This window comes from Heterocephalus glaber, unplaced genomic scaffold (assembly GCF_053883595.1).
Source record: "Heterocephalus glaber isolate CG9 unplaced genomic scaffold, H.glaber_assembly_v1.0 deba00001600, whole genome shotgun sequence".
In the NCBI taxonomy this organism is placed as follows: Eukaryota; Metazoa; Chordata; class Mammalia; order Rodentia; family Bathyergidae; genus Heterocephalus; species Heterocephalus glaber.
Genome location: NW_028258372.1, coordinates 31,954,960 through 32,027,048, shown reverse-complemented (window position 1 = coordinate 32,027,048; position 72,089 = coordinate 31,954,960). Strand labels below are relative to the sequence as shown.

Here is a 72,089-nt window from a genome sequence, read left to right as displayed (position 1 = left end):
TTATTTGTGTATGATCCTGCTTTTAAATACATAAAAAATGCCTGGTCGAGACTTGTTCAACAAAACCCTGGTGAAGGTCAGCAGAACCATAGCAACAGGGGACATGTGAAGCATTGCTGGATCTGTCATCACGTTTAGGGTATCTCCTCCAAGTCTGGAGCAATCCATGCATGGCTTATTGGCAATCTAATGGAAGTCCCCAAAATGATGATTAGGCCAGGTCAGAAAATGACACCCTTGATGTTGATTTGATCTACAACATATCTAACATTTTTGTGGATGAACCTTATCTCAAACATAGTCTTAAAGTCAGCAATAGCCCTTAAACATCCTTAGTGATATAAGATGGTTCGTACATCATGTAACGTTACTTTCATACATCATGGCTAACCTACACATGATTGCTTTTTACCATTGTATCAGAGAATCCTAACAGTCACACCATGGTTGAGTGCTACATGGATGGATTCTCTTCTTCATAATTCTATGACCATTAGTTACCTTTGGGATTCTTTCAAGTGTTTATTGTTTATGATTGTGCACTTGCGTAGGTTAACTTGATATGTCATTGTTAGTCTTACTATATGACTTTTCATTTTTGTTATATATATACAGACACTTTTATGTAGCTGAAGACATTTTTATTCTAATTATATGGTATATTTTCACATGAAATCTATGTACATATTGTCAGATAATGTCTCTTTGTGTGGAGGGGTGATATGCATGTGATATTTTAAACAGATTGTATTTCTTATCTTTTTTTTATAAAGGATTCCTTAGTTTGACTTATTCCTGTCTAGTTTTTATAAGGTATTTATGTATGTTGTTATTTATGCTATTAATCCATCTGAAATTAACTTTTGTAAATGATAGGCAAGAGGTAAAGAAGAACCTTAATGTTTTATGTAATCCATGTTCATACACATGGAATGAAGTTTGCAGAAATATCTCTACAGTTTCAACATTTTTTTTAACTGAAGTTTTTGGATCAATTTTGTGTTCAACAGATTTGGACAGATCTGCCAATCTCTAGTCGATGGAAATCTTCCAAGCCACTTTTCACACTGGAGTGATATTTAGAAACTGCAAAGTTAATCATATCAGCCTCCTACTTGAAAACTTTTTATTCTTGGTTAATTTGGTTATTATGAAGGAAAATGACAAAGTAGAATTTGTCCTTTCACTGGTGTGGCCTTTGCCTGTCTTGGTATCCTCATGGCTCAGCACATAAAGCCCAAGTCCATCTTGGTCTTTTTCCAATATTAAGAATTTATTTTCTATCTCTCCTGGGCATTTGGGCTAAGATCAAGTGTAGAATTTATTTTCTGTGCTATTTATGTGTTCTGCTGCAATAGAATCGTGCAACTAGTGTTTTACAGAGCTTTTTAAGGTGGTACCTTTATATCTGCTTTACAATCATTTTAATAATTTCTTCATCTTTCTCCATCTTTTAAATGAACAGATGATGTTCATTTAGCTTGCCATTACACCTTCAGTGCCAAAGATGGTATTTGTTACACCAGGATTGCTTCATAAAATTGTTGGATTAGTAATAAATTTAATTCTCTCAATTGGGTTTAATCACAAGGTTAATTTCTTTCTATAACTGGCTCTTTAAACAGCTAAGAAGCATTTTGTTGAATACTTCAAGAATATATGTCAGAACTGATTATTACTTTGAATGTGCAAGACAAAAAAAAATCTGTCTTTTAAATCCTGCAAATATTGTACAGTTGTGCTTAAAATTTAAACTAGTCAAGATATACCTTCAGTAATGACTAGCTTAGTTCTTCTCTTTAATGGAATAGGCCTGGCATACGAGCTCACTAGAGAGTAAGAAACAATACACTATTGTTTCATGAGCTATTTAAGAGCAGAATAAGAGTGTGTTGGAATAAATTTGATGTTTTGTTTTTCCTTCAGATTTTTCTTTTTAAATGTATTTCACAGCAATAAAGTCTACTGCAGTAGGAAACAATAGGATATTCCTAATTTCAGGAAAAGATGAACACATTTCAAATAACTTAGCATTTTGAAAAGTGTAAAATATTTTAAAATATAACTTTTTAGAATAAAAACAAAAAAGTTTAAAATGATTTTATGTAAAACTTTAGAGAAGTAATATGAGGAAATAACCACACAATTTGCTTACTATAACAAAATACTATATTTAAAAAAAAATATATATATATATATTTTTTTTTTTTTTTTTTTTTACTGGGGATGGAACTCTGGTCCTTGCACTTGCTCAGAATATTTAAAATATTTAATGTGGCAACCTACAAAATGTTTCCTAGTCACATAATGCTGGATACCTTATTTAATGTAGTTGTTTTGTTACTGTTCATATGTGTGGGTGTATTTCTGTAATATCTTTGAAAAATATTAACCTACCTTTAAATCCCAGATCAATTTAATGTGTCTTCATGAGTTATTTACTCTTGCACATAGTTGGAATATAAATTAGTACACACATTGTGTAATCCAGTATGAAGTTTCCTAAAAAATAAAAATAGAAGAGCTATCATATTATCTTGCCTTTTCACTACTGGCATCTATCCAAAGGAAATTAATCAGTATGTCATGGCGACAGCTGCATTCCCATGTTGCAGCAACACTCACAATAGCCAAGAAATGGAAAAAACCAAACTTTCCATAAACTGATCAATAGAAAAAGAAACATGGTACAGACATGCAATGCAATATTTTTAACCCTAAAATGAATGGAATTTCATTTGAGACAATATGGATGAAATCTCATTCAAGACCATATGGATGGATTATGTTACATGAACCAAGACAGGGACAGAAATACAGGTATACTGCATAAATTCAGCCTTATGTTGAGTCTAAAAAAGTTTATCTCCTTGAAGTTGAAGGCAAAATGTTATATACCCCCAAAAAAAGATTATAGGGAGGACGGAAAGATGGAGAAAGATTAATACTAAATGGATACTAATTCCAAATTAGGGGTAAGAAGGACATAGGAGTAGGAAAGTCTGGTGCACTATTGTACACTAGGGTTACTATAAATAACAACAATGCACTTTGGATTGCAAAAATCTAGAAGAAAGGATTGTGAAAGTTTTTGTTGTCAATTAACCTAGGGTTTTTTGGGTCCATTCATATGGAGATGGTGAATCAGGAAAATGTAGCCCTTGCTAGAAGTCCTGATGTCACCATATGATACCATACAATGCTGGAAGCCAATGGTTGACCCAGCCATCCACTGGTTACTGCTGCTGTGGCCATCACCTTCTGGTGCTGACTTGTGCCAGACACTGGCTGGTCTCTGGAATTCTTCAGGGATAACAGCCCCTAGTGTTTATTTCTCTTTTGAACTGACTGCTCTATCCACATTATTCAGGATAAGAATTCCAAGTAGATTTATAGGACTTTAGAAACCCACATTATCCAAGAAATAAATCACAAACAGGTTTACAGGACCACCAAAAGTTGTCTTTATTGTAACATGGCCCATGTTGCAGCTCAGGGAGCTCAATACACTGCAAGATGACCTCTTAGACTAAATCAAGAAGTGTGTAGACAATGCTGCTGATGTAGCAGCACTTGCCTGATTGGTGCAGGGTTTGAGGACAACCTCAGCTGTCAAGGCCAAGATCCAGTGAGGGGCAGTTCTGAAACCAGGGAATCTTCTGGAAGGTTAACTGTGGGAGTTGGGGATGTTAACCATGGACCTATATCCCTTGCTCCCTGTTCTCAGCTATGCCTAGGTGGTTCCTTCCACTCTTTCAAAGGTAGCAGTGTCATGTACAGTGGCAGGAGATGGTAGGCACACTGTGGTGATAACCCAGGTGCATTCATTTTGGAGCATGGTGGAGAGCAGTGCCTACAAAGTCAGGGAGGACACTGAAGCAAGTTGACCCATTGGGGCACAAGGGAAGTGAAAGGGGGAGGGAAATCACGGTCCCCAGGGAAGCTCCACCTCCAGCCTGTGCGGAGGGAGAAAATGGGTGTCAGGTGCTTCCCACCTGTCACATTTTTATCAAAAAGCAAAGACAAAGTTGGATAAGATAGAGAGATTTAACCTGATTTAAACATTGCATAGTATATACATGTATTGACTATTACATTACACTATTAATTAGTACAACTTGTATATTTTTCCATATATATTCAAAATAAAAATAAAAGTAAAAATATTACCTGTCTTTTGCCCTAAAGTTGATAAATGGAAGACATCCAAATGTCAAATTAATTGAGACAATGAAAAGGATCTTTTTATTTCTTTTATGCGTAAATTATCAGTTTATAATCTTAATCTAAATTTTCTGTACTTGTCAAAGTGTAGAAAATCACATTATTATGTACATTTATTAAGCTATCAATAATAATATATTTAATTGTTTTTTGTCCTTACTGCACCTTAGTGTTTTGAGTAAGCCAATATGCTTTTTAGCTTCTTATTTATTCTTCTGTCTTAAATATTTTCCATTATTCTTTCCCTGTAGATATTAGCCTAACTCATCACAGATTCTCCATCAAGCAGCTTAATATTAACTTCCTTGAATCCCTTACTTTGCTTATATTATTCTCCTTAGGGAAAAGGAAGAGAGTGGCATCTCATTGTAACCTAAGTGAAAGGATATCTCATAGAACATATTTAAATATAGTGATCAGTATCTCATTTCCTGGTTAGGGTATTTAAACTGCTGCTGAAAGGGGCCAGCCCTTGGGCCCTGTGAGGGGAGAATAGTGAGTTCTTAGGGTACTTAATTTATTTCAAGAAGTTTTCAGCTGCATGTGAAGATAGAGATTTATTTTTGTGACTTGTTTTCTAAATTGGTAGATGTAAATTTGTAAATTTGCAAGTGATTTTATTGAATGTACTGTAGAGATGAGAAGAGAAGTTGTCAAAGTAATTCACTTATTATAAAATGCGATAAGAAAGCATGGATAATGCATGGAGTCATAACCACTCTGCTGCGTTCAAGTTTAAGGTATTTTGCAGCAGTGGTTAAATTCTCCCTGACCTAAAATGAAATATTAAATGCCCAAATTCAGTGACTCTGCTTCTACAAAAAAAGAGATATGGACAATTTCTCTTTCACTGCTCCTTTCTCTGACCATGTTCTCCCAAGAAAGATTAGTGAACGAATGAGCAGGCAAATGTGTGCCTCTCATCTGACCTTTTCCCCAGGTACGCTCTCTTTGACACCATCCTGTCCACTGAAGTAATGCAAGATTTTCTGAGTTCTCCCTGGAATTTCCCATCAACTCCCTCAGAACTCTCCTTTCTAGAGAGAGATGAAACACTTTTCAATCTGTACTGACTTATTGTGTTGGGGAGGAGATTTTACTATATTTTTCCTATTTTATCTATCTACACGACCATGGTTTTAGGATAGAGCACTTCGAAGTAACTGGCAAAGCTTTCTTAAGATCTTAACATCTTAGTGTAATTTTTAAATTATATAAGTGTGAGATTCACAGGGCCCTTAGCTTAGTAAATACATTTATTTATAGTATATGATTTTAAAACAGAATTCTCCATCGTTCATCTTATTTCTTTAGAATTTGATTTGAAAAACAGGGCGAACATCTGACAGGAGTAAACTTTCACAATTTTTTTTTCCACTTTTTAAATGGCAAGATCAGAAATGTCATAAAAAGTAGATGTGGTACAGGATATTTTCTACTTCATCTGGTTTCTGCACTCATTCAGACACATAGTCATACACATGCACACATAGAATCATAAAAATCACATTCTCCAACCCAAAAAAGAAAAAATGGAGGGAGGATTACACTCAATCATTCTCAAGGCTTTGTAGACATGTTCAAAAATTAAATGATCTACAAGACACTTGACACCTTGTAACATTTTTTATGCATTAACAGGCTAACCAAATTGAACTGGCTGCATTCTATAACTGTAGTTTAGGATGTTTATTGTAAGAATTTGCAAACCAACATAATTTCTAGATAAGTGCAAATTTAGCGTTTAAAATGTGAGTGCCTCTTAAAAAATTCAACTCAGTTGCTATGTCAATTTTTAAAGAATTAAGATATATTCATGGAGAGATATTAACATATATTCCAACATGTTATTTAACTACCCACCTCATTTCCATTTGTTTTCCTCTTGGCACAATTAAAGCTAGATAGCACTGTTCATATGTTTTATGGAGCACTGAACTGGTAGCAGATGAGAGAATCATGACCGTTACTGCTGCTATTTCTGCCAGAGTGAGGAGATAATAGGCCAATCTTCTCCCTTGATGACTACTGCCTGACCAGAGAAGAAGCAGTAGTGGAAGAATTGAATCATTTTGAAAGAAGCATTTGTGCAGAATCGAGAGCGAACTATCAATTGAGTTGTGGTTGACAGATAATGGCACTTTTGCCTTTGGGCATCTTTTTAAGAGAAGACCAAAGTTATATTTAATACATCCTTGATTTTATGCAATGAAGACTGTGTTTTCCTTTGTGTATATCAAAATAAATGGTATCTTGGTGTCAGTGTTATTACCCCGCAGATAACTTCATGGAAAATGGACCATCCGCTGCATTTAAGCTAATTTCTTGGGATTGAGTTTCCTTATGAAGGTAATATAACTGAGAAGATGGAGAGGAGTTTCTCTAACAGTGAATTAAAGACAGAAAAATACTGAATTTCTCAAATAATGCTTAAAATACATGGCAATTATGTGCTCTTTGTATACATTACTGTTAAAAACAGAGGGGTTTTTCTTCTTCTAGAAATCTTAGAATGTCATTCAGAGTATGTAGCTTTTTTCTTAGCTGTGTGTATAAAAATACGATCTTTTTCTGTGTCTTCTAACCATAAAAGAAGATTAGTTACCTATTTTAGTTTTTTTTATTTTTTAATTTGTTTGGATACATTTGCCTTCATTGCATTTCCTATTTTCTCCTCTTCTTCTTCTTTTTTTTTTTTTTTTTTTTTTGGTACCAGGGATCGAACTTGGGACCTTGCACCTGCAAGGCAGGCACCAGAACCACTGAGCTAAATCCCGAGCCCCCTATTTTCTCAACTATCTGTCATCTGAGAGTGAATGTGTGTAGGTACGTGTTTATTTAATTCCTAAGATGTAGTCTTTCAATTGCTTTTTGAAATTTGAATCAAATAATGTATTAATGTCTGAAATTATAAGCATGTAATATAATTAATTTAATTTAGAAAGAATTTCAAGTTATGTCTAGTAAGCATAGGCTTATTTAAACTTATTCATAAGAAGTGATGATTTTTGGAGCCCTAGTGAAAACATCACTTATTATAAAACTAAAATATGCCAAAGTAAGATTTCTAATCACAGAATAATATGGGAATTAATTCAAATAGGCGCTCATTGATGGCTGAACTCATTCCTATATATGTGTATTTATGTATTTATGCTATGTATTCATAAGTAAAGGAAAAAATTTATTAAAATAAAAGACAAACACTTGTGACAAACATAACCAGTCACTAGAGTCCTAGACATACACTTCTCTCTTGCTCAGAGTGATTTAGAAAGCATCTGAAGTTAGACATTTAAGTCATCCAAGAAATGGAGGAAGCAGAAGTCGTTTTGAAGAGAATGAAAAAAGGTGCAACGTGAAAGTGTTTTCTCAGAATTTGTGATGAAAAGTAACATCTGGGCCCTGAAAAGGTGAAAACATGAGTTCTTTGTGCGTGGTAAGTCTTCAGATATGCTATAAACCTGGGGAGTCTGAACATCAAGAGGTTGGTTCTTGAAAACAGCTGCCAAGGCCTTGTGCTGCCATGGTTAGGGTGCCTGTGACTCAGTGGGCTGGAATAACAGTACCTAAGAGGTTAGAGGACGTGTGACAGAGAGATGCGAACTATAGGAAACGGCTATGTCTGACTCTTCCCTCACCTCCATTTCCTGGTGCTGCATATGTTGCAGAGAAGAGAGACACGACACAGTGAGAAATATTATAATTTTCGGTATTCTTTACTAGCATAGGAAAGTGCTGAGATTGATTCACATTGTAAGAGGAATGCCTGTTGGACTATGAGACCTATTCTTTCTTAAGACACATTTCAGAAGGAAAGTTGATAATTCTCCTTTCGCCAAACCTGTGCCCCTTCTCTGAATTCTTCTATCCTCATTTTAGTCATGCTCAATAGTTTATTCTAATTTCTCTCAATGAATAGAAATTGAGATCTAGGATATAACCATGCAGAAGCAACTCATGTTTTTCAAACAGATTCTCCTTCCATTCGTCACAGAAGCTGGAAGCTAATCTCATTTACTGGTCCTGCTGTTCTATTATTGATATTGAAGCACACACTACCTAATGATGTCTTCTTACTCCTGCCTCTCATTTAGTGTTTCTTACTCCTGCCTATCATTTACTTCATATTTTTGTGTATTCTAGGAAATGGGTTATTATTAAATATAAAACCATGATTTCCTGTGTATTTCCACAAGACTTTGGCTGGGCAGGAAGAGTTCATCTAATAACATTTTAAATCAGAAGATCTTTGTTTTTAGTTATTATCATAGTATTGATAGTTGTTCATAAATAAATGTATGACTTATACCTAATACTACCTGGACCTCACCCATTTAGCTTTGCAATTAAAGACTTTTAATCCATCATATCTTTCATATTGACTGATAAAAATAAAAAGTACACTTTGGCAATAATGTATTTTTCTCTTGTGTACTAAATATGAACTCTCCTTTTGTTAATTCACAGGCAATTAAAAATTTACAATTCAGGATATTTCAAAGCAGCTTTAAAGTCAGAAAGAAAGCCATGTGGTTTGTTTTTTTACAAGGCTCTATAAAAGTTCATAATTCACTCACTGAAATTGATTTGAATACTTACATATATATTTATACCAGAGTTTAACTGCTTCTAATTAATCTAAGAATTTGTCTTATCTCATTTAGTTTTAATTTATTCTTCTTTTTCTAACTTCCGTGTAGTTAGAAAATTATCAGTCATTAACTCCATCCACTCTACTTGAAAGTAACATGCATATACTGTTATGGTTTGGGTCAAGATGTCTTCCCAAAGCCTCATGAAGTCATAGGTGGCTTTTTCAGAGTTGGCTGAATTTAGAGTGTGTGATGCTGGCATTAAGGGTGTGTGGTTCCCAAATCACTACACTGATTGGTTTGGCACCACCCTAACCCACATAGTCTGGAAATGGTAAAAGGGGAGAAAGATGTTGTCCTCTTGTTTCTTTTGCTACCATGTGGGGGCCATGAACTGTTTCTCTGCTGCGATGCCTCTCTGCCATGTGCCACCCTGCCTTGGAGACCGCTGATTATGGACTTAACCCTGTGCAAACTATGAGCTAAATAAACCTTTTCCCCTTTAACTTTGAGTGTTGGGTATTTTGTCTCACCAACAAGAGAAGAGTAACTAACACACACACACACACACACACACACACATGCACACATAAAGTTATACACTCAGAGAAACAATTTGATATTTCAGAATTGAAAGATTATTTAGTAAAGAAGAGTTGTGTAACATTCCACTAAATCATCTGACTATGTTATTAGCATTTATGAGAATTTTATTGTACTTGAAGCAAATCATACTAAGCTGTATCTCCAGCTCTCTCTCTCTCTCTCTCTGGCTCTCTTTCTCTGTCTCTCTCTTTTTAAAAATAGGATCTCATCAAGTTCCCCAGGCTCAAATTTCAGTCTGCCTGCCTTTGCCTTCCAGAGTATTAGGACTAGGTGAGTATACCATCACATCTGTCTTGAAACTATTTTGAAATTTATTTACCTAAATCCCACACATATGTGAAATACATATTAATTATTATGGTGATAACTTGCATTTAAATAGAATTAAAATTTTAAATTCCGTTTATTAAGAAACAGATTAAATGATTTATTCTATTGGATGTTTTAAAAATGTCATAAGTACTATTAGAGATTATTTTAGATTTGAAACAGATTTTAGAAAATATGTACATTTCGGCCAGGTTTGTAGGTCAGGAGTGGAGTGCTTGCCTACCACATGCAAAATCCCAGGTTTGATTCCCAGCATCCCTCTGGGAAGAAAAAAAAAAGAAATAAAGTGAGAAATGAAGGAAGGAAGGAAGGGAGGGAGGGAGGAAGGAAGAAAGAAAGAAAGGAAGAAGATATGCACATTTAGTCAACAGTAAGTGTTAAAAAGGATGATGTTCATACATAAATTGTGTATCATTAAAGTTAGAGGAAAATATTTTCAATTTTTACTATAAGACAACCAAAACAAATGCTCTGTCAAGATCAAAGTTTAATTAGAAAATTAAGGCACAGGTCAACTCTTTTATTATAGAAATGTCAACAATACATGTAAAGATTTACTGAGAGGCATTTACAAAACCCTTAAACCCCTAAAGTTCTACAGAATTATACAGTCCTTTACTAACTCTTCCTTTTCGGAATGTGAATGAAACATTCAAAACATAAATATTGAATATAGTTATGGTGTACCATGGTATCTCTTGACACATATCAGGTTAAACATTTCTCCTCAACATTTATCATTTGTTTGTGATGATAACATTGAGACTTCTTCTTCTGTTTTTTTGAAATATACTGTATATTATCATTCTTCACAGTCACCGTAGTGTGAAATAGCACACAAACTTCTCACTCCTATGTAACTGTAAATTAATAAACATGGGATGTTTGATGTAAATTGACAAGGTATTGTTCACAATCTTTATTGCAGTGTTTGCTTTGTTACAAATTTATTAATGTATATAATTTATAATTTTTCCCCATACCCACAACTGTCTGTTTTCATTCTGCAAGGTATTTCCCCTGAGAGATCTTTGATTAAACAATTACAGACCCAAACATGAGAAGACACTAATTTATACCCACTTGTTCATTTTGTGTCGAGCCATTCATTTAAAAACTAATTTAAACATAAAAATAACCCACTCTAATAACATGTAAATGCATTGGATATACTGCATATAAATTTACATATACGTCAATAAACTGGTATTGAATGCAAAACTCTCCACCCTTCTTATGGTGTCTATACTAATTAGTTTTCAAGAGTGGCATTCATTTGTGATGATGCATTGTTTTACTATTAATGGAGCCTTGTTGTGCTGTCAGGAAACGTCCCAATTCTCCCCAACTCACATCCTTCTATGTCCTCCTAGTCTCCCCACCTCCCTGCTCCAGTGCTGGTGCAGTTCCACTTTTCTTTCCATCAGGCCCATAACCACTAAGCAGGGTGGGGCTATCAATGTGAGGAAGACCCAATTGCAATCCATATTCTAAAATAACCATAGTTATTTATTGTTTAATATAAAAAATGAACTTAAATCTGAGTTCTAACATACTTTAGAACCACAATGGAATGTTTTGAACACTCTGTGGATGCCTTTTTAATCAGGGTCATAAGCAAGCTTTGAAATGGGCCAAGGGGAAGCAAAAGATGAGCAGAAAGAAACCTGTGGCGACATTTTGTGCCCAAATGGAGCTGATTTCTGGTTTTGTCATAAGTAGGGCTGGTCTTCCTATAATATATAGTTTCCTTATGGGACTTTATTACACCCAGCTTGAAGTTCACACATAAGTGAAGTTTCCTCTGGAGTTTGTCAGTGGGCTTTCAAGGTCAACTCTAAAACATCTTATTGACTTCTATTTTAATCTACCTAAAAATATGTAGGCAACCTTAAGAAGGATTTAGTACATTCTCATTTCTCAATTATTTTCATTTCCTTCTAGATATTGTTATATTTGGAAAATTCAAAGACTTCTATGCTGATTTATTTTTCTAAAATCATTATGTTGATGTAAATATTTTAATTGTATTACCAGTAATTTTGTAACATCAAGACAATTACTGCTAACAAATGATGAATTTTTAACTGTTTCATTGCTTTCTATTTTTTTTTTTATTTTGTCATTAGGAGAGAATTTGGCAATACAAAGAAGTCACATTTCACTAAGCAAATAAAATTGTTGCCTATCTTCAGACAGACCATTTCTGTCTAGAACTTCATAAATTGAACAACCCTTACCAAAACAAATTAAAATCAATCTGCCTTGGGCAAATATCTGCTGTTTACTTCTGTTCTATTTCAACCTGATCAAGTGTAACAGATGTATTGCTAATATGGATTTGGAGACATGCCCTTAACATATTGGAGCGAACAGATGAACAGTCAGACAAAGTTTAGAAATGACATAATCAACAATATCTTCATGACCTTTAGAAACGCCGCTTGCCGGTTTAATCATCACTCCTTATGAAGTTACTGTGAAATAACTGCATGAGTCTAGGAAGTTACTTTAAAATAGCTCACACACATGGAAAAAAGTTTTAAATTGAATTATTTCTCTGATTTCTGATAAAGAAAATTTAATTTATCTGGATTCTATTTGAGGTATTCCATTTTGCTATAATTGTGAATTTCTAGAATTTTTCTTATAAAAATCATGGCCTCCATAAATTATATATCATCCATCTTTTGGGGACAAGTAACAATTTTTTAGCAATAAAACACATACACAGACATATTACCAAGAAAGTTTTTTTTATAACAGCTTTAGCTTGTTGTACAGATCTTCCAGGTTATGTTACATTCCCACAAAAGCTATTTGAAGTATACATACAAAACTTGAAGAGTGAATTTAAATGCTTGTTCAGGCTTAAAGCAGTATGCATTTATAAAAGAAGGTGCAAACAGAGGGAGAAAATATAATCTTGGAAATTGGTTTCTATGTCTGCTAATTCTATATGATTAGCTAAATCAGACAACCACTATCATGAGTTTTCAAGTTCTGTTTAGTATAAAAATACTAAGAAGAGATAATTCTAGAAAATCTACTCTTTCAGATATTAATTTCCCTGAAGTTAATTATTTTTACCATTATATTCTGAAATTTGCTGCAGTAATAAAGTATATAAAACAAAAACACTAATTCTAAAAAATTTTGCTCTTATATTTTTCAACGTATGTGTCAGAATGTATACAGGATATTTTTATTTTGAACTAAAATGTTCTTAGGAAAAGTAGGAAGGTAGTTTAACAGTAAATGCTTGGAATTTGAATCAGGCTGTCTGGTCTTTTCTCAACGGTTACTGTGTTGAATGTGACATTTTCCCATCCCATCAATTTACAATTTCTCTTTGCAAATAAATAAACATAGGGGAAGGTGAATGCATAATATATTTTAAAACATGTTTGAAACATCTTGACATATAGTGCTATGCCATTATTCTAAGCAACAGTTTAGTTGGGGCTTTATTATCACACATTTTCTGTTTTTACTGCAGTCCAAATAATTGCCTGAATTTTTAACCCACAACTGCTCCTTATTTGAGAAAATTTTACTATTTAATAGTTTCCTTAACATAATACATTTTGTTTTGGGGACCACAATTTGATAATAGAAAATGAGAATATAAGTATGATAACACAATCAGTACTCCTGAATTGTGATAGAGAATTTTGAATAATTTGTCAAATAAATATTAACAAGAACTCCAGAATTACATCAGATTTATTTTTCAATAAGAGGTTATTAATTTAAAAATCACATCAATCAATATAAAAGCACAAATATGATTTGAGTCATATTTTCTCATATGACTCATAACTGCTTATTCAGAATAAGAAATCTGCAAATTGGTATCCCCAGTACAATTGTCTAGTCACTGAGCTATAATCTATATTTGCCCAGGTTGAAATGCTAAAGTTTGGCCATAATAGGATAAAATTTTACCCTATTTGAATATAGTCTTTGTTATACAGAGGACATTGTCTTTTCTTTGGAATAGTTATAAAACTTGCCCTCTTTTCATATACAAAGTTCTCGAGGAATTTACACAAATATATGAAGAAAATCTATTCTCACTATGAAAATGAGTTATTTCAATAGCCAGTTTCTCACCCATTCAGGGTTTACATTGAAAGTATTTTTCTGTACTGTTTCAAATTTGAGGACAGATAGAAAACATCCAATTCACTTTTAAACTTCTGTGAAATGGTTTGTGTTAATTATTCAATGTTCATTAAATATATTACATATAGATATAGAGAGACACTGCTGAGACATTTACAGACATAAATTAATTAATATTAATAAACATTTTATTATGATTATTGAGATATTTCTTTGCATCAGATGAATAATTTTTTTCTGATCTACATACCAATGCACAATTCAAGGAATATTTGAAGTCATAGTTGTTACAATAACCTGATAATCTCCAGTAACCATGTAAAACATGGTCCCTCTTACAAAAATTGAATTCAAATATGTCATTAAACAGAAATTATGTATGGATGGTACTTTTTCAAAGTTTATAATATAGCCAGTGGTTTATTGACTTATGTACAAAATTAAGAATAATGATGTTATGGAACAAATTAATGTTTTTAATAAAAAGTAATTTAACAAAGGAAAGGGATATTTGTGTTGAGAAGCACAGAAAATTGAGAATAGGTGACTTTAAATGTATGATCCTGCCTGTCTGAGATTATTCCACATTTTTGTTTGATTCCTTTTAATATCTCTCATTGTTACTTAATAGTCCAAGTTTCAAGGGTATCTCAAAGTCACTCACTCATTTGACAATGTTATCTATTGTAACATATTCTTAAGTAATTATGTGTTCAAAGCTTGAGTATCTCTGGTAATGGTGAGTGCAATATTTGTTAACACAGATTATCTTTATGTCCATGACATAATAAATATCTAATAAGCCTTTTGAGCTAAATACAATAAATAATTATCTATAAATTAGGTGTCTTAGTCTAGAAAGACCAGGAGAGCATTTTATGGGGTGGGATCAGATATTCCATTTTGATCTAATGATCTTATAGAGCTTTTCTGATAAGAATCTAGGTCTGATAATTTTTAATGGAACTATTGGTTATCAAAAATTTTGTGTGCTTTCCTATCTTGTCTTTAAGTCGTTGATACTGTTGCCATGAAATGATTGAATATTATACAGACCATCTCTCAAAAATCAACAATATCATTACCAAATCAGTTGTAATAACAGAAACATCATCAATGAGTGAACTAATTATTAGAGTCTGCGATTGCAGAATGCAGTGGAATTAAAAACTCTCTGGCCACAACAGGGTCGGGGAAATGATTTTCTTCTCTAGCAAGTGGTCAAGTATAACTAACCCAAGGTAATAATAAATATTGTTATTATTCCTTGAAACTCATCTATTTTTGACTGTGTACTTGAAGTAAAAGAAGATTGAAAATTTTAAACTATCATCTAGGGAATGGCTCACCAGAAGTTGGAAAGTAGATTGTGTTGCTACAATTATGTATGTATCAGGATAACTAATAATGTCAACTTTAAAGCAAAATAATTGTGCACAGACAAGTAATTTTCAGTGTAAAAAAGACAGATATTTAAATGAACCGATGTAGAAAGAAGACCCATATATCTGTGAGTAAAAAATATAAATTAAGAAAAACTTTATAGCATCATTACACTGGAGTACAATAGTGTGTATGTAATTATGTAAAATTTAGAGGTTATGTGAGAGAAGTTTAAAGTGAGTCTTACCTAGTGGGTAGCGAACACATTGGGGTATTAGAACTTGGAAAGATTAGATTAATGATTTTCATTATATACCTTTCTGCATTGCTTATATTAATTTTTATCTAAATACTTTTAATGCTGTAAAAATTTTAAAGAAAAATTATTATTTTGGTGCATAGTCAGGCAGAGTATACACCAAGTGAAGAGTAACACAATGGCTAGATTTTGACACTAAAAATTTTCACATTCTCATAATTTTTTGCAAAGTGAAAGTTTTGAAAATCCAAATACAGACCTGGGTCCTAATAAAATGATTTGAAGAGCATTGTTCCAATTCATAGGTAAATAAACTCTAATGTAGGTTAAACCTTCACTTCTCAGGAATGTACCAGAGCTTGATTCAAGGTGTGAGCAAGACACACATGAAATGTTTAAATTTTAAAAATTATGACAGTAAAAGGCGCATTGTCCTTAATCCTCTGCAAAGTACTCTTGCTTGTGTGGAACACACTTAGATTATTGTTCTTGATACTTTTTGAAGCAGTTCTGGAAATTCCCTTTTGAGAATGTCTTCATGAGGTGTGATAAAAATATGTGGAAAAATGCATGTATCAGGATAACTATTTCAACCTGGTTTTCTAATCGTCATAACTTTAAAGCAAAAGAATTGTCCACAGACAAGTAATTTGTATTAAAAATGGCAGATATGTTTGACACTTAGCTACTGCTGAGTGTCATCCAATGGAAAGACAGGCTTCTCATAACACTACAGTATGTCCTCATCCACTTTATTCACCAGATATTAGCAGCATGAGATTTCTGGCACTTACTCAAAGTGAAAATAACTAGAAAAGATACATCTTTTGAAGGGATACAGGCAGGACATTGAAATATCCACAACACAGCTAAAGACACAAAAGGATACTTCTGCAACTGTTTCAGAAGGTGGCAACAAAAAATGGGGTGTGTTCAAAACAAGGGAGAGTATTGTTAGAGAGATTAATGTCAATGTGTTTTTTCCTCTAATCAACTTCTTAATTTACACATTCACTGTATTTTCCCATCACAATTGTACTTACCAACTAGTAATGACAGAATAATGTGATAGAACAATTTAAAATTTTACTTTCTTAGATTGAAGACTTAGCAAAAAGACGTTGTTTGATTTTTTTGTTTGTTTGTTTTTTTCCCTCCTCTTAAGAGCACAGAAAGCACATTAAATCCTGGAATTCTACTCTATTGCTTATTATGCATAAAGGAAGTATTAAAAGTATTTTTCCACTAAACAATAGCTAGGCTTTCAAACTTCAATGGAAAAACATAATATTTAGTTTTGTGACACAGTTTTTTTTTTCCCATTAAGTTTATTGGTACATTTTAGGTATAAAATACAGTTACATTCATCATTGGGATCTTGTACTTTTACATGAGTATCTTGGTTCTTATTTATTTCCCCTTCCCCTGCCCTCCCTTCACCCCCTCCACCCTTCCCTATTTGCAAAGATTTTGTTTCCATTTTTTTCCTCTTCTCATATTTTTTTCTTTTCCCTTTTCCCCTTTTCCCTATCCCTCCCACTTCCCCTGCTCCTTTAGAGCCTTTCTTCTTACTACACAATGTCAATTATACATTTTTAAAATTACAATATCAAGATTTAGGAGACATTACCACAGATTTTACAGAATCTAAAAGGATATAGAAAGCATATTTAAAAGTCTGTTTTGAAATAAATTTGACAATTCCTAAGAAGTACCTTGGAAGACAAATTAATGAAACTAACTCTGGAGGAAATATAAAATTTGAATAGCACCTATTAAAGAAAGTATATTCCTAGCTTGAAAACCTACCTATATGACAAGAACAGGCTCATATACATTTTAACTGATAAATTATTTCAAACAGTTAAAGCAGAAAAAAGAAGGAACACTTCTCCCCTCATTTTAGGAACTCAACATTGTGCTAATCCTAAAACTGGATAAAGATAATAGAAGAAAAAAGTATGAACATAGATAGAAATTTGTTTAACAAAACAATTTATTAGAAGTCAGATCTGGAAGTATGTAGAAAGTGGTTTTGTTATAGGGATGGCAGTGTCGGTTCAGCATTGGAAGGAAGATCCACCCCCAAAAGTCATCATTTTAACAGAGGAAAGGAAAAAGCCATATGACCCTGTCACTAGTTGGAGAAAAAGTATTAGACTAAATTCCATAGCTGTTCATGGTAAAAGCTATCAGGAGACTAGAAGTAGAACAGAAACTTCTCAACAGATTAAAGACATGTACTCCATACTTCCAGGGAGAATGCCTTATAAAAATGGAGAAGATACAATGCTTTCTCCTTAAGGTGGGGAACAAGGGCAGATATGCTTACTCTTTATCTGTCCATTCAACTTTGAAACCTAGGACCCACCAAAATAGTCTGGCAATAAAATGACACAATTGGGATAGGATTGGCAAGGTAGAAGCAAAATCTTTATATGTAGATGAAATGATCTACAGAGAAAATAGTAAGAAATCTCTAGGAGCCCCTAGAACTTGTATTTGAATTTAGCAGGATTAGAAAACACAAGATATATATAAAAATACAGATCTGTGTATACTTGATATAAATGAAGAATTGGATATTGAAATTTAAAACTTATATAGGAGTACAAAGGATATAGAAAAGTTAAAAAAAAACAGTGTTGGAAGATGTTTAGTACCTAATTTTAAGACTTCTTCTAAAGCTACAGTAACTGAGGCAGTGTTGGTATAAGGAAAGACATACAGATCATTGGAATAAAACAGAGAATCTAGAAATAGAACCACACATATATGGTCCACTGAGTTTTGAAAGATTATTTAACATTAGCATTTTATAGAATATAAACTCAATTGAAGAGCCGAGGAAGAGACAGTGTTTTCAGCAAACGGCACTAGAACGTCTGGTATCTGTATGTAAAAAATTAACCTCAACCCTTTATTTCCATACATGAAAATAACTTGAAGGGATCTATGAACCTAAATATGAAAGCCTAAAAGTATAAAACTTTAAGAAGAAATTATAAGGGAAAATATTTATGAATTCAGGGTAGGCAAGAACTACCTAGGATACAAAGACATGATGTATGAAAGAAAATTTGATAAATGAGATTCCATCAGAATTTAGAACTTTAAATGACATCATTAAAAATGAAAAGTAGCCCTTAAACAGACCATATTTACAATGCATATAACCTATGACCAGAATATATAAAGAATTCTTATAGCTCATTAATAGACAACTCAATTAAAAAGTAGACATAAGAAGATGATAAATAGCCAGTACTGCCCAAGGAAAGGGGTGCAACTCTAGAATCAGAAAAATAATAATCAGTACAATAACAAGATTGAATTATACACTCATTAGGGAGATGAAGTTAAAAGTGTTAAAAGCCTTGTCATGACTTTTTCTTTTTGTTGGATTCTCCCCCTTTGCATTTAATTTGTCATGCCCAATGGATTCATTCTGCTGGGTTTCCTGAGGTTGTGATCCTCATTGTCTTTTCCTAGGGTATTGTCTAAAATTTTTTGAAGTGCCGGTTTGATATTCATGAAGTTCCTGAGGTGCTCTTTATCATGAAAGTATCTTATTTCTCCATCAATTTTGAAAGATAGTTTTGCAGGGTACATCAATCTGGGTTGGAGGCTGTTTTTCTTTAGGGGTTGAAATACATCACTCCAATCTCTTCTTGCCCTGAGGGTTTGCATTGAGAAGTCTGCTGTGATTCTGATGGGCTTTCCTTTGTAGGTGATTTGTTTCTTTTCTCTCGCTGCTTTTAGAATTTTGTTCTTCAGTGTGATTTCTGGAATCCTAACTATTATATGCCTATGTGTAAATTTTTTTAGATCAAGGCTAGCTGGAGTCCTATATGCCTCACTTATCTGTATGTCAAGTTCTTTTCCCCTCCTAGGGAAGTTTTCTGCCATCACTTCTGTGAACAGTATTTTTTATGACATCTGCACTCTCTCCTCTTTCTTCATTTACTCCAATCGGTCTTATGTTATTCTTCTTTGCATCGTCTAGTAGCTGCTGGATTGATTTCTCGTGTTCCTTTACAATTTTAAAGCAATTTTTCTTTTCCTGGTCATTAATTGCAATCTTTTCTTCTATATCTGAAATTCTATCCTCACATTGGTTCATTCTTCTGCACAGACTTTTTTAATCTCCTGGAAATCTGTTTGCATCTGTTTTATGGATTCCATTTGTTTCCTATGTTGGGATTCCATCATGTTCCTCAGGTCCTCTATTTTTTTATCTGTGTCCTCTCTAGATTTATTAATCTTGTCTTGCACCATGAGCACAATCTTTGCTGTTATCTGAGTAATTATTTCTGATTTCATTTTTCCCAGATCCTCTTTTGTTGCCAGTTCAGAGAGTCCAGGTGGTTGAGCATCAGATTGTTCCATCTTGTTTCCCTTTGGGGTTGCTGTAGGCAATCCAGAAGTCTGTTTTTGAGGTTTGTTTACATGTCTTCTCATTTCCTCGGGGTAGGGTGGGGGGGTGCTTCTCTTGCCCGTGTGGCTCAGCTTCTCTGCCCTAGGAGCTTGGGATGGAGGCAGGGGAGGTTCCTTCCTGGTTCTCAGACTCTGAAATAGTTTTTATGTAGTTGGATTTTAAAGGTCTCTTGATAGAGTTTAACTCACACCACAGATGTCCTACATCCTTGGGGACTGTGATCTGTTGTGAGATCATAACCAGGCAGGAACAAATGTTATTTCTGGTGGGGAAGAGCAAGAAAAAGAAAACAATGATATGATCCAAACATAAGAAGTGTGTAGGATTTTATAGGAGTAGAAATGCACCTGCCTTAGCCAGAGCATCCTTATGTGTATCACAGGGTTCATGCCATAGTTGCCATGGTGTTCATATAGACCTTGAACATCTTTTACAATGGTCTACAAGCCCTTAACAACTTCCAGTTATGTGAAGGAAATAACTGTGGTAATGTTTGTTATGTACTGTGAGAAGGAGTACTCAAAAATATTACTCTAGCATTCTGAACTTTTCTGCAGTTAAGTTAGAAATGATTCTGTTTAATGATTAAATAGATGTTACCACTTAGAGATGTCCTCTCAAACCCATATGTGCTGATAGGTGGGGCTTCTGGGAGTTTTGGTTCATGGGTGTATGATACTGGATGATGAGTGAGAGATACTGGATTAGTCCACTGATTGAATTAGCACAGTCCTGGGTGTGGATGACCATGGATTTAACTGAAGAGGGAATACTCACTCTGATTATACAACCAATTAGTTTGCAGTCTGGATGGAATAAAAAAAAGAAAAGAAAAAGATGCACTGTTTTGTGCCTGACATGCCATAGACTGTTTCTCATCTGCCATGTCCTTCTGCCCTGCCACCTGCTTTGGAGCCAGCCAACTATAGACTGAAACCTCTACAAATTTGAATTCAAATAAACCTTTCCTCCTGTAATTTGTAGAGGTCGGATATTTTGTCTCCACTACAAGAAAAGCAACTAAGACAATAGGAAAATAACTGTACCACTTACTCCTACTTTCTTTAGTCCCTTTATTTTCACTGAGACCTCAGTATTGAGCTTGGTACAATTACAAATTGGGAAAAGGTTGTCTGATTCATATCAGGACTGATGTGACTAAGATATAAAATTTCAATAAGTTGTATCACTCAGATTTCAGGTTGCTTAAAATGACAGCTGGCCTTCATTACCCTGACCAATACATTTTTATTTTTTGGAAAAAAATTGGGCTTGAACAATAAACATCTTAAATTTGAAATAGTGATATGCAATTCCTAATCATTACCAAAATTTAAAAATTCAAAAAAGATGGACTCCTTCACAATCTGAAGGAGGGGGAAGTTTCCCTTCCTTTATAATGACAGAATTTCTTGGATTAATAGGATATATCTTGAATCTAGGGTAACACAATTTCCAACTTTGAAGACAGTCATTATTTAGAATTTGCATAGGACTTTTGCTTTGGAGAATTTTAAAAATAAATACCAATCATAAAATATAATGATATGTGGTTAAAAATCATTCCTAACTTATACATGTGTAAAGGCCAGCTATACCAGAGACACTAAAAATAAAGCCATTCAATGAATTAAAAAAATACATTTTAAACATTTTAAACATTGACACGTCAAGAAGAAATCAGAAAATATTGTTTTTCTGAAACACAAAATTACATAGAGGACTGAATGGTAAGATAATGGGTCAGTAGACTTTAGATAAATTAATTTAGGCAATGAATCATTTTTCTAATATGTATATTATTCTTGATATATGGATTATTTTCTCTTTTTTTTTGTATATGTGCTGCCTAAGTGAGCATGAGGATGATTTTCTCTTAAATGTGAAGGTGATTTAAACGGAAGAAATATATATTGTGTGGGTTGAATTAACATCATTATTTTTGCAAAATTTCAAAATTACAAGGATGGTGGTTGTGAAGAAAAATAACTGAAGCCAGTCATGAATAATTTGGGTGGTTTGTTTTACATATTTTTATTTTTTAATTAACTAAAATTCTAGAGAATCAAATGCACAAATTTCAAGTGTATATTTCTGAGTTTTAAATATATAACCTGTATAATCAATACACTATTCAAAATATGACATTTCCCAAGACATGTTTGAGAATTGATATAATCACATATAAAATTTTATTGATACTGTAAGAATCATACATTTAAAATTCCATTATTAATTGTGTTTTGCTCTTTTGTAGAAATACTATTTATTCTTATAAGTTGATCTTAAATCCTGTGGTATTGTCGTATTCATTCATAAATTTTTTAAATGTCTTCATAATTGTATTATATAAAAATAATGTATGGTAGAAATAAGAACAATTTTTCTTTTGTTCTTGGAGTAAGTATACTATTTTGTTTTTCCAGTTTATTTGCTTGTGTTTGTTCTTGTTATTCTAGCTTGGACTTCAGATACAGTATTCTTAGTTCATTCTTGATTTGGGGGGAAAAAGCTTTCAATATCTTGCCACTAAGTGTAATATTTGTTGTAGATTTTTGTAGAAGCCATTTTTCAGAATAAGATAACTTTTCAAGTCCTAGATAATTTAGTGTTTTAACATTTTTTTAACAAGGGTGAATTGGGTTTGTTTTAATTAAGTGTGTTTTAACATTTTATATTTTAACTCCTCTCTTTGATTAATACAGAAAATTACATGCTTGTCATTCTGAATGTCAAAGTAAATTTATATTTGAGACATACTTTCTAAATCATCTGAATATCTTACTTTTTAAAGTTATTTCTGAATTTCCCCCATATGTTAAGGATTTTTGCATCTGTAAAGCCAGTAAATAATCTTGTCAGAATTATGCTGGTCTTAAAAACAAGTTAAAAAGTGTTTCCTACTCTTTTTTTCAGAAGCATGTGTAAGATTAGTATCTGTGAAAGAATGAAAGAATATCTCAGTTTAGTCATTGGGCTCTGTAGTTTCCTTAGAGGCAATATATTTTGCTGACAATTCAATTTCTGTGATAAAAGCCCATTATAATTTTTATTTCCTCTAGAGTCTATTTCGCTCATTTGTGTCTTACAATATGTTAAGATATTTTATCTAAGTTTTAAAATGTAATACATTTAGGGTTTCCTTTATAGTCTCTTATTTTCTGTAAGATAATATCCATATTGTACTCTTGTTATTGGAAATTTGAGTATTATCTTTTCTTTCATAAATTTTGAAAATGTTATATTAATTTCATTAATTGCTAATCATAAAAATTTGAAGCTTTGACAGTTTTTTCTATTGATTTATATTTTATTCGTCTTTTTTACTGTTTTCTTTCTTTTATTTACTTTGTGTTTAGTTTACTTTTCTTTGCCTAGTTTCTAAGAGGGCCTCTTGGATAACTGAATTTATATTTTTTAGATGACTGAATTTATAGCTGGTTGCTTGTAATATAGAAATATTTATAGGTTTAAATTTCCACAGAAGCCTTACTTTAGCTCCATCTCACAATATTTCATATTTTGAGTTTCAATATAATTTATTTCAAAGTATTTCTTTTTTTCCTGACATTTCACTTTTTTTGTGATACTATTTCCTAAAATCTGATATTTTTTATAATTAAAACTTTAGAAAATCTGGGATAGTATCATCATCTACTTAAGTACATACACTCAAATATTTCCCACATGCAACACAAAAAGCAGTAATCATAAAAATGTAAATTAAATATTTCTGAATTCAGAATATAATGATAAATAAATCTCATTCTTCAGTACATGTTTGCCATACATAACGATCAGTCATTATAGTAAATTTGTACCTGTACACAGTGTATTTTAATTCTTCTTTTTTTTCCCATTCCCCTTCCCTCCATTCAAACCTTCACCCCTTTCCTATTTACAAAAGCTTTGTTTCCATTTTTTGCCTTCCATTCTCTTTTTTAATCTCTTTTTGCTTTCTTCCCTTCTCCTCCCTCTCCCTTGTTACCCTTACAATTTGAAGATGCTCTTCCTATTTCCCAATATCTGCCTTCCACTTTGTTTCTTGTTTACACTTTGAGTTCCTCAAACAATAGAAAAAATATGAGGTTTAATCTTTTATGTCTGAATTATTTCACTTAAAATTATGTTCTCAATGTGCACCCATTTACCTAAAAAAAAGTGTCAAGTTTGTCCTTCTTTATAGCACAGAAATACTCCATTGTACATAAAAATTACATTTTCTTTATCCATCCATTCATGGGCATATGGGCTGTTTCCAAGATTTAACTGTTATAAATTGTGCTACTATCAACATGGGTATCCATATATCACTGTGGCATGACCGTTTTAACTCTTGAGAAGATACCTAGAAGGTGAACAGTTAGGTGAAGTGGAACCTCTAGTTTTAGGTTTTTTTGAGGAATCTGCATGCTAATTTCCATCGTTGTACCAATTTACAAGCTCACCAACAATGGAAGAGTTCCTTTTTCAAGCCAACTCTTTGATTCATTGATTCTTTATATTGTTTTCTTAGTCTCAATTGTGTTAATTTCTTCTCTGGTCTTTATAATTTCCTTCCTCATATAGCCTGTGGGTTTAGCTTGATCTTTTTCTAGAACCCTGAGTTTCAACATTAGGTTATTTGACCTCACTCTGTTTTTCTGATGTGAGAATTCACTGCTACAAACTTCCTTCATAGGAATGCTATTATTGCTCCCCATAAGTTCTAGTATGTCATAATTGCATGGCCATTCAATTGTAGTAACTTTAATTTCTTCTTTAATTTCTTTTGTGATCCATTGGTTGTTCAAGATGGTATTATTTAATTTTTATGTGCATATGTAGTTTTTGTGGTTTCTTTTGCATTTATTTATAATTTCATTTCACTATGATCTGATAATATGTATGTAACAATTTCAATTCCTTTGAATTTACTTAAGCATGTTCTATGAGCTAGTATGTGGTCTAGTTTGGAGAAAGTCCCATGTGCTGCTGAGAAAAATGTGTGTTCTGTTGCTGGGTGGAATACTCTGTAGCTATCTACTAAGTCCATTTGTTCAAAGGTTTGGTTCAGCTCTTATGTTTCTTTGGTGATTTGTTGTCTATTTGTGATACTGAGATGTTGTTGTCCCCTATTATAATTGAATTAGTGCTTATCTGAGTTTTTATGTCCATGAGTACTTGTTTTATATAGTTGGGTGTGCCAATATTTGGGGCATATATATTTATGATTATCTCTTCCTCTTTGATTGTTCTCTGGACTAGTATGTAGTGACCTGTGTCTCTTCTGATTAGTTTTGGCTGGAAATCCACTCTGTGTGCAAATAAAAGAGCTACTCCTGTTTTTTTCCAGTTTCCTATTGCATGGAGTATTTTTTTTCCATCTTTTGACTTTTAGTCTATGAATTTCTTTTGGGTTAAATATATTGCTTGTATGAAACATATTGTTGGATTATGTTTATTGAGCTATTCCACCAGTATTTTTCCTTTGATTGGTGAATTGAGGCCTTTCACATTGACAGTTATAATTGATAGGTATTAACTTATCCTTGCCATTATATTAATTTCCTGTTTGTGGTTCCCTTTATTTCCCTTCTATTTAATTGCTTGCCTTGTCTGGTGGAGTCATTCTATCCATATTGGAATTCTTTGAATTGTTGTCTTCATTCTCCCTTTGTAGCCTAGCCTTCAGCACTCTTTGGAGTGCTGGTTTGGTGGTCATGAATTTCTTGATGCTCTTTATCATGCAAGTATCTTATTTCTCCATCAATTTTCAAAGATAATTTTGCAAGGTACAATAATTTAGGCTGGACATTGCCTTCTTTTAGGGCTTGAAATACTTAACTCCAAGTTCTCCTTAACTTAAGTGTTAATGTGGAGAAGTCTGCTGTGATTCTGATGGGTTTTCCTTTATCAGTGATTTCTTTCTTTTCTATAAAGCGTTTAATATTTTGTTCTTGTGTATAATTTCTGGAATCTCGACTATTATATGACATGCTGTAATTTTTTTCTGATTATGGCTCTTTAGAGTTCTATATTCCTCAGTTATCTGTATGCCAAACAATTTTCCCACACTTGGAAAGTTTTCTGGTATTATTCCTCTCGACAAGTTGTGTTTTATTTATTTATTTTTTGCCTTTCATTCTATCTTCTATTTTTTCATGGATTCCAATTAGTCTTATATTATTCTTATTTGCATCATTTAGCAGCAGCTGTTGGAATGATTTTTCATGGTCCCTTGCTATTTTTAAGAAGTCTTTCCTTTGATGTTCCCCATCTGCAACCCTATCTTCTAGATCTGATATTCTGTCTTCACATTTTTTGATTCTGCTATGTATACTTTCGATAGCATTTTCAATCTTTTGAATGTCTGTTTAAATCTGTTTTATGGAATCCAGTTCTTTCTTATGTTGGCAATTCATGGTTTCCGTGTCTTTCCTAAGCCCTTCTGTTGTTTTTATTTGTATTTACTACAGATTCACTAACTATTCTTTTCATTATGGTCATCATTTCCTCTATTATCCATGTATTGGTTTGGCCTTAGACTTATTCATCTGGTTTTTACTTTCACTGCTACCATTTTTAATAATTAGCACAATATTTAAATACACATCACAAGAACATGCAAATGTCCAGAAAGTATAAGGAAAAGGTTCTGACAATATTAATCATCAGGAAAATGTATTTCAAAATATGATAGAATGTTAATACTGCCACCACCAAATTGTGAGAACAATGAGAAAAACTTGAGCTTTCAGAGTTCTGTGTGAATAAAATATGGTGTAAAACACTTTTAAAAACAGAAGTACTATATTATAAAATTAAAGTTATTCCTCTCCTTCAACCATCAATTTCTCTTCAAGGTATCTACCTAATATAAATCAAAACACTTTTACTAGCACTTACATAAAAATCATCATATGAAGCTTTATTAATAATAACCATAGTTATAAACAATCCTAGGTATGCTCCAGTTAGAAGATTGAATAATCAAGTTGTGGTATATTTATACTTTTCATCAAAAAAGGATACAACTACTGCTACATGGATAGATGAATTTCATAGATAGTATGTGGATAAAAAGAATGTTACAAAGTAAATAATATGTTTTTTTTATGATTCCATACATATAGTACACTGTAGCAGGAAAAATTAACATCTGATGAAAAAGAAATAGAAAAAAGAAAACAATAAGCCAATGATTTTCTCTGGGCTGTGGTCAGTGTGTTGTGTTGAGTATACACAGAATTTTTCTGACTTAGGTCACAGAGTAGTTAATACTGAAAAATGTTAGTATTGCTTTCTCAAACCCCAATATCCAAAAGATAACAGGTGTGATGCAAATATTTTCTGGCTTGTGCAATTTCTTTGCATCAAAGAATCTCATATCTCAAGTTTAAGAGATAGAGTTCATATAGGCTGACTGGATATTAACATAGGGACTAGTGGGATCTTTGAGTTCACTGAAGGTTTATGCTCAAAAAAGAGTGTGGGATGCTGGGCTTTTCATCTTTCACATTTGGCCATGAGGTAAACCAGTTATCTTTAACATTCATTCCCCTCTGTGATTTACTGCACCTCTACAAGCCAAAAAGCAATGAGGCCAAATAGCCATAGACTGAACCCCCCAAAACTGTGTGCCAAAATAAATACTTTTTCTTTTTAAGTTCATTAGTTTAGGCATATTGTAATAGTAATGAACAGCTGATTCAAAAACTTATTTAATCTAGAGTAGTGCAAAGAAGTTGATATCCATAACTTAGACAATATTAAATGGGAAAAGGCATAGAGTAATTTTCTGGGGATAAGGCAATATTCTACATCTTGATAGAAGTTTGGATTACATGGGCATAAACATTTCTTATACTTATGGAACTTCAGTCTTAATATTTCTATATTTTCATGTATATAAAATTTACCTCTAAGTGAAAAATGGCTGTGTATGAATATTGAAGTTAACTGTTTGTTTGGAGAAATCCTGTTATTGGCAATTTGTAAAATAACTTCTGTGCATTGTAGATTTTACTGATTAAGCATCACTCTATACAAATGAAGGTTTTCCTTATATAGAATACAAGTGATTACATTGATGCTATGGAGTTGGATTGTTATTGACAAGATTAGTAAGAATTCATGTTTTTTGAAGACAGATCAATACAAATCAATCAATTTATGCATAGTAAGAAAAATGTATATATGTATATAATTTTAACTTTAATGAAAGTGTTTAAATGCACAATACGGTAAATGCTAACTAGAATAATTAATGCCCAAATCATGATTTCTGTATAACACTCTTCACTTAAAGAAACAAACATTCCTGATGATGTTACCCATTCCAAGGATGGGAGAGGGAAAGTACAAGATTAAACCTTAAATATTGTTTGGAACAGAAAGGGCTCAAAGTGTCATGAGAACATCCAAACAGACACAGATAGCATCCAAGTGTGGCTCTAATTTGGTAAGTCTGTGACATCTGGTGTATGAACAATGAAGAATTATAATCATAGATTTCAAACCATTGAATAAAATAAAAACCAATCTTTCTACGCACATGCATACACACACACACACACACACACACACATTGACTACTGAAAGAACAAATGAGATAGAAGCAAAATGCTAAGTTGTAAATAGAAAAGATAATAATGTACTTAGAAATCACAATGGATGGTAAAATCAGTGAAAGTTGGAAAAATAAAGAAAAAAATTATTACATTGATACAAAAATATCTTCCAACTAATTATTTATTAATTATAAATTGGACAACAGGAACTTTTCAGAAAATAGGTAGTCATTAACGTAAGAGTCATCAAAACTAATATCACTATTCTTAGGATAATATCACTTACTTCCTAAAAAGATATAGTCTGAAAGATAACCCAGTTCATGTATGTGTTTTAAAATTATATTATTCGAATCTAATTAAGAAGAATACCTTTGAAAACTGAATGACATTCAACAAAAATAACAGGCCTATAACTCTCCCAAAATATCAATTAGAAAACCGACACAAATAGCATGAGACGCTGCTACCCATTAGAAGAGGACAAAGAGACTTGACAGTGAATGAAATTCATAATGTCAGACTGGAACCAGGACTATGGAAATCAATTTCTCTGTGCACATGAGCAAAAGATTTGACTATTTTTGTAGCTGTTCTGTAAAACAATAATTGTTTATAACACATGTATCTTTAAATAAAAAACCATGATTCTATATTGACATGTAAATATACAAACATATAATCATAAATGGGGTAAAGTGAAATGTTAAGTACTATATAAAGAAGGAGCAATGCCTCTGTAAATTATAATGGATGATAAACTAATCAGAAATAGTTTGATGATGAGTACAGTCATAGAATCGAGGTAACTGTGTGGATGTGTTTTGTGTGCATTCTCAAAAATTTACATATGTGTATCTGTCAACTTGTTGACTATACCAAATAATCCACTACATATAATTTATAAATAGTGATAAAAACATAGTTCTACTAGATTTCTATAGTATTTCCTAATTGAAGAGTAAAATACTTATGTTTAAGATAGTTGTATTTGATTAAATGATTATATATGCATCATTATTTATTTATTTTCTTCAGAATGAATCAAAATTCTGAGAGGCATGGAGCTGTCAGGTAAAGCATAATCTGAATCATGCGGATCAAAAAGGCGGTCTGGAAACTCTCATACCCTGAATAGAGCATTATTTACTTCACTGCTAAATAACTTAAATATAATTTTACAGATGATCCTCAATCTCAAAATGATAAAACCATAAATATTTTCTTGTTATTGGCAAGTTCAAACACAGATATTTAGAAAAATTAACAGTAGAAAAAGAAAATAAAGGTAGCATAAAATATTTTTAAAACTTTGAGACATTTATTTACTGTCCCATATCACCAGTTCTAAGTCCTGTCATGACTACAAAAGGCTGCCTTTTATATCTGCTCAGGAAAACATAGCATAATTGAATGACCACAGCATCTTGTGGAAAACTTCAGTCTTTGGTCAATAGTATTAAGAGCTCTGGGTTTCACAGCGCCCCCCCATCCCCTTTAAAATAACCTAAGTATTAAATATTAAAATTTGTAATCTTACAGGATATAGTTAACATCTTTATCCAGAAAGATTTTTAGAATGAGGAAACTATGTAGAGTTAGGAGTTTAGATTGCTATATACAGGAAACACTATGTTTGCAAAGCAGTTTGAAAACAAAATCATTATTCGGTGTTCTTTATTGTTGTAACTTGTTTTCTGCTGATATAAATAAATCAGAAGCAGTATGAACAAGATAGCTGGGAAATTTCAACTGCATAGAAAAAAATTATATACACTTTAGCCCAAATAATTGTATTTCTATTCAAATTTTCTCATATTTTCTATATTAATGTCAACATATACATTTCTTTACTTCAGTGTGAAAAAATGATTATGAATAGTTTTAACAAAACTTAACTTAGTCCTCTGCTTTGGGTTTCATAGGCTGCAACCGAGATATTTGCTGGTTTGTGTGTGTGTTGGTATGTGTGTGTGTGTATGTGTACTTTAGTGTTGTCTTCTAAGCTCAGAGTGTTGTTGGCAGAATTGAATTCCTTGGTTTGAATTATTGCAGATGGTTCTTCCTCGCTGGCTTCCAGGAGAACTTGCAGTTACCAGACACTGCCATGAGACCTTCTCACAGACCCTTTAAAACAGGGCAGCTTAAAAGAGGAAAATCTCTTCTCCAAACAGAGAAGCTCGTATTTTAAGAATGACAAGTGTGTATATCAGGGAGGAGAATTTGACAGTCTTAAAATTCTGCCTAGCACAACTCTACCAGTTTTCAATTGCTGAAAAGCAAAAAACTCCTCATATAACAGCTTAATGCAAAATTTATTTATGTGTCAATTGCTGTAGGTCATGAGTTCAGCACATCATAATTAGGAAGGCCTCTGCTCATATCATGAAGGTGAATTCAAGGTGTCAACTTCGGCTGAGGGATTTAGCTCAGTGGTTCTGCTGCCTACCTCACTTGGGCTGAGTTCTTATCTGAGGCTCATAGACCTCTTCCAAGTTCACTGATTGTTGGCAAAACTCATTTGCTTGAAGTTGTAAACTGAGGAATATTCTTCCTTTTTAGCTGTCAGTTGTGTTTCTCAGCTCCTGAATATGCATCCCAAACTTTGCCACACTACTTTCTCTACGACGTGGAAATTTTCTCCTGTGAGCCAACATGAGAATTTTTCTCCCCTCAAAATCTCTGTGAATTCCTTTGAGGGCTCACATGACTTATTTAGGTCAGGCCCATCCCAGTTAATCACAATTTTGATCAAGAGAAAAAGTCAAATGCTAAAGAACCTTTTTCACATTTTTCAAATCCCTAATGCCATAATATAAGGCTTTACAAATTCCATTCAGAGTCAAAGAGGGTGAATTATGTCTAATGCATACACCAAGGAAAGAGCAAGAGAGAAAGCTGATTACTTGTGAGATAAATAATTGGGGAAGATTTTTATTTTAAATAAATAAAAATTTTTATTGTTTCAAAATTATAGGTTTTCTATGACAGAAACATATATAAAAATACATTCCCAAAGTGAACAAATAAAAATATAACATAAGCTATCCTGGCACATTTAAAACATTTTAATTTTCATTATTGTTGTCTCATTCTAAATAACAATTAATAAATATGGGCATATATACACATATATGAGAGGGATAACAATATCTGCATTTTGCTACAATGTCATTATGTGTCATTTTGTATATAAATATACAAATATATATAAATGTATATAAAACATTCATGATACAAATATATATTTAAATTAATTTTTAAAATTCCTCTTATGTCCTCTAAATAAGAGGTATACATGGTATCTTTTTGAAATTGGTTAAAGTCCACTAGTGTAGCATAGATGATTTATTACTAGCTAATACACCAAGTCTTCTCAGTTTTATTTTGCTTACCACTTCTGCTTTCAGTGTTATGCTTGCCTTGATCACTCTTTCTTTATGTGTAAAATGGAAAACTCCTGCAATTGACCAGTTTTATTATTTTTCTTTATTAAAGATATAGAAGATATATACCTTATAGAATTTTTTATTATTTTCCTTACTTTGCCCTCTATGAAAATGATTGCTCTTTTTCATACCTCTGTATCCTCAGGTGTTGAAGAATTTTTCTAGAGCTTATATTTGCAATATATTGTAAAGCATGAAGCAGCCTGGGGGATGAGGGAGAGTTGCCTCAGCGTTCAAGTTGCTTTTGTAATAGAAATAAGTAGGGAGAAGGATAAGCGTTAAACAAGAATTTCTGGAAGAAATCTCCATTTCTCTTCCACCTGTAAATTTGGGAGCCAGGATAGTTCTCTAAAGAAGACAAGGGCACATCATCTTTCTTTGCATTTACCATCATGGGCTATCTATGGAATTGCTATTTATTTATTTATTTTTATACTGGGGATCAAACTCATGACCTTGTGCTTTCGAAGCATGCTTAGTGCCACTGAGCTAGATCCCTACCCCCTGGAATTGTTATTTAAATTTAAACATAAATACTTCATAAAATAGTTCTTACTAGCCCTAAGAAGCATAATGACAATATGCTATATATTAGTTTGGTCTCCTTTGAACTTAGAATCTTATTCTGGTTCTCTCAGAAAATAGCATGCCACCTGGTGTTAGTCCTGTACAGCAAAAACAGATTACAAACCATTTACCAACTGATATTCAAGAGAAATTATAGAGCAAAAGTAGGAGAACAAGTGCTTGGAAAATCTTCATGAAGAAAGAAAAAAAAAAAGAAGGTGCTAAAAGTGTATGTTCATAGTCTTAGGACCCAAAGACCAAGGGGTAAGAATACTAAAACCAGAGCCACAGTGTTAAACATGAAAAGCAGTATTCACCTACTGTAGGTGCATGGTAACTTCCATCTTCTTGAAAGACTGAGAATAATTATAAGAAGCAAAGCAAAGTTGGAGATATCAAGCTCAAACGCATGTGTTTTGGTTAATTCAATATAAATCATTGAAACATACCTATGAGCACTTACTGCAGGTGGTTAAACTGATGCTATTTTTCTCAAATATCTCATATACAAGTGGTTATGGAACTGATGAAAGCATTACTTCAGTTTCTTGAAAATACTGTAAATAATAATAAATTTGAGAATTCTTCTTTGTACATGTTTAATGAGAGTATATCACTGTTGTCATAAAAGTCTAACTGCTTTCATTAATGAAATGTATTTAAATTTTTTTCCCTGTAATTAATAGTTCCTACCAATATGCAGATTCAGAAGTTTACAACTCACATAGAAGTGATCTGTTTTGTAACTGTCAACATGTGACAATGACCTTTTATATTTTTTTCTAAATTTTTTTCCAAAAGAAAATTATGGAAAGGACACTGCTGTTTGTGGAGAAAACATAAAATTTTACTACTATGCTGTAATAAATCCAACAGAGTACTCACAAGTTAATTGAAATATGTACCCTTTTGGCTGCTATGAAATCACTTGTATATAATGGGTATAAAATTGTCTTAGTTGAGAGAAGCTGAGACGGTCCCAGCACCCAGAAGGAAGCTCCCCCACCACCATCCCAAGCTCCTAGGGCAGAGAAGGTGAGCAGTTAGTCCCAGCACCCGGAGGGAAGGTCCCCTGCTGTCATCCCAAGATCCTAGGGCAGAGAAGGTGAGCCAGTTCCAGAACTCAGAAGGAAGCTCCCCCCGCTGCCATTCCAAGCTCCTAGGGCAGAGAAGCTAAGCCACATGGGCACCGAAGCAGCTCCCACCCTGAGGAAATGAGAAGACTCGTAAACAAGCCTCAAAAACAGACTTCTGGATTGCCTACAGCAACCCCAAAGGGAAACAAGATGGAACAATCTGATGCTCAACCACCTGGACTCTCTGAACTGGCAACAAAAGAGGATCTGGGAAAAATGAAATCAGAAATAATTACTCAGATAACAGCAAAGATTGTGCTCATGGTGCAAGACAAGATTAATAAATCTAGAGGGGACACAGATAAAAAAATAGAGGATCTGAGGAACATGATGGAATCCCAACATAGGAAACAAATGGAATCCATAAAACAGATGCAAACAGATTTCCAGGAGATTAAAAAAGTCTGTGCAGAAGAATGAACCAATGTGAGGATAGAATTTCAGATATAGAAGAAAAGATTGCAATTAATGACCAGGAAAAGAAAAATTGCTTTAAAATTGTAAAGGAACATGAGAAATCAATCCAGCAGCTGCTAGACGATGCAAAGAAGAATAACATAAGACCGATTGGAGTCAATGAAGAAAGAGGGGAGAGTGCAGATGACATAAAAAAACTGTTCACAGAAGTGATGGCAGAAAACTTCCCAAGCAGGGGAAAAGAACTTCACATACAGATAAGTGAGGTATATAGGACTCCAGCTAGCCTTGATCTAAAAAAATTTACACATAGGCGTATAATAGTTAGGATTCCAGAAATCCAACAGAAGAACAAAATTCTAAAAGCAGCGAGAGAAAAGAAACAAATCACCTACAAAGGAAAGCCCATCAGAATCACAGCAGACTTCTCAACGCAAACCCTCAGGGCAAGAGGAGATTGGAGTGATGTATTTCAACCCCTAAAGAAAAACAGCCTCCAACCCAGATTGATGTACCCTGCAAAACTATCTTTAAAAATTGATGGAGAAATAAGATACTTTCATGATAAAGAGCACCTCAGGAACTTCATGAATATCAAACCGGCACTCCAAAAAATTTTAGACAATACCCTAGGAAAAGACAATGAGGATCACAACCCCAGGAAACCCAGCAGAATGATTCCATTGGGTGTGACAAATTAAATGCAAAGGGGGAGAAGCCAACAAAAAGAAAAGTCACGACAAGGTTTTTAAAACTTTTAACTTCATCTCCCTAATGAATATATAGTTCAATCTTGTTATTGTACTGATTAGTATTTTTCTCATTCTAGAGTTGCACCCCTTTCCTTGGGCAGTACTGGCTATTTATCATCTTCTTATGTCTACTTTTTAATTGGGTTGTCTATTAATGAGCTATAAGCATTCTTTATATATTTTGGTCATAGGTTATATGCATTGTAAATATGGTCTGTTTAAGGACTACTTTTCATTTTAATGATGTCATTTAAAGTTCTAAATTTTGATGGAATCTCATTTATCAATTTTTTCTTTTATACATCATTTTTTTTGTATCCTAGGTAGTTCTTGCCTACCCTGAATTCATAAATATTTTCCCTTATAATTTCTTCTTAAAGTTTTATACTTTTAGGCTTTCATATTTAGGTTCATAGATCCCTTCAAGTTGTTTTCATGTATGGAAAAATAGGGTTGAGGTTAATTTTTTATATACAGATATCAGGTGTTCTAGTGCTGTTTGCTGAAGACACTGTCTTTTCCTCAGCTCTTGAATTGAGTTTATATTCTATAAAATGCTAATGTTAAATAATCTTTCAAAACTCAGTGGACCATATATGTGTGGTTCTATTTCTAGATTCTCTGTTTTATTCCAATGATCTATATGTCTTTCCTTACACCAACACTGCCTTGATTACTGTAGCTTTAGAAGAAGTCTTAAAATTAGGTACTAAACATTTTCCAACACTGTTTTTTTTTTAACTTTTCTATGTCCTTTGTACTCCTACATAACTTTTAAATTTCAATATTCAATTCTTCATTTATAGCAAGTATACACAGACCTGAATTTTTATATATATCTTGTGTTTTCTAATCCTGCTAAATTCAAATACAAGTTCTAGGGGCTCCTAGAGATTTCTTACTATTTTCTCTGTAGAGGATCATTTCATCTACATATAAAGATTTTGCTTCTACCTTGCCAATCCTATCCTAATTGTGTCATTTTATTGCCAAACTATTTTGATGGAGCCTAGGTTTCAAAGTTGAATGAACAGATAAAGAGTAAGCATATCTGCCCTTGTTCCCCACCTTAAGGAGAAAGCATTGTATCTTCTCCATTTTTATAAGGCATTCTCCCTGGAAGTATGGAGTACATGTCTTTAACTTGTTGAGAAGTTTCTGTTCTACTTCTAGTCTCCTGATAGCTTTTACCATTTACAGCTGTAGAATTTAGTCCAATACTTTTTCTCCAACTAGTGACAGGGTCATATGGCTTTTTCCTTTCCTCTGTTAAAATGATGACTTTTGGGGGTGGATCTTCCTTCCAATGCTGAACCGACACTGCCATCCCTATAATAAAACCACTTTCTACATACTTCCAGATCTGACTTCTAATAAATTGTTTTGTTAAACAAATTTCTATCTATGTTCATACTTTTTTCTTCTATTATCTTTATCCAGTTTTAGGATTAGCACAATGTTGAGTTCCTAAAATGAGGGGAGAAGTGTTCCTTCTTTTTTCTGCTTTAACTGTTTGAAATAATTTATCAGTTAAAATGTATATGAGCCTGTTCTTGTCATATAGGTAGGTTTTCAAGCTAGGAATATACTTTCTTTAATAGGTGCTATTCAAATTTTATATTTCCTCCAGAGTTAGTTTCATTAATTTGTCTTCCAAGGTACTTCTTAGGAATTGTCAAATTTATTTCAAAACAGACTTTTAAATATGCTTTCTATATCCTTTTAGATTCTGTAAAATCTGTGGTAATGTCTCCTAAATCTTGATATTGTAATTTTAAAAATGTATAATTGACATTGTGTAGTAAGAAGAAAGGCTCTAAAGGAGCAGGGGAAGTGGGAGGGATAGGGAAAAGGGGAAAAGGGAAAAGAAAAAATATGAGAAGAGGAAAAAAATGGAAACAAAATCTTTGCAAATAGGGAAGGGTGGAGGGGGTGAACAGAGGGCAGGGGAAGGGGGAAAATGGAAGAACCAATATACTCATGTAATGGTGCAGGATCCCAGTGATGTTTGTAACTCCATTTTATACCTAAAATGTACCAATAAACTTAATGGGAAAAAAAAAGATTCAGTTATGGGGTGTAAGTGTGAAGCATTTCCATCTTAACCTACCTTTGTTGTTGGTTGCGGGGGGGTTAAGGTTTGAGAGAGAAATAGAGTAGGTCCTGGAAGTTCATTGCATAATTACATATTTTAATAGATGTTCATTTTCTTTCACATCTCCCTTCCTCTCTACCCCCAGGGTCACTATCATTCAGCTTTTCTTTCCCTTCCTAGATTACTGCTATAGCCTCCTAACCAGTCACACTACATCCATTCTCCTGTCTCCAAACTATAAAACCACAGTTATCAGTCATCTTTGTAGGCTACAGCTTCTGAGTAAAGTCCTTTAATGGCTCCCCCTTTTCTAATGAGTAATGCACAAATTCTGCATCCTGGCATCCAGTGCTCTCCACGGTTATATATATGCTCCCCAATCTCCTTCCTTCCTCCTCTCCCATTACCAGTCTGCAACATGGTTTTGGCTTCAGCCAAACTTGTCCACTCTTTATTTTCAAAAGAAACTATACTTTTTTGCTTCAATGTTTCTTTCTCCCTGGAATCATCTGTCCTCCTTGGTGTTCTCTGTTTACTATCTTATTCATTCTTTGATGCCAATGACAAATGTTACCAATGCATAAAGCCTTTCCAGGATCCTTCAACTAGATGTGAACTTTATTTCCTGTGAATTTCCACAGAAGTCAACATTTCTTTTATGGCACTCATTTGGTGCCTATTATGATTATATGTATAATAACAATAATAATAATAATAATAATAATAATAATGTACATTTACTGCTTAATGTGTTCCAGAACACTGTGATAAATGCCTTTCAGGTATTTGGTGTATCACATGTTCTCAAATGTTTTAGCCTCAGCATTGTTAAGTGATTAAAAATGTTTGTATCTGGAACTTACATCTGTCAATATTTACCATATTAGAAATTAAAACTGAGATGTATAAAATATTTATTAACATATTAAAATAATATTAACCCCCCCAAAATAAAATAAAATAAAATTGTCTTAGTTGATATATGTGATTTATAAATGCATTTTAGATTTGTGTGACTGATAAAAACTGCTGGCCAGGAGGAAGAAACAAATAAAGTAATAAAAAAAGAAAGATAGATATAGATATTTATATATTTCCTATTATTTTATATTTTATCATTTAAATTATATTCATTATTTTTTATTTTTTAATGAGAAATTAAGCTTCCTGTAAAGTTTTGGAAAGAGAATAAATAAGTTCATATTTTTTCATTTAAATATCTCATGTAATTACTGGATTTTTTTCTAATAACATCTTTCTTAATGTATATTTTGAGTTATTCAGTATCATTTTAGGAGAATATATTAAAAGTAACTGCAAAATAGTAAGTAAGCCTGTGGCTAATGAGATACAGAAAGGCTATATTAGGATACAAATGATAATTAAAATTTTAACTGTGCACATTGTCAAGTCTTATTTAGAAGGGAAAATTAACTCGAAAGAACAGTAAGAATTTATGAGGTTAAAAAAAATAATTTACAAGGTAAAAATCAAAGTAAACTATTCAAATGAGTGACGTTAACATGTGCCAAGACCTTGAACTAGGCAAAAACTGAGCTTGAGAAGAAAGTGAAAGGCTGTACAATGGGGCTATGCAAAAATTTCTTTCCAAGTTGTGGGAGAAAAAAGATACTTTCTGGACAAATAGCATCCAAAGAAATTCATAACTACCAAACCAGTACTCCAAAAATATTCACAAGGATACTATGGAAAGAGACAATGAAGCTACCAATGACAAAAGCCCTAATAGAATGAATGCACCAGTTAGGGTGAACAGTAAAGTAGAAGGGAAAGATAGGGAACCAGTGACAATACAATTATATGACAGGAATAATTCAATACCTACCAGTAATAACTATCAATGTGAATGGTCTCAATTCCGCAGTCAAAAGTGATAGACTGGTGGAATGGTATAAGAAATAAAATCCAATGGTATGCTGTTTAAAAGAAACACAATTTACCACCCCAAATTCATAGATTAAAAATTGAAGGGCAAAAAACTATAATTCATGTAACAGGAAACTGAATAAAAGCTGGTGGAGCCATGCTACATTCAGACAAAATGGACTACAAGCCAAAACTGATCAAAATAGGCAAGGAAAGTCAGTACATATTGTCTAGGAGAACAATTCAGCAGGAAGAGATAACAATTGTTAGCATATATGCACTAAACAATTGTGCACCTAACTTTGTAAACAAGTACTACTGGATAAAAAGGACTAGATGAAAACAAGCATGGCTATAGTGGGGAACATCAATACTTTGGTAACACAAATAGATGGATGAACTAAACAATCAATCAACAATGAAATATAGTGCTATCTTCATTGTTGAACAGCTCCAAGCTCAAACTTTCCATTACTCAAACAGCAAAGTTCCAAAAACTCAACTAGGTGTTTGTTACTTTGCTTGATAGTCAAATCAAAAATATGACTTGCAAAAGCTTGTAGAGGCTGAGAATGAGTCATGTTTAGTGTCTTGCTGCAAACAAAAAGGGGTGACGCTTCAGTCTAAGTGTGCCCAACAAACATATAGTGCTGCGTTAGTGCATTAAGACATTCATCACTATGCTTTTTTGTGCTTTATTTGTGTAAAATATTGTAACCATAGCTCCAAAGTCAGTTAATGATACCAACAGTAAAGCTAAGAAGAAAACTGTGAGAACCACAATAGATTTAATTTAAAAAATCACTGTGAAATTTTTTAAAGGCCTCAAATAATGAATTTATAAGTGTAATATTTGGGCCTCAAAATCAATTATTTCAATTTTAATTATTTTTTATGGGAAAAATCTTCAGTTCTCAAACTTTTCAGTGTTGGAGTTCTGGTTTGGTATTCACAAAGTTCCTAAGTTGCTCTTTGTCATGAAAATAGCTTATTTCTCCCTGAATTTTGAAAGTTAGTTTTGCAGGAGACATCAATCTGGGTTGAAGGCTATTTTCTTTTAGGGCTGGAAAAAATGTCACTCCAAGATCTTCTTACCTGGAGGGTTTTCATTGAGAAGTCTTCTATGATTCTGATGGGCTTTCCTTTGTAATCTGTTTCTTTTCCCTAACTGCTTTTAGAATTTTGTTCTTGTATTGAGTTTCTGGACTCTTAACTATTATATGCCTATGTGTAGATTTTTGGTTTTTTTTTAATCACAGCTATTTGGAGTCCTATATGCCTCACTTATCTGTATGTCAAGTTCTTTTCCCCTGCTTGGGAAGGTTTCTGCCATCACTTCTGGGAACAGTTCTTTTATGTGATCGCACTCTCTCCTATTTCTTCATTGACTCTAATCAGTCTTATGTTATTCTTCTTTGCATCATCTAGCAGCTGCTGGATTGATTTCTCATAGTCTATTACTATTTTAAAGAGATTTTTCTTTTTCTGGTCACTAATTGCAGTCTTATCTTCTATATCTGAAATTCTTTTCTCATGTTGGCTTAGTCTGCTGCATAATCTTTCAGTGGAGTTTTTAATCTCCTGGAAATCTGTTTGTATCTGTTTTATGGATTCCATTTGTTTCCTATGTTGGGATTCCATCATGTTCCTCAGCTTTTCTATTTTTTTTACCTATGTCCTCTCTAGGATTATTAATCATGTCTTGCATTATGGGCACAATCTCTGCTGTTATCTGAGAAATTATTTTTGATTTCATTTTTTCCATATCTTCTTTTGTTGCCAGTTCAGAGAGTACAGGTGGTTGAGTATCAGAGTGTTCCATCTCATTTCCCTTTGGGGTTGCTTTAGGTGATCTAGGACTCAATTTTGAGATTTGTTTACATGTCCACTCATTTCAAGGGGGGAGGATGTGGCCCAGAAGGACTGAAGAGAATTTTATTTGCATAAGAAATAGTACCAAGAATATTACAAAGAAATGGGATCATATCACATTAAAAAAAAAAAAGCTTCTGCAACAAAAAGAAACTATCAGCAGTGTGAAAAGACAACCTACAGAATTGGAAAAAAATTCCCAGATAGTATATAGACACAGGAGTAAAAACTAGAATATATAAAGAACTCAGAAAATTACACCCCTCAAAATAAAAGACTCAATCCAAATAAAAGCAAGTGAAATAAATGGACACTTTACAGAAGAAGTATAAATGGCCAATAAATGTATGAAGAAATGCTCAACATAGCTGACTATTACAGAAATGCAAATGAAAACAACAGAGATTCCATCTTACCACCAGAAAAAAATAGCAATTATTAATGTATCAAATATTAACAAATGCTAGCAAAGCTATGGAGGAAAAAAACCCTTCAACATTTTTGGTGGGAATATAAACTAATATACCCATTATAGAAAATTCTTGTAATTCAGTATGTGTCAGGAGCAATGCTACATAATTTTAGGGTAAAATCATTTGGTTAGCCTAGTTCTCCTACCTACAGCCCAGCTATGGAATTCCGAGACATAACTCCATTTTGGCCTCCGGTCACAACTGAGACTCAATGATCCAGCGATGCCGTGATTCTCCAGGGCAAGAAACATCCTGGGAGCTGAAAACATCCTGGGAGGAACAAACATCTACTCAGTTCCTCATTGTTCTTGGATTGTTACATCTTGTTTATGCAGGATGTACTGAACTCTCTGCAAGTCATTTGTTACATTCGTTTCTGCTGATGTACTGAATAAATGGTGAGGTAAGCTGGGGGCTTTCGTCTTTGCCACCCAGAGCAGCACTGATCAGACCCAAAGCTCAGCTTCTTCTCAAAGTCTCATTTTTCTACCTTTCCTGTAATTCACCTTGTGCTGCCATGGCTCACAGGAGACTAGGACTTACTGCAGAGGTTCTAGTAATGTTCCCTTTCCCTGTTCCCTACAGGTATGGAATTCCCTCAAAAACTGAAAGTAGAAATTCCATTTGACCCAGATATTCCCTTCTAAGTATTTTCCTGAAAGAGTTAAAGACATGATACTATAATGATACATGCATACTGATATTTATAGCAGTGTGGTTCAGAATACCTAAAACTTGGAAGTGGTCAGTATGTCCATCAACAAATGAATGGATAATCAAAATATGGTATTTACAGTGATGTACTACTTTGCCATAAAGCAAGATAAATGAGTCATTTGTAAAAAAAAATGAATGTCCCTTGAAAGCATAATGTTAAGTAATATCAATCAGACACATAATGTTAAATATCACATGATTTCTCTTGTATAATAATACCAGAATAAAAATATAGAGGAAAATAAAAGAAAATAAGAACTAGGGAGACATATCACCCTCAAAGATGAAGAGTGGGGCTGGGGATTTAGCTCAGTGTTTTCACCACCTGCTGTGCAAGCGCAAGGACCCAAGTTTGATTCCCGGTACCAAAAAAAAAGATGAAGAGTGGGAGGGAGAGCAGGTATATGGAATGAAAAACTAGAATTAGGATTTATTCTGTACATTTTGCAACTCCACAAAAAGAATCTAAACAGTACCACAAACGTGCAAAAATTAAGAAAGAGGATGAAGAGAAGGGTTGAAGGAGGAGGGAGTTAAAGGAAAGGTATGACAAAAATAATTAAGATACGTTCTGTACATGTACAAACTTCCCACAAGGAATGAAAACATTATGTACAACACACATATACTAATAAACTGAAATAAACATGATATAATGAATATTATTCATGATTCTGTGTAGAAATTGACTAGAATCAAAGAAAAATGCTATGGAAACTCTTGAAAAGAAATGTATCAATAGTCTGGAAGGGAGACAGTGAAACTGGCATTATAGGGTTGGTAATGGAGATGAAAACAAGTGGAACCAATTGTGCCAGATTTTGCTTTTCTAATTCAGTGGATTTAGTGGGAAGTTGAGTATTTAACGCAATTCTAAGAGGATATGTAAAGAATAGAACCCAGATAGTATGGAAGAACTGCATAAATTAAGTTGTTATCTACTACATATAAAAAGGATAAAGATAAAGAGGTCAGTTGATGTGACCAAGCATTTTAAAAAACTGTATTATGCCTCTGAGGCAACTATTGAAGGTGTTAATTAGTTTTATATGGATAAATTAATAAAGGTATATACAGATCTAGAAATAGAGATGTAATTATCTAGACAGGAAATTAGGACAATATAATTTTAATCTAAAAATGTACTGATTTATAGCCTAATTAATTTTTTAAAATTCCATCAAAAGAACAGGAAAAACATAAAAGATATATTAAATGCTAGCAAAGTTATATAGTAAATGTGAATGCAAAAATATAAAATAATATATTATCTAGGGGGATTCTCATTAATTAAAATGTGTTATTATCAAACTACCCAGTATCCTGTCTAGCTATTTGCTCAAGAAAAATGAAAATATATGTCCACATAAAAATCTGATATGCAAATATGTGCAGTGGTTCATATACAAAATAAGATATTTAAAAAGTCTTTAGTTTCTAATGGATAAAATGGTAGGATAGGGCTATACAATAGAGTGCTATTGATTATTGAAAAAAATTAAAAAAAACCTTCTGATTAATTCAGCAATGGAGTTGAATCTCAAATACATTAAGTGAGTGAAACAAACCAGACTCAAAAGATTCCCTATGGTAAGAATGTACTGAGACAACCTGGCAAATTCACTGGGCGAAGCACACATTAGCCATTGCTAGAATACAGGAAAGTGGATGAACTTGAAAGGGAGATGAAGTGAATTTTTATGGCATTAGTAACACATGTATCCTGTTTGCTATTCCAGACAGTATGCTTTTGTCAAAATTCAGAGACTTAGATGTAATTAAGCGATGATGTTTATCATATGTAAAAATTTAACTTAAATGTGATTTTTAAAACCCACAGGTACCCAGCTGTTTGTCAGTGAGTAAAAATACCCAATATGACTGCAAGTAAATTTTTATACAGTGTATTGGCTTTCTATTACAGTAAGAAAATACCTGATGTAATCAACTCAAAACCAAGAAAAGTGTATTTTGGTTCACAGTTATTTCTCTTGTTGCTTTAGAATGCTGTTCATCACATGGCACTCAGAAAGAAAACAGAGAAAGGAAAAGGGCTAAGGTCACACTATCCACCTCTAAGACATGCCCCATGACTTGATTTCATCCAAAAAGGCCCAGTCTCTTAAATATTACCCACCTTTTAATAGCACTGGTGGCTGTGTTTCAGGCCTTCAACACATCGGCTATTTGAGGACACTTATATAAACTATAATATGCAGTATATTTATTAAATGAAAATTCACATCAATTGTTCTCAGGTTTTTTCCACAGAATGAGAAAAATCAAATGATATATGTTTCATATTAAATTCAAAAAGAATTAAATGTAAGATATGCAATAATTATCCCTTAACATAAGTTTATATTTTCCTTATTAGCTGGAACAAATATAAGGTAATTTGAAGCAGTAATATAAGTCTTTGTTCTTTAACAATTTCTAGTGATAAAATTAAGAAGAAAAACATGTTTTACACTTGAAAATAGCAACTTTTTACAAATGGAGGAAAATGAACAGAAGTAAAGAAAATTCAATATCCTGTTTTAAATGAAGGTCAGTGGAGTATTTGGACTTTGCAGAATATAGTTATTTGCTGCAGCTCAAATTGTAATATTCAAAACATAATTCCACTTTTATTCATGTTCTATCTAGTTATTATTGACAAACCATGGCATTTAAAACTTTTTGCCAACTATAGTGGGAAATTTTATTTTATCTTTTAATATAATGCCATTTATAGAAGCAGCTAAAAATATCTTCTTCTTAATCTCAAATTCAAGTGTGAAAAATGATGGTGAAAATAGCCAATAATCAGGGAATCCTTGTAGCAAATTTTTTATTTGTAAATGTCAGTGACTTCACAATTCTGTATGTCCTTTTCCTCAAAGCAATTATTGTTATATTAGTAAACACTAATAAATTCATTAGTATGATTTAAAATAATTAGACTATGTATTACTGTGCTATTATTACAATTAATTTATAAAATTTTCAATATATCTGTTCTTTATATATTCTTTTTAGAAATAATTGGTCTTTTGATATTTCTCTAGTTTTAATTCATTGGCATATTAGTTGTTGAAAATTTATAGTTACCTATAATAATTTTACAAATAATTATAATTATTTTATCTGCTACTCTCATTGGCAATATAGCAATATGCTTTTTGGTTTGTAGCATTTCTAAATTGGTTCAAGATAATTACCTAGGAATTATAAAATTACTGGTTCAAAAGTATGGATGTATTTATAATTCCTTTTAATTGTTCCCCAGTATTATAAAGTTATCACAAGTAACTGGAGTCATATAAATTTTAAATGTCAGATTTATTCTTTTTTACACCTACATGAATGAATTTTTGTTTAAATTTGTCTTTAATATACCTATAAATATTTCTGAGAAAATTGAATCCAAATGAAATGCTTATCTACACGTAGAACTTCATCAGGAGATTATCTAAAAGGAAATTATAGTCATCACAACATAGAGTGAAATAATATCTTTTTTCATGAGAAGAGTCATCTTTGAAGGTGAAAATATCTTGATCTGACTGGTATTACAGTCCTATGAGAATGGCATGATTGAGCTAAGAGACACAAAAAGATCAAAGTTAATCCTGTTTTAATAAAGTGAGAGGAATTTCCAGCTTCTGAAACTAAAAGAAGAAAGAAGACAAATTGAGAAGGTCAGTGAGGTGATTCTATCAAATGAATTTATTTGAGAACCTTAAAATTTAGCCAGTTGAAACTTTTATAACATTTTTCCATTTATTCTGCTAATAACTCCATCTTACATTTAAAAATATACGTGTAATTATGTGAGCAACTGAATTATAAACCAAAATTTATTGTCTAATGTTATATAGACAGAAATATCATATAAATTTTACCTCAATCACAGATGGGGTGGAAATACAAAGTATATGATACAAACATCATTAGATATAATTCTTTTGGGGGAAATTAAATGTCTGGAGTGATCAGGTTGCCAAATTAAAATGTGAATTCTGGTCAAATATAAGACAATAGGGTTTTTTAGATAAACAGGAAAGTGTATACCAGAGTAAAAGAATATTTATTCCTAACAATTAAGCAAAATGATGGCCCTGAAATGTCTATCTACTGATGACACCTGTTCCTAGACACATTTTTCTGACATAGCAGCCTTTGAATTGTAAAATAATAATAAAATATTATTCTATGACAATGCTTAAATGTATTTTACCTTTTTACCACAACTAATGGCAATAGCAGGGTGATAGAAACATAAAAATGAAAAATAATTTAATATACATTATCAAAAAAAATTACAATTGCTCATATTAACAAGCTTTTACAAACAGCTGTGAATATACACTTTAAATTCTGAATGTGGTACACAAAGAAGGCACTTCTAGTAAGGATTTTCTTTCAATTTGTAGCTAAATTTGTGCTGTGTATTAATATAAACTATTTTTGGTAATACTGTGTAGACTTCTGTAGCAATCATAAAGATTCATTCTAAGATATAAATTTTATAATATACTCATGAGACATTAAATATTATGATGATTGAATTTTAGTTAATAGACACTCATTTATGACCAACTGTCCACTTAGTGTTTGAGCACCATATGCCAATACAGCATTAGGTTATTAACTGTTTATTGACTGTAAAAATTATTTTTTAAGCTTATGTACAAGAATTGTCTTCTTCTTTAGGGAGTTTAGTTTCAATTACCTGAATGGCTGATCAACCAAAAAGTATCTGCAGTCAACCCTGTCATTCAAAATATGTTTCAAATGTTCTTGAAGGGTAGTTACATTACCAAATGCTCAAACTGTTATTTAAGAAACAAATTGGTCACATATAAAATAAACTTGGATAACACTAGAAAGCAAGTTTATTTTAGTCATATCTAATCTAACACTAGGCATCCAAATCATTATGATTTGCCATCAAACATGTTTACAACTAATTCATCCATTTACTTTCCAAACATTGATATTACCTATTAAAATGTGGAAAATGCAACAAATCAATACAGTTAGCAAATTTATTCAAAATATTTTAGTATTAGTCTTTTGAATTTAAAGAATCTGAGAAGTTTGAGTGTGGTATACAGTTATTTCCTTTAATAAGCTTCAATAACCAAATAGGTTGATATAAAAATAATTCACAACTGTCCTTATTCACAAAAATAATTGTCCTTATTTACATGATATTATATTTTATAATTTAATGTGCTTTTGCTAAGTATTAAGAAAAATATATTTTTGTTATATGTGGCTACATGGTGGCATCCAGGTGCATTGATTCTCCATAGTTAGATAAAATCAGTTCACATTTATCCTGTTTCTTACCTTGCTTGATTGTTTTCCTTGCATTATGATTGCCACTGACAATGAAAACATTAATGCTCCCATGCAATCTCTTATGTATCTCCCAAAGAAATTATATTTATTCATGAACTTCATCAACAAAATCTTTTTTCACCACTGCAATCGATGTTTGTAAGTTGTATGATATTTAGGCTTGAAAATTTACTAATCTTTTTTTATTTAAGTAGTACTTGTGCACAATACATAGTATTGACATTCCTTGTGTGGAGTTGGTCCACCTACATAACACCTCTTCATTCCTTTGTTTCATCCTATTTCCCTCCCCTCCTCCTCACTCCATCTCTTGATGCCATTCCTCTTTGAGAAAGATCTATTTCCCTATTTCCTATTCCTATCTCTTATTATTTTTATTTATACTTTAGGTTTCTCATATGAGAGAAACCATGAAATATTTAGCTTGTGTATCTGATTTATTTCATATTGTGGTTTGATTTAACTTAGGTATATGCTTTGCAAAATAGTTAAACAGAGTGGGCCTATCCACGTGCTTGACAGAGAGCAGGTGTGAGGAAGGTGTGGAGAGAAGAAGAAACAGAGACAGGAATGGGGGAACACATTTAAAATCAAGCAATTTTTTGACAATCTTTGAAGACCCATTGTGAGAGAATTACATCAAAGACAGTTGTACATGAGTGTCTAAGAATGAGAATATCAGTTGTCACTGGTCAAATGTGCTCAGAAAGTCTTTATCGAATATTAAATTCATGTTCTATCTATCCTACTATTTTTACAAGTTGTATCACTAATTCCCAAATGACACTGGCTATTTCTACTCTATATTTATACTTTAGAGAATGGAACACTGAGACTGAAATGCTTTAAAAGATTTTTAGAAGTGGGAATCAAAACAGTACTCAAACAACAACAAAACAAGTACAACTTTAGTATCATTAGTCAGGATGGATATGCATATATATACATACATATATACATACATATATATATACATATTCTTGTTAAAAAATTCTTTCTTACAAACTTCTCAAGACATACTTTTGTCTCCACATTAACAATAAAAAACAATTCATAATAATTTTCTTTGAACTCACAATTTTACTATTCCTTACATTTCAAAAAGAAAAATACTGATTCTTCTTTAGGTTAAAAAGCTGCTATATTATTTTTAATTGGCAGTTGCTTGATCTGTGAAAAAAGAAATGGCCATCATCACTGAACATTATCTTTAGCTTCTTTAGCTTGTCCTAATTTCCTTTGATGCTAATAGTGCTATGAGAAGGTACTTGTACATCTACTTATTTTATTAGTATTATTCATAGATTTGCATATTTATATTAATTTTAAAAATAAGAACAAGGGATCTTCTATCTTGACGATCATAATAATATCTTTGAATAATACATATTTAATTCGGTGCTAAACAATCTATTCACAAATCAAGTGAGAATAAATAATGTATGTAATAAATTCACTTGAAAATATATCATATTTTGTATGCACTTCATATTTCACATATATATTTCAGTTTAATTTATCAAAAATCAAGACTCATCCATCATTTACACAATTAGTCAAACATTAGTTATGCGTAATGATATCCAATCATACTCAGAGGTTTTTTCTAATAACTTTTAAATATCTTAGTTTATCTTCCAAGATGAAGTATCAAATATTTATAAAAGTACTATTCTAGTAAATCATCTCAAATTTATATGGGATGTTGGTTGGGAGTAAATGATCAAGGATAAGCAGATTGCAGGGCACTCACAGACTGCCTTTCAATTATCCATGCTGTGATCGGGAGCAACTAGAATTATTTAAATTTATAAATTTTTCTTAATCTTATTTAATGAAAATTTTAAGGATTTTTATGGATAGGCAAATTTAAAGATCTGAAAATAAGAAGACAGATTTTTATAGACCAGAAAAATATCTGACAGTCTACAAAGGAAGCCTACAAAAAAGTTGAAAATAACCATACAAACAACGAAAATCTTACCAGTACCTCATGAACATTCCTATTAGAAACAACAATTCAGAAAAGATTATTGAAGAATGTGCTACAGAAAAAATATAACAAAAGAAGAGGATTAATCACTGTAATAAAATTATTTTTAAAACCAAAGTAATAGTATAAAATGTTTACAAAATTTTTGCCTGAACAGGTAGGATTGGAGAGTATGTGTTCATCTCCTTTCCATTGCTAGGATAAATAGCTGACATATACAACTTAAAGGAGAAAAGGTCTATTTGGGTTTATGGTTTCACAGGTGTTAGTTCATGGTAAGGTGACTCCAAGGCAGAAATGGCAAGGCAGAAGGGCAAGGCAGAGGAAAGCTGCTCATCTCATGGTATCTGGAAAGTAGGGGGCAGAAGCTGATCCAGAGAGGAAGGACCTAGAGGTCATACCCCATGGCCTATCCCAACACACCCAAAACTGTACTTTTCTATTCACCTAGGTACCTCTCAAGCCAGTCAATTTGACATAAAATTAATTATCCCAGATAAGAAATAGTCTATTCCTGAAAAGAAAATATATGCCATTGATTATTATCAGTGTTATTCTTTCCAGATAGATACAACTATATTCGCACCCAATACAAATCATATGATGTTTTTTCCAACTATGTCCTTTGGCTTTCTATTGAATCACTAATTTTCATTTTATAAAGATTAAAATTTTCATAATTTCATTATCTAGCAACAAAATATTAGGCACATAAATTTCAATAGCATGCTAATGACAGTTTCCTTTCTTTTATTGCCATAATTCTTACCTAAAGGCATGATTAGTATTTTTTGTTTCTGTTTTCATTTTCCTTAGTATTTTCAATATGATTATTCTATTCATCTTGAGGATTGTATGAATTACCCCTGATTTATATTCAATATTTGTAAGTTTTTTCATGGATATTGAGCACATAGTTTCATAACATATAGCACAACAGAAAAAGTCCACACTAGTACAATAAAGTGGTCTTGGGAAAAAGAGCAGGGAAATTCAGTTGTAAATGATAGTGTTGATAGTATTTTAAAGACATGGTTCTGCAACAACTGGAAACCCACAAGGAAGAAAATGAATCCAGATACCAAACATATAACATTCACAAAATTGAATGGATTATATGGCAATATGTAAAAGTGTACAATTCTGAACACAGATAACAAAGTCAATCTTGGAATGTTGACGAGATTTTAGATCCATTAACAAAAGCATACTACATGGCAGTGGTGGGATATTAATTAGATTTAATTAAATCTATAATTCCTGCTGTGTGAAAGATACTGTAAAGACAAGCCCGAAAACTGAAGGAAATATTTGCAAAATTCGTATCTCAGAAGTGACCTGTATGTAAAATGCAAAAAAATATCTTTTAAGAATAACAATAAGAAAACAACTAACCTTTAAAAAAGTGGACAAGGGACTTAAATGGGTATCTAAACAAGGAAGACCTAAATGATAATTAAAAATATGAAAATATGGTCAATATCATTTTCCTTTATGAGATTATAAATTAAAATAATAAGAAACTATTATAAACCTAATGAGATGGCTAAATTAAAAAAAAAAAAACACTGGACAAGTTCAATTGCTGGTGAGCATTGTATGGATTAGATCTGAGGTGGCCCCCAAGGGATTCTTGTGCTCAGGGTTGGGCTTTTAACAGGTTATGAATCACGGGGTCATTACCCCCAAGAGTGAATGAATCAACAGGTGACTGCATAGCTACTTGTGCCAGTAGGAGGAGAGCCTAGAAGAAGGGTGTGTGAGGGTTAGTGAGGGTGTCCTCTCCAAGTGTGTATTTTTCTCTCAGCTCCTCCTTGCTCTCTGCTTCCTGGCTGCCTGATATGATCACTTGGAGCCAGTTGGCCATGGACTGAAACCATGAGCCATAATAAACCTCTCCTCTGAATTCCAGGTGTTGAATATTGATTCTCTGCTATGACAAAGTGACCGAGACAGAACTCCCCCTCATTTTTAAGGGGAGTGCAGAATGATACAGCCATTTTTCAAGGGCTTGGCAATGTCTTCTAAAGCTAAATATAATCTTACCAGATGATGTAGCAATCACATTTCGAGGTACTTAGCCCAAATTAAAAACTAATGCCCACATAAATTCTCCAAAGAAAGATTTACAGAAGCTCTTTTCATAATTGCCAAGATTTGGCAGCTAAAAGATGTCTTTCAGTATATGAAGGGATAAGCAAACAGTCGTAATTCTCTCTCTCTCTCTCTCTCTCTCTATATATATATATACATATATATATACATATATATTATTCAGGAATACAAAAAATGAGCTATCAAGCTACGAAGAACATAAGGGATCTGAAATGCATATTACTAAGGAAAGAAGGTAATGAAAAAGTTACAAACTATGATTTGATTATAAGTGTATGAGTCTCTGGAAAAGGCAAAATTAAGACCAGAACAGAAAATTCAGTAATAAGGTTCTGGAGAGTGAATTAGAGGATGAATGCAGAGAAGGCAGAGTATTTTTGGAACAGTAAAACAATTTTTTAAGACACTCTAATCGTGGAAATATTATTACAGTATTTGTTCCCAAGCATGATGGGACAAGCTTGTAATTCCAGCACTGGGGAGGCTGAGGAAGGAGGACTGCCATGAATTTGAATCCAGTCTGGGCTACATAGTGATTTAAGGACAGCCCTACCTACATATACATAGTAAGACTCTGTCTCAAAAAAAGGGGGAATGGTACTTGTCAAAGACCAGAGGATATACTTGCATAATACATAGAATATTATGTATTACTGTGAACTATGGACTTTGGTTAGTGAACATGGATTGAAATTAGACAAACTATCACTAATAATCATATGTATCAGACTAATGGAAATAATCATATTGAAAACTATGAAGTGCAGGAAAATGAAATATTTAAAATCTGTATTTTCTGTTTTAATTTTTTTGTCATTCTGAACCTGCCCTAAGAAGTAAGTCCACTAATTGTTTTTAAATGCTCCAATATAAGAGAAAAAGATAATCTCTTGCTATCACTTGTCTGTTGTATTGTGTTGCTCAACTATTAAAAGTGAATTTTTTTATGTCACCTGTCAGACCTGATACTGCAATGCTGATATCTCCTGTTTGCATTGCTATTTTCATGTTTTCTATTAGCACTTCAGTTAAGCTGTATTACCATATCATCTGGATTACATTGCCTGTTCACCTCATTTAATAATTTCCTAGTTATTTAATTTCAAAAATAAAATTAAATGTTAAGAGAGATAATTTTACCTATTCATTCGGAATCCTAAGGTACTTACTGCATGTGTCTAATGCAGGTGCTCAAATTTACACCTTGCTTACATGGTGCACTATACTCAGTCATAACCGCAGTCCTTATCCATACAGACTTTTCAGGCAAGTAGAAGTAGATAAAAACATATCCCATATTGGCGTCGTCTCTAGTTAAGATCATTTTTTTCAAATATCTCCAGGTATCATGTCAATTATTTCTTAGGCCATGTGTATGTATCATTCTTCATAATTTAAGTGAAAGGCTACGTGTCAGTTTTATATCACTGTAAAACAGATGTTGACATATGAAGTGAATGAAAACAACACCCATTTATTATCTTCTAATTTCCAAAACCAGTCTGCACACAGCTGATGCTTTTCCCCAGATTTTAGGGGGCTACAACTGAGGTGTCAGTTAGGCCGCCGTCTTACCAGCCTTGCAGGGCCAGGTCCTCTCCTAAGCTTGGTTTGGTTCTTTGGCAGAATCTACATCCTGTGGTTCAAGGAATTAGGCTCCCATTTTCCTGCTATTATTGGCGAAAGCCCACACTTACATCCTAAAAGCTTCCAGTAGTTACAGCCACATGTCCCTGTCCCTTGACAGCCACAACCTGCCTGTTTGCTTGTTGAAGGCCAGCAGGAAAATCTTCTTTTCTGATATGGAGTTTTTTTATTATAGAACATAATCCAGTTCATTGCTTCAAAGTGGACTTAATTAGGATACTTTAAATTATGTCCACCACAGGTAATTTAAAAATAATACAGAAGTCCTTTAACTTTTGATGGACTCACATCCCAATACAACTATTTCAAATTGAAAATATCATAAGCCAAAATGTATTTAATGCACCTAATTTACTGAATATTGTGGCTTAGCAACAGCATATGGGGGCAGAGTAGCAGTTGTTTAACTTTGAGATTGTGTAAGTGCAGGAGTTGCAGCTGCTGCTTCAAGTCACACAAGGGCAGCCTTCCACTCTCACCAGCTCAGGAAAAGATAAAATTCAAAGTTCCAGCTATGACTTATATTAAATGTGTATCATTTATTTGTTATTGCAAAGTCCAAACATTTTAAATCAAACCATGGTAAGTAAGGGGTTGTCTGTATTTTTTATGCTTTTTGTTTTGCTACTAATCTGTAGTTGCACCTGAAAACCACAGTTCAAATCAAAGCCTTTCTTAAAAAAATTCTCTTTTTAAAGCTGTATTTTAAAATATATTAGTAAATATTATTTTAGCATTGTAAATAACTTTAAAAGTTATCAAAATTCAAATATCACCCTTTTCAGTATCTTTTGCTGTGAGGCAATTTATAATTGATTTCAAAGATGATATTATAACTGCATATTCAATGTCAAAATTAGCCTTGATTAGATAAAATAATATTTAATAGGTGCACAAATCAACCTCATAGTCTTTATTGTAGTTTAATGTTGCTTTGATATAAAAAATTAAATGATTATGAATACTAATAAAGCAAAGAAGTAGATTTAAAAAGTAAAAAAGTATAATGTGCTTGTTTCTAGATATGATAATGTTACTTCCCTTTTCTTGTTGCTTTTGTTGTGATCAGATAAAATAATGTAGAATTGTATGATATATTGATATAGGCTTTATTTAGGCTAACATTTCATTTAAATTTATCATTTCTGAAACTTTTTGAATCTCTGGATTTTTGTTTCTCACATAAGGAGTCTAAAATTTTATGGATTTAATGCCATCTTTGCATTATTATTGTTTATTTTGGATATTTAAAGTCTTTCCATTTTCTCTCTATTATCTTAAAGCATCTTCTCAATCATGCTTCATTCTCTTAAAAGTTATGCTGGACATCCCTAAAGAGAAATCTGAGTAGATTACCAATTACAGCCTTGCAATCTATGTACTACCATGTTAGCTATTAAAGGGTTAATATTTCATAGTGTTCCCATATATTCCGTTTCATTGTATTTTATTTTCTAAAAATATGTGACACTCAATCAAACACTTTCGTGAACATTTAAATTAAAAAATATTACAGCGAAATATGTATTACCATTAATCACACTCAGAATACTCCTCTTTGATTTGGACACATTTATTCCATCCTGCATGCCATTTTTGGAAGTTTCTAACATTCTCTTTCATGAGCATTTTTTAACCTATTTCATATCCTTAATAAATAGAAAACATTTACCTTGCATGGTCATTTTGACTTTGAGGAAGAACCAGAAATTACATTGTGCCATGTTTGGTGAATAAGCTGGATTGAGAACATTATCATAGTATTTCGTGAGACTGCCTTTCCATTGGATGCTACTGGGGAGCAAAGTTTTCTGTATTTTTTATCACATCTCACTTCTTAAAGATAGTCACACGTGAACCTAAGTTCAATCCCCAGTATGAAAAAAATAAATAAATTAATTAAAGAATAAATAAAACAGAGGAAGAATAAATAATTGAAGGATTCTTATCCTATCTGGACTCAGTGTAATTGCAAGCATACTATGAAGAGGAAACTATTATTATGGAGAATAGAGAGAGAACAGTGTGAGAAGAACTTAGCCCATTCAGCTGTTCATTTGGAAGACAGAGGAATGAAGCCACAGCCAATACAAGTGACTTCTAGAAACTGGAAAAGGTTTGAAAATGGATTGTTTCCCGGCCCTTTCCAAAAGGAATGCATCCTTATTGGTAGCATCTCTGTATACTGTTGATATCCATTTCTGGCTTTTTACCTCCAGAACTGACAAGTAATTTTTCCTTTACTTTGTTTTGTTTTAAGGCAGTAATTTTCTTACAAGAAGGAGGAGGAGAAGGAGGAGGAGGAGAAAAAGAAGAGGAAGAGGAAGAAGAAGGAGAAGGAGAGGGAGAGGGAGAGTATTTAATAGCATGGAAAGTGATTTCTAAAATCTCTGTGCTCAAGTTTCTTCAATTGCAAAATAGTCATTATATCTTCTTTTCATGACCATCATTTAGATGACTATATACATGGAATACATCTGTTAAATAATAAATATTCCTTAAAAATAAGGTATCGGTTTTCTTAGTTTGTTTTGTAATTAGTAACCATTAATAGTCTTGAATTGGCAACCTCAGTACTTCAGGAACTGATAAGGTGAAGTGCAGATTTTCTTTCCAGACCCTCAGCCTCTTAGCTGAATTTTACTAATTGCAGGATATTCAGCATGTGCTTGCTATGGCTCTAGAGCTTATCTTGATGTACTAATTACACAGGAGTGTGTTCCTTATAAAAGTCTGAGGGCCTCTACTTGCATTTGTAGTCTGATTCTTTCATTGAATCTGTTCTGATACTCACTGCAGCTGCTCACTTGGATTAGTTGATGCCCTGTCCTAACACCTTTCTGGCCTAATATCCCTTATTCCACTCTATTAGTCCCAGGCCTTCACCTATCTCTATGATTTGTTGCTTCTTCCTTTTAGAGATGCTGTATGTTTTCTGTATGTATGAAAAAAAATGAATGAAAACAACACAGTGTTCCTCAGAAAAACACACTGCACTTTAAACATAATATAATAAGATGAAAATGTGTTGTGAGGACTAAAAATTAAATCACAACACAAATTGAAATTTATAGTAATAATGATGTTATCTTATGCTTCAAATCTTTAATGGCTTGTTTAGAAGAGGGGAGATTTTCTAAAATATCTCTTCTTGAGTATATAATTTAGCATATGTAAGAGTCTATATATATATATATTATATGTATATTAGTGATTGCCCTTTCTATTTAACATTTGTATTCTAGATATGTAAACGTATTACATATCTTGGGGAAAAATAATGTCAGGAAGAAAAAATTACCCAAGAACTTAGGAAAGAGTTTCAGATGACTGAGAATTACACTTAAAAATTGGCACATAGTGATTTAAATCTGAGATTTTTCAATATTCTTAACCCTAGAGAAAGTGATTAATACAAATGGAACACTAATAATAGAGCATTTTATTTATGCATACCTACTGTTCTATAATGGAAATCTGTCATCTTTCGTGAACTCAAAAATATGTCCTGTGTTCTTTTTTCACTGTTCCTCTAATGATAAATGAAGTTGCTGTCATTCAACTCTTATTTAATAAATCAGATATTTTGTTTCTGTCTTTCATTTTTACTTTCACTCTTTTAAAAGTTTTATAAAAATGTTCCTCAAGTATAAGGACTTAACTTTGACAAAATAGAAAAATTAAAATGAAAACCAGTAGTTTACATTAGCTGATCAAATGTATTTAACTTGGAATACATTAACATTAACATACATTTTAAACTAAAATGCAGTGCTTTCAATCTGGTTGTCCATGGTCATAGGTGGCTTTTAATTATGGTTCACTATTTAAAAACTGACATATTTTTAAATCCCTATTTTGTTTTGCTTTAATAGAGATAACTTTCAAGTATCTGAAGGGTTTTTAAAAATTGTTTGCTGTTTGCTTTTTGTTTTAAGAGCTCAGCCGTCTACATACTACTGACAACTGGCAAGGAGAGAGGATGCTCCTATGTGGACCATATGCTCTTAGACAGGAAACTTCCTCTGGCCCTTCCCTTGTCTCACAGATGGCCTAATTTTATTTCCTTTCTTTGTAACTACTCAGTGATCAAAAAGTTAATGACAATTATTTTTTAATAGAAATGTAGAAATGCTTCAGATTTTAGTATTATCTACAGAGATTAAGAATAGTCAAGATAATTATCTGAATTTTTTTTTACTGTCCTCATTCACACTATGAAGATGATTTGGTCATGGACTCAGTAGTGTTTCAGTATTCTCTACAGGTTTTTTCCTTTTGATGACCATATGTCATCATTATAAACACACATATAATTAAGTCATTCACTAATATTCACAACTAAATTCACAGTTTAAAAAATCTTACCACTATAGCTGATAATTAAGATACTAATATTTATACAATCCAATGTATAAGAGATTCATTGACCAACCCAATAACAATATGAAAGGTTAAAACCCACAAAGTAGCACTTTTTAATAAGATAAATTTGAGAGACTAGTGTCACAAACTAGTAAACACAGAAAATTCACAACTGTGATGATTTTGGCACTCAAGCTATACAAAAGCTTTCCTCAAATTAGTTAACTCTTCTGTACAGATGGTGATGTTAAATGATCTACATAAAATAATTTTCCAGATGAGTTATATATTCATACAAGACAATTAAAATATGAACACATTCTATGCATTTTTTTAAAAAATGCATCTAAAAGGAAAGTGATGTGGGAAATTTTTGTGTTTTTTGATAATTTTTTACTATAATCTAAATAATTGGCTCATGTTTGAAATTCTTGTACTGAGAAAATTGCTCTTTTATTGCTTGTTTTAAATTTAGCTTTGATTTATTATACATTTTAATGCTAGAAAAAGGCACTGCTGCAGAAATATGTTAACATAATTTTTTGAAATAATGTTTAAATTTGTAGGCAGAAACTCTTAATTGTCCTTCAGTTTAAATTTTCTCTTTGTGCATTGTTGTAGTCAGGCTTTGCAAGGGAATAGATTCAATACAGGACACATAATTTATAGGATTATTTTATACTATTCACCCAAAAGTTAAATGCAGAAGAGTGTTAGTGATCTGTCCGTGCACTGGAGACCTGGGTCGTGCAGCAATGTCCAGCAAGGGTCCAGCTGAAGACCTAGAGTCCATAGCAATGTCTCATGCAAGTCTGTATCAAGCATGTACACTAGAAAGGCCCAGTGGTAAGTGGTGGAAGCTAGAAAGTCTGCACCAGTGGGTGAATCTGTGCCACAAGGCCTAGGGATCTGCACTGGAGCCAGGAAGTGAGGCTCAAGACAAAGATCAGAGGTCCACCAAACAGAACAGCATCCATGAAAACCCAAGCTTCTCTGAGGACAGCTGAGTTCCTAGCAAGAAAACTTGCTTTGGAACGCTTCTCCAGGAAAATCAACAGTATACAATCTTCCTCTCCTGTTCTCTTTTTATACCATTTCAGCAACAATCCTTAGGTGGCTCTTCTGTGTGCAGAACCACACTGACTCAGTTCAGCTGGGCATTCCCACTCAAGTTGACTATTAATTAGCCCACCACACCCACTGATAATAGAACACCAGACTGTTAGCTGAATAACAGATTGTCAAAGAATGACCATTTTCCCAGCCTTCCTTCCAGGTAAATATAGATTGGATCCAGATATTAAATTGTACCCAATTTGAGAGCAAAGACTATGCTTGTAATATCCAAACCATAATCTGAAAGGAGATGGTGATTCTCTCAGCAGTTTTTCTTGTTAACTTCCACATATGCAAAATAGTACGAATATGATGTACAGCTTGATGAATTCTCACAAACGGTAGCAGCACTCAGATCAAGCAGCAGAATTGATAAGCATTTCAGAAACCTCTCCAAAGTTGCTTTCTGTTTTCTGTAGTTTTAAAGTTTCTTCTGTCTAATTGAAGCTGTAACCTCTGGCCAATGTCTCCACAGTTGCTTCATTTCTACCTCTGGCCCCTGCTAACCCCCACCGTACTTTGCAATGCTGAGTTCAAAGTTTTACATTCTGCATCCAAATAACATCATGCAGTTAACATTTTCCCTTATGTGCTTAACCTATTTTGTCTTTGGATAATGTCCTCTAGGTTCTCTTTTTTTAACTAATCAATTTTATGGGTATATTTTAGATATGCATAGTGATACATTCATCATAGGAAATTTGTACCTTTATATGATATATCTTGACCCTTCTTTTTTCCCCATTCCGGGCCCCTCCCTTTAATCGCTCTTCATCTTATTTACAAAAGCTTTGTTTCCATTTTTTTCTTTTTTCTTTTCCCTTCCTTCTTTTCCTTCTCCCCAACCCCAGTTCCCCTGTCCATTTGAAAATTTTCTTCCTATTTCAGAATATCTATTATACATTTTCATCCTTATTTACACTTTCAGTTTCTCAAAAGAGAGAAACCATGCAATATTTGAACATGTAAGAGTATGGTCTCAAGGTGCATCTATTTACTTAGAAATGTCTCAAGTTTCTCCTTCTTTATGGCCTAGTAGTACTAAAGGCTTTATGAATAAAACCCCACTTATGCAGGAAATACAACAAAGAATCACCAATTCTGATCTTATTAAGAAGTTTCTGCATAGCAGAGAAATCACCAACAGAGTAAATAAACAGCCGACAGAGTGGGAAAAAATTTTCCAGCTGTTCCTCAAACAAAGGACTAGTATACATAATATAAAAAGAATTCAAAGAAATCAGAAGCCCCCGAATTTAAAGACCCAATCCAAAAATGGGCATCTGAAAGGGACAGGCAACTCTCAGATAAAGAAGCACAAATGGCAAATAAATGTATGAAAGAATGTTTAACGTTGCTCGTCATGCAAATTAAAGATCCAAATTAAAACAATGCTGAGATTCCATCTCACTCCAGAAAGAATGGCTATTATCAAGAAATCATCCAATAACAAATGCTGGTTGGGCTGTGGAGGAAAAGGAACACTTTTCCACTGCAGGTGGGAGTGTAGACCTATGAAACCACTGTAGAAATTAGTGTGGATATTCCTCAAATAGCTAAAACTACAGGTTCCATCTGACTCAGCCATTCCCCTTGTTGGTATCTCCCTGAAAGAATAAAAGCATCATACCACAGTGATATATGCCCACCCATGTTTACAGCAACACAGCTGCTGAATCTTGGAAACAGCCCAAATGCCCAGCAACAGATGAATGGATAATGTCGTCTAGGTTCTTCCCTATAGTTACACATGATTTCCTCCTTGAATCTGAGAATTCCATTGTATTTGTATGTCTATCTATCTGTCTATCTATCTATCTATCTATCCATCTGTCTATTTTCTTTACTCATTCATCCATTAATGGACACATATTAATTCTCTATCTTCACGATTATGAATAATGTTCCAATGAACATGAAAGTACACATATATCTGACTCACTAATTATTGGATCCTATGGTAGTTCTGTTGTAGGTTTTAATGCTCGTGTTTAATTTCTAATATGCCTTTAACCACAACAATGTTGGATTTCTTCACCATTCTACATTCTCAGTTTCCTATAAAATATATAGTAATAGTATGGTATTGTCATGTGAGACTTTCTAGCAAGTGCTGGCGTAATATGGAGGTCAGAAGAGTATTTCCTTTTCTTTTTTGTTTTCCTTAAATTCTTTTATTGGTACATTTTAGGTATACAAAATGTTTAAATTTATCATTGGGTGCTTGTACCTGTACATGATGTATCTTGGTTCTTATTTTTTCCCCATTACCTGTGTGCCCTTCATCTCCTCCACCCTTCCCTATTTACATATAATTCATTTCCATATTTTTTCTTTTCTCATAACTTTTCTTTCTCTTCTTTCCATTCCCTTTCCTCTAATGCCATCCCTACCCCTTTGGACTTTTTCTTCCTATTTCAAATTAGCAATTATTTGTTTTAATCACTTTAATCCTTAATTACACTTTCAGTTTCTCACACTAGAGAAACTTTGGTATTTACACATGTGTGTCCTGTTTATTTCACTTAAGAGAATGCCCTCAATATGCATCCATTTAGCTATAAATGTCTCTAGTTTCGTATTCTTTATAGTTGAGTAGTACTCCATTTTATAAAAGGAAACACATCTTCTTTATCCAGTTTCCAGTTGATGGGCACTTGGGCTGTTTCCAAGCTTTAGCTATTACAAACTGTGCTGCTATAAACATAGGTGCACTTATATCGCTGTGGTATGATTCGTTTAATTCTTTGGGGAAGATACCCCGCAGGGGAATACCTTGGTCAAATGGGACCTCTAGCTCTAGTTCTTTGAGGTATCTCCATACTGATTTCCAGAGTGGTTGCACCAGTCTGCACTCCCACCAACAATGGAGAAGGGATCCTTTCTCCTCACACCCCTGCCAGCATTTGTTACTGGATGATTTCTTGATAGGAGCCATTCTTTCTGGGGTGAGGTGAAATCTCAGTGTTGTTTTCATCTGCATCTCTTGAATGACCAGTTATGTTGAACATGTTTTAATATATTTATTTGCTGCTTTTACTTGTTTGAGAAATGTCTGTTCATTTCAGATGCCCATTTTTGAATTGGGACTTTGAATTTGGGGGGGTCTGATTTTTTTCAGTTCTTTATATATTCTAGATAGTAGTCCTTTGTCCAAGGTACAGCTGCTAAAATATTTTCCCACATTGTAGGTTGTCTGTTAGCTCTGTTGGTGGTTTCTCTTGCAGTGCAGAAGTTTTTGAGTAAGACAAGATCCCAGTTGTTGATTCCTTGTGCTAGTTTCCATGCTACTGAGGTTTTGTTCATAAAGTCTTTTCCTATGCCAGTATCTTCAAGAGTTCTACCTAACTTATCTTCCAGCAAGTTTAGTGTTTCTGTCTTAATATTTATATCTTTAATCCACTTCGATCTTAGTTTAGTGCATGGTGATAGTTATGGGTCTAGTTTTAATCTTTGGCAGGTTGAAATCCAGTTTTTCCAACACCATTTATTAAATAGGCTTTCCTCCAATGAGGGTGGTTGGCACCTTTGTCAAAGATGAAGTGGCTGAGTATGTCTGAAGTTGTTTCTGCATCTTCTATTCTATTCCACTAATCCTCAGGTCTGTTTCTTTGCCAGTACCATGCTGTTTTATCACAGTAGCTTTGTAGTATAGTTTCAAATTGGGGATTGTGATACCCCCAGCCATGTCTCTGTTGCCTGGAATTGCTTTTGCTATTCGAGGTTTCTTCTGCTTTCAAATGAATTTTTGGATTGTTTTCTCTAGTTCTGCAATGTACATTGTTGTAATTTCAATCAGCATTGCATTAAATCTATATAGTAGTTTTGGAAGTACGGCCATTTTCACTATTTTGGTTCTTCCTACCCTGGAACAAGGGATGTCTTTCTATTTTCTTATATCCTCCTTGATCTCCTTCTTCAGAATGCTATAGTTTTCAGCATAGAGGTCTTTTACTTCCTTTGTTAGATTGATTCCTAAGCATTTCATTTTTTGGTTACCATTGTAAAAGGAATTGTTTCCCTAATTTCTCGCTCAGTGAGTCTGTTATTTGTATATAAGTAGGCTATTGTTTTTTGAGTACTGACCTTATATCCAGCTACTCTACTGAATCTGTCAATTAAGACTAGAAGTCTTTTAGCTGAGTTTCTTTGGGTCTTCTATGTAAAGTATCATATCAGCAAATAGTGACAGTTTAACTTCTTCCTTTCCTATCCATATTCCTTTTATTTCTTTCTCTTTTCTAATTTCTGTGGCTAATGTTTCCAGAACAATATTGAACAGGTGTGGTGATAGTGGCCATCCTTGTCTTGCTCCTGATTTTAGTGTGAAAGTTTTCAGTCACTGGCCATTTAGTATGATGTTGGCTGTTCATTTTTCATAGATAGCCTTTATCAAGTTGAGATAAAGACCTCCTATTCCAATTTTATGTAGGGTTTTTATAATGAATGGGTGTTGGATTTTGTCGAATGCCTTTTCTGCATCTATTGAGATGATCATATGGTTTTTGTCTTTGACTCTGTTAATATAGTGTATTACATTTTTTGATTTATGAATGTTGAACCATCCTTGCTTCCCTGGGATAAATCCAACTTGGTCAGGGTGTATGATCTTTTGGGGGTTTTTTTTTGGACCAGGTATCGAACTCGGGACCTTGTGCTTGCTAGGCAGGCACTGGAACCACTGAGCTAAATCCCTGGCCCATATATGATCTTCTTGATGACCCTCTGTATTCTGTTTGCCAGTATCTTGTTGAGGATTTTTGCATCTATGTTCATTAGGGAGATTGGCCTATAGTTCTCTTTTTGGTTTGGATCTTTCCCTGGTTTTGAAATCAAAGTAACACTTGCTTCCAGGAATGAATTTGGAAGCCTTGCTTCCCTTTCAATTTCCTTGATGAGTTTAAAGAGTGATGGCATTAGTTCTTTAAATGTCTTGTAGAATTCAGCAGTGAAGCCATCAGGACCTGGGATTTTCTTTGTTGGTAATTTTTTAATTACATTTTCAATTTCACTCATTGTAATTGGGGTGTTTAGAATTTCTATATAGTCTTCATTTAACTTTGGCAATTCATATGTATCTGGGAATTTGTCCATTTCTTCTTTGTTTTCCATTTTATTAAAGTTTCTTGAAGTAGGTATTGATGATACTCTGGATTGCTACTGGGTCTGTTGTGACTGCAGTTTTTTTGTTCATAACTGCATGGATTTGAGCCTTTTCTTTCCTTTTTTTGATAAGGTTGGCTATAGGTTTATTGATTTTATTTATTCTTTCAAAAAATGAACTCTTTGATTCATTGATTTATTGTATCATTCTCTTGGTCTTCATTGCATTGATTTCTACTCTGATCTTTATAATTTCCTCTCTTCTATGAGCTTTGGGTTTGTTATGTATGCTCTTCTTTTTCCAGGAGCTTGAGGTTCTGCATTAGGTTATTTATTTGAGTTCTCTCTTGTTTTCTAATATGGGCATTCACTGGTATGAATTCCCTGTGTAGACCTGCTTTCATTGTGTCCCATAGATTCCTGTGTGTTGTACTGGCATTTTCATTTACTTTTAGAGAATGTCTAATTTGTTCTTTAATTTCCTCTGTGACTCATTGGTTGTTCAGGAGCATGTTATTCAATTTCCATATGTTTGTGTGGGAGTTTTGCGGTTTCTTATGTCATTGATCTCCAATTTTATTGCATTATGGTCTGATAATATACAGGGGGTAACTTCAATTCTTTTACATTTACTTAGACATGTCCTATGAGTTAGCATCTGGTATAATTTGGAGAATGACCTGTGTGCAGCTGAAAAGAATGTGTATTCTGCTTGTGTAGGGTGGAACACTCTCTAAGCATATATTAAGCCCATTTGTTCAATAGCTTGGTTCAGTTCTAGAATTTCATTGTTAATTTTTGTCTAGATGATCTGCTTATTTTTGATAAGGGGGTATTGAGGTCCCCCACTACAATTGTATTAGTGCTTAGTATTAGTGTATTAGTATTTCCTTTTCTTGACATAAATTTAACTTCTGTTCTAAAAAGAATCAGTGTTCTTGGCGTAACTCTGACCATGTGAATTTTGGGGAGATATTGGAGTGGCCCCCTCAGGAGTGGACGATGGGGGTTATAGCAGATAACACACTGGCTCTAAACAGTCAGAGATAAACAGAATGAGTGTCAATTCATCCGAGTACCAATGTGGGATCCAGTGGAATAAAATGCCAATTAACACAACTACTTTGAGGAAATAACAGATTGAGTGCAAGCTCACTAAATGAGTCCTAAAAGCCAAGAAGAATCTAGGAGTATTCTTTTCTCTCGGTGACACCACAAAATGTTATTTACACAATTCTCCTTTCATAAACCCAATTACCTTTTACAGAAAAAAGTATAGAAAGACCATCTAACACAGTTGTCACCTTTGTAAAAACCTCAAAAACAAAACATGTTTTTAAAATGAATATAATAAAAAGATTAAAAACAATATAATAGAAAGCTTCATAGAAATTCTAATTATTTGACATTCAGTTCAGAAGATCATCACATTAGAGGAATTTCCTGGAGTGTATTGGCTTTTAATATTTTAACTAAGTATATTTCTTTGTGCTCTAAGTTAAAGGAATTGATATGTCATTCTTTTAGTTCTAATGTAAGCAACTTTGTTTATAAATAGCAAAATGTATCAGAAAATAAAATATTGGTTTAGATCTCATCACACACCCTTCTTAAAACTAATAATTCTTTTGGAGAAGCTGATTAGGCTTATATAATCCTTTTCTCTAAAATAAAGAATAAATTGCATATAAGAATTAGAAATATGAATTAGCATGTGATTATATTTTAGGAATAAAACTTGGAAAAACTAATTTATTTTTGCTTTGGTTTCATATGACATATATTTTTACAATCACATAAGACAAATAGGTGAAATATCACATTTCTCATTAAGGCAACATTTTCTAAAATGTAAACATAAAGATTAAGATATATAGTATCTATAATGTGAGCAAAATGGAATTGTAATTCTGTTAATTCATTAAACATTCACAATTTCTTGAATGCCTAGAAATGTTAAGCAACATGCAAGACACTGATTTGAATTTGGTCTCTCTTTATAGTCATTTCTATTTTATTTGACCTACTAAATTTATACTAAGACACAAAAATACCAGTATATGATGTTAATAAAATAAAATTTGAACAGAGTAATCAACTAGTAATGAGAGGAAAAGAAACCTTTCTATATTATACAGGAAATATATGACACATTTATTCAGCTTGATGAAAATGCTTACTGCAAATTTACACATTTTCTTAACATCTGCAAATTCAGCAGTTACTACATAATATCCCCTAATTCACAAAGGAGTCTAGTCATGACAAGGAGATAAAGTGAAAATTGTTCATTCTCAGGTAATAGAGTGTATTTGTAAATGCTAAGGTGTCATTCGAAGTCATGTAATTGCTATATCCAGTGAATCATGATCTTTTACTAAGGCACATTTCTATTCTCTATGTAAAAACAATTTTTAGAGAAATATGTTTTGCTTCTCAATAAACCTTGTGTATATTGTTGTCATAAACCAATTTCTTTGGAAAATAATATGTGTCCTGAAATATATTTTGCATCATTTATCCTGTAGAATAATTTTATTATTAGACAGAAATTGGAGGAGCATGATTCTAGAAGTTCTTTTAAAAATACTAAATCTAGTTAAATTACAAAGTTAGTTTCAAAACAACATTTCTCCCTTTAAAACAAATAACTAGATTAAAAGTCTGGCAACATATTGAACCAAACATTTCTCCAAAGAAAATATACCAAAGGCCACCAAGTATATGAAAAAAAAGGCTCAATACCATTAATCACCAGGAAAATGAAAAATAAACCCCAATGAGATATTATCTCAACCAGTGTTAAAATGAGTATTATTATTTTAAAATAATAAATGAGTAAGTGAAAAGTGTTGTAGGAGATTTGGTGAAGCTGGAACTCATATAATATTGGTGGGAACAAATATTGGTGTGAAAACTATATATAGGTTCCTTAAAGTTAAAAATAGAATTGCTATATGACCCAGCAATCCAACTTTTGGTTTTATATCTAAGAGAACTGAAATAAAGAAGTCAGCAATAGTTGTACCCGTGTAATAACTTCCAGATTATTACAATACCAAAGATAGGTAAACAACTCAAATATCCATCAACAGATGAAATAATAAAATGTGGCTACACAAAAATAATTATTAGCCTTAAAAAAGAAGAGAATCCTCCCATTTGCAAAAACATGGATGAACCTAGAAGTCATTATGTTAAGTAAAGCAATCCTGTCACATGAAAAATACTACATGATTCCAATTATATGGAGTATTTCAAACAGCTGGATACATAGAAACAAAGAATATAATAGAGACTGCCAAGACTATGAGGGTATGGAAAGGAGGAATGAGTTTTTAACCAGCATAAAGTCTGTGTTATGTAAGACGAACCTTTTCTAGAAGTTTGTTACATAAAATAGTGACAATAACTAAGGATACAGTATCGTGTGTTTAAGATGTTAAGGATGTACCTGTGATTGTGTTAAATGTTCAGGAACACAGTCAATTTTTGAAAATGATGGAGAAGTTTAGTATTGTTATGATGTGGCATCACAAATCTATGTATGTACTCAAACTCATCAGAATGTATGCAGTATTTTTATGCAGGTTTCACTGTACATTGGCTGTACCTTAATAAAGCTTAAAAACTCATTTCAAGTATGGATTAAGTTTGAAAGAAAACATGATAAATCTTTAAAATCAGCTTGTTTTAATGATAATATTTAAGGAAGTTTAGTCTTCTTTAAAATCTGTCTGTATACTAATTACATAAGACAGATAGATACTGTTTTATCAGACTGGTTCTACTATATATTCTGTTGAACTTAGACATATTTTCCTGTACAGATGACAACTCCCATCACTTAGATCCAGTCATCAAGTTCTACTTAATTCAATCTTCACTAACTCATAAATTATTGTTGGTTTCACAATATAATATGTCTCTCGAGGCCTGCATCCTCATGTCTAGCTTAGCGGTAGAACGTTTTAGCATGCCTAAACCTGGGTTTAATTCTTAGCACCCCCACACACACAAAAAATCCCACAAAATCCAACATCATTTTTTCCCTCCGCTCTCATAGTCCCTTTCTCTTTCATGCACCCTCTCCTTTTTATACTATGGTTTTCTTTCTTGATATTCTTTCTTCCTTTTTATAATAATAAATTACAGTATTTTCCTAGAGGTTCTACTCAAATATGTGGAATCATGAGATAGTTTTTTATTTTACAGTGAAAAGATTAATGAGCTAAAGTTTTGTTGAAATTTTTATTCACAGACCTCTAATGTTCATCTGGACTTCTAATCTATTTAGCACTTTGGCAATCTTAAAGAAATTATAACCACTACTACTCTTTACACAATTAAAAATCCCCATAAGTTTCCAGTATAATATAAAACATTAATAAATAATATGCAAAATGTCCTAAAATTAACCTACTACTTATTTTAATAATAACACAAATATTAGGTCAGATAGGAGGCTTCTGTTCAAACATATAGATACAATATAGGTACAACAGACTCAAGCTAGCAGCCCTAAGGAATAGGCTGTGGTATGCTATCAATAATGAATCCTGAAGTCATGGGACTATTCCTAGTTATGATTGGGCTATATAATAACTGTGTTATACCTAATGTCTTATTCCAACAGAAGAGGGGTTGATGCTTCTCCTAATTACAAGTCTTAAAAGTCCTAGTGTTAAAAGACCAGGGGTCTCATTCCACAGTCTAACCCTTGGAACTGTCAGGTTCTTGTATGATGATCCAGTATATTATATAGCCGTTAGATGTCATATATACAGCTATATATTTTCCACAATAGCTATTTCATAACTCAATTTGACATCCCATCATTTATCTACCTGAGTAGATACAGGATAGCCAGACATTACTAATTATCGTCTGGGCTTGTCCCATTCATGTGGTCAGCTGTGAAGACCATGTAAGGGAGTTTCTTTCATGAGGTTTGGGGTTGGGAGAGAGAAGACAGGTATGTTGTATCTTCCTTCTACTTACCTTACAGCAAGCCTGGTCTTGCTCACATTGTAGAGACAAAATTCTAACAAGAAGGGAAGTTTGTGAGGTTTCCCTAGGCCTAGATTACAACTGGAATAATGTCATCTGTAACACATTGTATCAAGTTAAAGGTTGGCTTGCATAGAATGGTTGGGCAAAAAATTATTTTTCTTGAAAGAAATGAAATCATATTGGGGAATTAATATTAGTAGTCATGAAGCTCATCTGTCATATTCCTTATCCAGTATTGATACAGTCAGTTTCCTCATTGCTGAGATACAATGACTGATGCCTGAAATGTAAGGAGAATTGTGTATTTTGGCTCAGTTTCAGAAGTTCCAGTCCATGGTGGTCGGTAGGCTCATATGCAGAAATGGGATGGTGGAATGGCCTGACTTGGAGGAGAGCTGTGAACATCATGGCAGCCAGGAACCAGAGAGACAAAGGAGCCAGGAAGGGAGATACGTCCTTGGAAGTCATGTTCCCAGAGACCTGTCTTCAACCAGGGCCCACATTCTAACAGCAGGTCAGCTCCAGCACTTGCCATAATCCAACTGTCTCCCTCCCAAAGCCCTGCCTCTTGGTGCATGAGAATTTCAGGGGGGTAATTCTTGATCTAAACCATAATGAGTATCATGTATAAAGCAATTTTGGCTAAATGAACATAAAATGATTAATAATGTCAGAGTCTATTTCATCTACTAATCGCTTACATTAACATTGTATGATAAAAAGTGCTCTAAATATCTCAGTTTCATTTGGGAAAAATCAAATGAAAGTATTTTGGTATTTACCATGTGTAAGGCATCGTTCTAGTGAATACAAAGTTAAAAACATCCTTTACCCACTGAATTTGCCTTTGAGTTAGAAACCTGGATCAAGAGAATCACAAATTTCAGCCCAGCCTGGACAAATTAGCACTTTATTGAGACTCTGTTTCAAAATATTTATTTAAGAAATACAAAAAGGCTAGGAATGTAGCTCAGTGGGAAGGCCATGAATTCAATCTCCAGTACTGAAAAAAATATACAATTTATTTGAAACTTGCGGTGGCACATGCCTGTAATCCCAGCACTCTTGTGGGTAGATACAGGAGAGTTAAAAATTTGAGCCCAGCCTGGACAATTTAGTGACTTAGAAAGACCCTGTCTCAAAATAAAAAACACAAAAAGGGGGTGAAGATTTAGCTTAGTGCAATCAAAATAAGACAAAACAACAAAATCAAAATGCAGAAAGTATAATAAACAAAGGAAAGGCATATCTACACAAAAAACTTTTTTTAGTATTTACATACAGAAGAGTATGATGAGAATAGTGGCAACAATATACTATAGACAAAACCAAATTTCAGTGCTCTTATTAATAAGAAAATTATATTTCAGTATGAGTATTTCCAAGAATAAAAAGTGACATTAAAAACTTGTTTAAGAGTCAAACTACCAAGGAATCATAAATATCACATGCATTTATGAAATTGATAATCACAGATGTCGCTAACACATAAAGATGTAAATATTAGTCTCTCCGTAATTGATAGTAAAAGAATGACAAGAAATCATAAAGAAAATAAATCTTGATATTTCTAGTAACAAGGAACACGATTTACTATATATTTATAGAAAGGTATACTTCAAAACAAGGAAAAAAGCAAATTTCAAATGTATTGGAATATGTGAAAATTATATATCATACTACTACGGTGGTTAAACTTAACTGTATCCACTTGATTAGCCTGGATTCACCTAGGATGGATGTGTATAGGTGGTCAAGAATCCATGACCTTGGGTACAATGTCTCATCCATCACTTCTTCATCTCTGGCTGTTCTCCAGCTAATCTTCCTGGCCCTCATGAATTAACACACAGCTTTGTTATGGAGCACCCTTCTGCCATGATGTTCCTTCCCTGAAGCCAGTGCACAATGGACTGAATCTTCTGAATGTGTAAGTCAAATAAACCCTTTTTCTTTTAAGTTGTGACTTTTTGGTAATTTTCCCCAGCAACAAGAAAGCTGATGAATATAAAAAATTTCGACCAGAGAAGTGGGGTTGTTGCTCTGACTGTACTTGATGATGTAGTATAGAAGACACTAGAAGTGGCTTGCAGCAGGTATTTGAAAAAATTTGGAGAAGGCCTTGAGAAGTCCTAGAGTAGTATGAATAGACCTGGAAGGGTGACTCTCATTTGAACTTAGAGGAACAGGTTACTGATAAAATGTATATAGTAAAGGCCAGAACAATGAGGTTTCATTTGGGGAAAAGGCTTTGTTTGGCAATTCGACTAGAATCTACATGTGTTAGACTCAGCACAGGCTTTGTCTATATTTCCTTTCTTACACAGACTCTGAGATTAAAGGTGGTGGACTAATTGATATAGGAAGAGCAATTTAGAGGAAGCCCAATATTCGTCTATGACATCTGTTCTGCTGGCTGCTCTTAGCCAGATTTGTAGTGAGAACAGGGGAAAAAAAAACAGAGGAAAATTTGAACAACTTGTATTTTGGCCCCAAAGTAATCAATTATAAAGTTAGTACCAAGGAAGGTATGGCTGAAGGTATGAAGAAATTAGCACCATTAAAATGAAAGCAGGTACTTTAAATAGCCAAAGAAGGAAGATGGCATGAGGGCATCTCTGGAATCAACAAGATGCTACCTGTTGAAGGCCAATAGATGTAAAAGTATAAACTTTTCATTTGAGATGCAAGCTCCTGGGTGCCCTACTTGAGAAAACTCTCCTAGATACCAATATCCTAGAATTAATTCTTCTTTGTTCAGCCATCCAGGCATAAAAAGGCCACTACAGTCGTGGTTCAAGGAGGCCTGGCTACTGCTTCCACTCACAGCAGACATTGGTGCCATTTGTGATACTGATTTTGGTAACTTGATGAATGTGGGTGTTGTGGGGTCTGGTCTTCCACACAGATCAAGTAACTGAGAGGCCAGGCAAAGAGTTCATGAGAGAGCAGTAAGCCAAATGTGCAGTGAAGAACCCAGGGAATCAAAGATACAGTAACATGGAACATCTACTAAGAAAATTGGAAGACCATTAGTAGAATAAGTCCAAAAGAGTGGCCATGTGGTCTGAATCCAGCAAGGCCACTGTGGCAGGAATACCCAAGCCCTCTAAAATTGGTACATTACCAGAATGTGCTCTAGATGCCAAACATGGAGATACAGGCTTTCCTGTTGGTTTTCAGTTTTGCTTTCGGCTGATTTTTTTTTCTATCTCCTTATTCTTTCCTTATGGAATGGGAATGTTTACTCTGTGTCATTGTATATTGAGGCTATGAAATTTGTTTTCTAGTTTTACAGAGCTTCAGAGCTCAGAGTTTGCCTGAATCTCAAAAGAGAGTTTGGCTCAGATTTTTGAAAAATAATAAAACTGTTGTAGCATTGGGGAAGGAATTAGTGCATTTTGATAGTCATATTGTGTCAGGTGGAATTACAAACTTGTTATTTTCTTTATTTGGAGATTATGTTTTAAGAAGATGTGTTTTTTGGGTGTCAAGTTGACAAGGT

The 72,089-nt window shown here is 33.1% G+C and overlaps 1 long non-coding RNA gene across 1 annotated transcript; it reads left to right on the top strand.

Annotated features, from left to right (window-relative positions):
- Nucleotides 1-44,316: 44,316 nt before the first annotated feature.
- LOC147823161 (uncharacterized) lies at nucleotides 44,317-56,534 on the top strand. The gene is made up of 3 exons (XR_015444441.1): nucleotides 44,317-44,430; nucleotides 51,504-51,575; nucleotides 55,248-56,534. It is a non-coding gene; the product is annotated as an uncharacterized LOC147823161 (long non-coding RNA).
- Nucleotides 56,535-72,089: the final 15,555 nt, after the last annotated feature.